At 43.7% G+C, this 72089-nt stretch overlaps 4 protein-coding genes and 1 pseudogene across 5 annotated transcripts; 2 read left to right on the top strand and 3 right to left on the bottom strand.

The window, feature by feature from the left end:
• Window positions 1–8188: 8188 nt before the first annotated feature.
• LOC110507086 lies at window positions 8189–17877 on the top strand (annotated as a pseudogene).
• Window positions 17878–17915: 38 nt separating this feature from the next.
• LOC110507636 (high affinity immunoglobulin gamma Fc receptor I) lies at window positions 17916–20904 on the bottom strand. Its single transcript, XM_021587750.2, has 5 exons — window positions 20803–20904; window positions 20627–20662; window positions 19651–19941; window positions 19132–19398; window positions 17916–18954 (listed from the first exon to the last, which is right to left on the bottom strand). The coding sequence occupies exons 1-5, from the start codon at window positions 20825–20827 to the stop codon at window positions 18620–18622; spliced, it is 954 nt and encodes a 317-aa protein (XP_021443425.2). The 5' UTR covers window positions 20828–20904; the 3' UTR covers window positions 17916–18619.
• A 3002-nt stretch (window positions 20905–23906) lies between these two features.
• LOC110507637 (rab5 GDP/GTP exchange factor) lies at window positions 23907–29254 on the bottom strand. 2 transcript variants are annotated; one of them, XM_021587751.2, is made up of 9 exons: window positions 28919–29254; window positions 27963–28164; window positions 27463–27638; window positions 26240–26409; window positions 25880–25961; window positions 25558–25690; window positions 25377–25486; window positions 24981–25237; window positions 23907–24834 (listed from the first exon to the last, which is right to left on the bottom strand). In XM_021587751.2, exons 2-9 carry the CDS (start codon window positions 28139–28141, stop codon window positions 24445–24447), a joined length of 1497 nt encoding a protein of 498 aa, XP_021443426.2. In that variant the 5' UTR covers window positions 28142–28164; window positions 28919–29254; the 3' UTR covers window positions 23907–24444. The 2 variants fall into 2 exon arrangements, with proteins under 2 accessions (XP_021443426.2, XP_021443428.2); XM_021587753.2 differs by having other exon boundaries at window positions 25377–25468; window positions 28919–29253.
• A 6042-nt stretch (window positions 29255–35296) lies between these two features.
• Window positions 35297–37599, top strand: LOC110507087 (caspase-1; the record flags this gene model as incomplete). Its single annotated transcript, XM_021586959.2, has 7 exons — window positions 35297–35612; window positions 35744–35853; window positions 36294–36470; window positions 36576–36816; window positions 36934–37062; window positions 37152–37261; window positions 37382–37599. Coding segments are annotated over 7 exons (1188 nt in total), but the record flags the coding sequence as incomplete, so codon positions are not given.
• An 18376-nt stretch (window positions 37600–55975) lies between these two features.
• On the bottom strand, window positions 55976–57042 carry LOC110507638 (olfactory receptor 11A1-like). Its single transcript, XM_021587754.2, has one exon. It carries the CDS (start codon window positions 57040–57042, stop codon window positions 56095–56097), a length of 948 nt encoding a protein of 315 aa, XP_021443429.2. The 3' UTR covers window positions 55976–56094.
• Between the last annotated feature and the right edge of the window lie 15047 nt (window positions 57043–72089).

Consider the following 72089-nt stretch of genomic DNA (forward strand, 5'->3'; position numbering starts at 1 on the left):
CTTCTCATTAATAAACACAGACCCACAATGAATGTGTTTTCTAATACCATTTTGCATTGTTTCCTCCCTCAAGGATATGGTAGGTATGTAAGACATGGGTATTTACATAGTAGCAGGCGCACTGAAAGCTGAAGAAGACTAGGGTTTATAATGAGACTACTACAAACACTTGAGGTTATATCACTGAACTAAGATTTTCCCCCAACACACATGCATGCATACACACACACACACATGGTAAGCTCGTTTTTCAGCTACTAAGTGTTTTCCCTCTTGCAATTGGTGATGCCTCCTGGGAAAATAGGGGTAATTCTATCAGGTGAGTCGACTAACTGTATATCTTTCCACATGATTGATGTTGTCTGTCTTGTGTGTTTGTTTGTTTGTGTCCATTATGTGTCCCCTGCTGCCATTATCACTGCCATCCTCCTCCTTTCTCTCTTTCTCCCCTCCCTTTATTTATCTCTTTCTCTCTCTCCTATCTTCCTATCACTCCTCTCCTCCTTCTCTCTCTCTTTTATCTCGCTCTCTCTGTTCCTTTCTCTGCCCTTACCTCTCCCATCCTTACCCTGACCACTGGAGCAGCATGAGGATGGACTTTAAATACTTGAAGGAATACCTGGGCTGGCTGTACTACCAGTACCTGCTCATCACAAGCATATATGTGCTTGAGCCCTGGGAGCAGTCCATCTTCAACTCTGTCTTCTTCTCCTCTGTGGCCATGGTCATCTACACCTCCTACGCCTTCGTGCCTGTACATGTGCGCCTGGCACTCAAGTTCTTCTCCGGGATCTGTGGGGAACAGCCAGAGAGCACCATGGCACTAAAGCAGTGGATGGATGGGATGGATGACAGGAAGGAGATTGGGAATGAGAAGGGAGGACTCCCTACCTAAGATCTTGACATTTGACCTTGACCTCACTTGACTCGATGACCGTCTGACCTCTCAGTTCTCTCACCACCCTTTCACCATACAGTTACCCACTACTCCCACAATCCACAATACTCTACTATCTACTCAGCAAAGGAAGGCTGAGTTTAGGATGATTCTGTGAAATATTCTGGGAGAATACCTCCCTTCACCTTTGCTGTGAAACGCCTTGTTTTTTCCAGAAATATGAAATGTGGTTTGTTCTTTTTTATTCTTCTCACTCTGGAATAGTGTGAGTGCATATCACATCTCTGTGTTTTGCATTTGCCTGCAGGTAATGCCACTTATCTCTCTGACTGTTGACAGCTGTCTGATACAGGGTGAGACATTACTGATCACAATACATTTACATGCACTTAAACCCACTGGACAATGCTAATGACGACCATTGACTGCACTCCAATTACTGAGTCATAAAGCAAATCTTTCCCTGCTATACAATTTATTCAGAGACATTGAGACCAGGCAAATATTACAAGGTTTTAAAATGTTCCTCCCAACCCTAAATATGTCTGATGATTTGTCAATGCATACATTGATCAAACTGAACAATCATATCCTTGTGTGCACAGCCCTGTCCCCCATCTGCAGTGTTTTTACTGTTGCTATGCTTGGCAAGAGGAAATGTTAGCTCTCTGGTTCAGGCTTTGCTTTGTCATTGACTTAAGGACTTTCTGATTTAGTCTGTATATGATTTGTAACTAGATTTATATTGATATTTATATGCACTGGTAAAGCTTGGCTGGTTACAATGTCAATTACGAAAACAGTTTTCTCTTGTGGCTATGTACAGTACATTCAGGAAGTATTCAGACCCCTAAACCTTTTCCACATTTTGTTACTTTACTTTACTACCCCATAATGACAAAGCAAAAACAGGTTTTTAAGAAAAATCGTAGCAAATCTCTTAAAAATAAAAAGCAGAAATAGCTGATTTACATAGGTATTCAGGCCCTTTGCTATTAGACTCAAAATTGAGCTCAGGTGCATCCTGTTTCCATTGATCATCCTTGAGATGTTTCTATAACTTGATTGGAGTCCACCTGTGGTAAATTAATCTGATTGGACATGATTTGGAAGGAGACACACCTGTGTATGTCAGAGCAAAAACTAAGCCATGAGGTTGAAAGAATTGTCCGTAGAGCTCAGAGACAAGATTGTGTCGAGGTACAGATCTGGGGAAGGGTACCAAAACATTTCCGAAGCATTAAAGATCCCCAAGAACAGAGTGGCCTCCATCATTCTTAAATGGAAGAAGTTTGGAACCATCAAGACTCTTCCTAGAGTTGGCCTAGAGTTGGCCGCCCGGCCATATTGAGCAATCAATGGGAGAAGGGCCTTGGTCAGGGAAGTGACCAAGAACCTGATGGTCACTCTGACAGAGTTCCAGAGTTCCTCTGTGGAGATGGGAGAACCTTCCGGGAGGACAACCATCTCTGCAGCACTCCACCAATCAGGCCTTTATGGTAGAGTGGCCAGACGGAAGCCACTCCTCAGTAAAAGGCACATGACAGTCCGCTTGGAGTTTGCCAAGATTCTCTGGTCTGATGAAACCAATATTGAGCTCTTTGGTCTGAATGCCAAGTGGAGGAAACCTGGCACCATCCCTACGGTGAAACATGGTGGTGGGAACATCATGCTGGATCGAGGGAAAGATGAACGGAGCAAAGTACAAAGAGATCCTTTATGAAAACCTGATCCAGAGCACTCAGGAACTCAGACTGGGGTGAAGGTTCATTTTCCAACAAGACAACGACCCTAAGCACACAGCCAAGACAACAGAGGAGTGGCTTCAGGACAAGTGCCTGAATGTCCTTGAGTGGCCCAGCCAGAGCCCAGACTTGAACCCGATCGAACATCTCTGGAGAGACCTGAAAACAGCTGTGCAGCGACACACCCTATCCAACCTGACAGAGCTTGAGAGGATCTGCAGAGAATGGGAGAAACTCCCCAAATACAGGTGCGCCAACAAAGTACTGAGTAAAGGGTCTGAATACTTATGTAAATGTGATATTTCTGGTTTTTATTTTTAAGAAATGTTTTTTTTTTTAAATACAGTTTTCGCTTTGTCATTATGGGATATTGTGTGTAGATTGATGGGGAAAAAAACAATTGAATCCATTTAACAATAAAGCTGTAACGTAACAAAATGTGGAAAAAGTCAAGGGGTCTGGATACTTTTCGAATGCACTGTACATTACTGAATATGTTGTTTTCCTTCAAATGAAAGTGCTTTTATATCCTTTCAGTCTAATCATTAGTGGTTGAGACATTTCTGATGGCTTGATCAGAGTTGCATGAGGACAAAAGATCATTGTGTGGCCTTAAACATTTACTGATATCTATGGTATATTTGTCTCTCATCACTGGATTCTTCAGAAATAAAGCAATATTACAAATGTGAAAGAATGATCTGTTGGTGTTTTTCAATGAACTGTATTTGCATTCGAGACCTAAACTAGAGGAACAGAGTAGTGTTGATTTCAGTGCAGCTGTTTTGAGTCAAGTGTATTGATTTGATCTTGCACAGTATGTTTAGTGTGAATATATTTGTGTTCAGTATATTATATAACAGGAACATATTATTGCCTGCTGACCTACTGTATAATGTAAATGGGGTTGCAGAGTGGTCATGACTGAAAACAAGTCAAAATGACAACAAAAGCCTGGGTGGTACATTCCACTTCCAAGGGACAGCTGTGAGTCCAGGGCATCGAGAGGGCTGTGCCACCCAACCAGTTCCCCCTCAGAGTACAGGAATGAGTGACCAGGGGTTTGGTTTACCAAGGAGGACTGTTACTTCTTACCACAGTAGGCTACTAGGCTGGTGTAAAGCCTGGAAGTAGATGCCACTGTACGTTTATTTCCCCCTCTCTCTCTCTGCCTATGCATCTGTTAATCTTGCTCTTAAATAATGTCACATGTATACTCTGAACCATAGACAATGGGAAGTATTGTGTTCAGCAAAAAAAAAACTTGAAAGCCCTGTAAATATGTAGAGAAGTGTTATGACCATTCCTAATTCTCCAGAAGGACATATGACAAAGGTAAACAAGAATAAACGACCCAATGCAAGACACCAACCTGACAATGAAGTTATGTAATTCATGTCACTTAAAGGAGATTGTGACATTTAACCCTCATACTACCAACATATTTTACATACATGGACTACCGATCAGACAATCATGAAGCAAATATCATAGCAATATCAATTTGTCTTATCAAAATATTATAAAACAACCAAAAAAATACAGTTTTCTTTCCCTTAAATAATGTACAGCTTTTTTTCCAAAGTACAGTCCACGTTAGTACTAAAAAGTTGATTTACGATCAGTTGGTAGAATCGTTTTTTTAATTTACTTACCCCACAGGCAGCATTAGCATCGCTGCTAGTGAAACAATGGGAGTGGTAGAGCCAGGATGCTTCATAAAGCATGTCCAAATCCTCAGTCACTTCAAACCAAATGTTAAAGCAACCCAAATACCATTAAAAGTTGCACATATATTGGAGGATATCTTAGGAGTTCAGGTATTTATATAACATTTTCCGTAAGAATATACACCAATGCAGCACCATGTGTACATTCAGAGGGTGGCTGGTTTCTGTATTACAGTTCTGCCAAGTATTCATACCACTGACAAACTTGTATGAGCTGTTTTGACTGCATCTAAGCATATATCTAAGGTCATTTAGATTTTGTACACATTTATACCTAGTTCTAACCAGTTATAAATATAGGCAAGTACATAAGGTGCTCCATCTCAGCAGGTGATCTGTCTATCAGGACAAGATCACTACAACAGGTCCACATTCACCCTCTAAGGAATTCCGCTGCTCTATCGATCGCTACATGTATTGTCTAAATCTGCCATCCTAGAAGTCGTTTGTGTGACTTCAAAATGAGGGGAGTTGTACAAAACAAATGTATCAGCGATTTGATCGTCTGTAACAAATCTAACCAGTCAGAGTATCAAAGTTGATAACATCAGCATGTAGGCCGGTTCTGGCCCAACCCATCGGTTTCTGGGACCAATCCAAACAGTCAGAATGTGTTCCCATTCTAGAAATTGTAGGGGGGAGGCAAAAATGTCAGTTTGGCCGGAGCAATGTGGATTTGTAGCCAGACAACACCAGTACGTACAGCTCCCGGTGTAGATTCTGAGTGTATCTAAGTTTTGTATCACAGTTCTATTAAGTATTTATACTATTGGCAGTATATCATTGGCAGATTTTTATATGTACAAAAATAAGGTAATTTTGGTTTTGTACATAGTCATATGATAGATATGTGGTGTAGAAAAGTACAATCTTAGGTGAGTACATCGGGAGCTGTATCTCTGCAAATGATCTGTCTATCTGGTCAAAATCACTGATACAGGTCACCCTCCACCCTCTGGTGAATCTGTCTATCTGTTCACTGATACAGATCACCCTCCACCCTCTGGTGAATCTGTCTATCTGGTCACTGATACAGATCACCCTCCACCCTCTGGTGAATCTGTCTATCTGGTCACTGATACAGATCACCCTCCACCCTCTGGTGAATCTGTCTATCTGGTCACTGATACAGGTCACCCTCCACCCTCTGGTGAATCTGTCTATCTGGTCACTGATACAGGTCACCCTCCACCCTCTGGTGAATCTGTCTATCTGGTCACTGATACAGGTCACCCTCTGGTGAATCTGTCCATCTGGTCACTGATACAGGTCACCCTCCAGTCCACCCTCTGGTGAATCTGTCTATCTGGTCACTGATACAGGTCACCCTCCACCCTCTGGTGAATCTGTCTATCTGGTCACTGATACAGGTCACCCTCCACCCTCTGGTGAATCTGTCTATCTGGTCACTGATACAGGTCACCCTCCACCCTCTGGTGAATCTGTCTATCTGGTCACTGATACAGGTCACCCTCCACCCTCTGGTGAATCTGTCTATCTGTTCACTGATACAGGTCACCCTCCACCCTCTGGTGAATCTGTCTATCTGGTCACTGATACAGGTCACCCTCCACCCTCTGGTGAATCTGTCTATCTGGTCACTGATACAGGTCACCCTCCACCCTCTGGTGAATCTGTCTATCTGGTCACTGATACAGGTCACCCTCCACCCTCTGGTGAATCTGTCTATCTGGTCACTGATACAGGTCACCCTCCACCCTCTGGTGAATCTGTCTATCTGGTCACTGATACAGGTCACCCTCCACCCTCTGGTGAATCTCTGTCTCCAGAGAAACATAGATTCAAGTAAAGTTCTTATCTATCAAATTACTACAGGCGGAATGATGTGTTTTTGTCTGGGGTCAAAAGTTCCCCCCCAAAAAAGTTCCCAAAGGACTTCGATATTGATACAGAAACACTAAACAATGAGTTTGACTCGTTAAGAATTTGTTGACTGACAAAGTCCAAAAAAATTGAAGAATTGAATAAACCAAAATGACCTCAGTCGGTTGTACGAGGGTTAAAAAGGATGAAGGGTGAAGGAAACTGAAAACTATAATTTACGTTTCTGTTTTTAAAGAGGCTGGCTACGTTGCTTTTCATAGCCTGGAACTGGACACCACCACCTTATTCTTTCCAGGAATAATACATATCTGTTCTTTATGGGGAAAATTAAGACCTGAGTTATGCGAGCGTAAATTGAACATTATTCTATTTTGATGCACTTTTCTCTCTACGCGTAAGCATGGGGGAAATGCCAGCGTCAGCAAGACGTTTGGGGTGGAGATCAAAGAAATGGAGGTGTGGCAGAGATCAAATCAAATCAAATTGCCAAATACAACTAGGGGTCCCGTGTGACTCCGTTGGTAAAAGCATGGTGCTTACAACGCCAGAGTTGTGGGTTCGACTCCCACGGAGGACCAGTAGGGGAAAAGCACAAAAATGTTTACACTCACTACTGTAAGTCACTCTGGATCAAAGCATCTGCTAAATGACTCAAATGTAAAATATGTAGTATTCACTGTGAAATGCTTGCTTATGAGCCCTTCCTAACAATGCAGAGTAAAAACATGTAATAATAACATAAGAGGGATAAAATAAATATCCAAGAATGGAGCTATATATAGGGAGCACCAGTACCAGATCAATGTGCGGTATTTGAGTTAGATATGTATATTGGGGTGGCAGGGTAGCCTAGTGGTTAGAGCATTGGACTAATAACTGGAAGGTTGCAAGTTCAAATCCCCGAGCTGACAAGGTACAAATCTGTCGTTCTGCCCCTGAACAGGCAGTTAACCCACTGTTCCTAGGCCGTCATTGAAAATAAGAATTTGTTCTTAACTGACTTGCCTAGTTACATAAAGGTACAATAAATAAAATAAAAAATGTACCCGAAGGCAGGGTAAAGTGCAATGTGAGTGTGTGTATATAGTCTAGTGAGCGTGCATAGGGTCAGTACAGATAGTTGGGGTAACATGAATTTACTATTTAACAGTCATAAGACTTGGGCTGTCTCGGAGCCTGTTGGTCCAAGAACCAACGCTCTGGTACAGTTTGCCGGAGGCTAGCAGAGTGAACAGTCTATGGCTTGGGTGGCTGGATTCTTTGGACATTTTTCAGGGTTTTCCTCTAACACCGCCTGATATAGAGGTCCTGGATGGCAGGGAGCTCGGCCCCAGTGATGTACTGGGCTGTCCACATCACCCTCTGCCCCTGAACAGGCAGTTAACCCACTGTTCCTAGGCCGTCATTGAAAATAAGAATTTGTTCTTAACTGACTTGCCTAGTTAAATAAAGGTACAATAAATAAAATAAAAAATGTACCCGAAGGCAGGGTAAAGTGCAATGTGAGTGTGTGTATATAGTCTAGTGAGCGTGCATAGGGTCAGTACAGATAGTTGGGGTAACATGAATTTACTATTTAACAGTCATAAGACTTGGGCTGTCTCGGAGCCTGTTGGTCCAAGAACCAACGCTCTGGTACAGTTTGCCGGAGGCTAGCAGAGTGAACAGTCTATGGCTTGGGTGGCTGGATTCTTTGGACATTTTTCAGGGTTTTCCTCTAACACCGCCTGATATAGAGGTCCTGGATGGCAGGGAGCTCGGCCCCAGTGATGTACTGGGCTGTCCACATCACCCTCTGTAGCGCTTTGCGGTCAAGGGCGTACAACATTTGACATACCAGAAGGTGATGCAGCCAGTCAAGATGCTCTCGATGGTGCAGCTGTAGAACTTTTTGAGGATCCGAGGGCCCATGACAAATCTTTTTTGCCACTACCGTGCCCTCTTCACAACTGTGTTGGTGTGTGCGGACCATGTTACGGAGCTACAGCGCCGTCGATGTGGGTGAGGGTGTGCTTCCCCCTCTTTCTCCTACATTCCACAATCAGCTCCTTTGTCTTGCTGACATTGAGGGAGAGGTTGTTGTTCTGGCACCACACAGTCTCTGACCTCCTCCCTGTAAGGCTGACTCATTGCCATCGGTGATTGGGCCTACCAATGTTGTGTCGTCAGCAAACTTGATGATGGTGTTGGAGTCATGCGTGGCCACACAGTCGTGGGTGAACAGGGAGTACAGGAGGGGACTAAGCATACACCCCTGTGGGGCCCCCGTCTTGAGGGTCAGTGTGGCGTAGGTGTTGTTGTTAACCCTCACCACCTGGGTCCGGCCCGTTAGGAAGTCCATGATCCAGTTGCAGGGGGAGGGGTTCAGTTCCAGGGTCCCTAGATTGGGGATGGACTATGGTGTTGAACGCTGAGCTGTAGTCTATGAATAGCATTCTCACATATTTATTTCCCCTCTTGTGCAGGTGGGAGAGGGCAGCGTAAAGTACAATTGACATTGCGTCATCTGTGGCACTGTTAGGGTGGTATGTCTAGTGTTTCTAGAGTGTCTGGGATGATGGTGTTGATGTGTGTCATGACCAGCCTTTTAAAACATCTACTTAATTTAAAATTCTCCATTCTCCATGCACAGTAATTTATAAATTGATATGATAAGAACTATTGATAAGAGCTAGGTAAAATAGTAAGTGAACAGAAAAACGAATTGGAAAAAAAACTACCTGATCAAAATTGTATTCCACTTCCCCAGGCAGAGGCCAGTCTTTTCTCTGTCCTGCTCTGAAAGAGCATCATTATTGCAGATGAATTTCAATTAATCATATTGAGTGAAACAATGCACAGGAACCCTATCCTCTCCGCCCCTCCCTTCCCTCCAGATTGGGATATGCTTCATTAGTGACAGTAGATTAAATCAGAACTCCCTTATCTAATGATCAAATGTAAATAAAGAGAGCTATCAGTCTTGACGCTGACTCTGTAAACACATCCACAATGGGCCCAATGCTAAGTAACACTGTTTACGTTTGAATCGCTCACCTTTCTTGGCTTGCTTTGTTGTTGCTTCTCACAGGACAATTCTTAGCATCTCACACACACACACACACACACACACACACACACACACACACACACACACACACACACACACACACACACACACACACACACACACACACACAACACAACACAACACAACACAACACAACACAACACAACACAACACAACACAACACAACACAACACAACACAACACAACACAACACAACACAACACAACACAACACAACACAACACAACACAACACAACACAACACAACACACGTTTTTTTACTATCCTTGTGGGGACCAAAGAATTGATTCCCATTATAAATCTTATTTCCCCAAAACCTAACCCTTAACCTAACCCTAACCCTAACCTTAACCCCTAACCCCAACCCTAACCTTAAACCTAGCCCTTAAGCCTAAAATATACTTTTCCCTTGTGGGGACTGGCAAAATGTCCCCACTTGTCTGAGTTATCCTTGTTTTGCTATAGTAAAAGCACAAAAACACACCGTGTGTGATCCGTCAGTAGGATATTGATCAGGTTTTGAAGGCCTACATTCCTTATGTAACACACAACAACACAGTTGTTAGGGCACCCCTAGAGTCTGTATTTCAGTGTTTCCCAAACACCGTCAAGGTCAAAACCAAAACGTGCACCTCTTGGGGTCCTGAGTTTGGGAAAACCCGCTGTAACTCCACCTATCCATTCACTCATACAGTTTTAGTCAAGTGCAGGGTTGTGGCATTACTAACTTTGCCCCCATGGTAATGAGCAAAGCTTTTGTTTAGTGAGATCTGTGATTGACAAGGAGCAGAGGGAGCCAATTTCATTCACTCACAGAGAGAAAGAAAGACCCATCTAAACATGATACAGATTTACTCTCAAAGCCATGGAAATCTTTAATGAGAGTTTGTTCATGGATAAATATTTTACTTGTGAATCTATCTGTTCTCTTGGTTCGGTTTCATCAGATTGGATTTGTTCTGATCCTCTCAGATAGATACACAAAATCACAGACAGCAAAGAAAGCCTAGCACTAAGCACGTGCCATTTGTACTGTTTGTTTTGAGGGTAGTCTGTTTGCTTTACTACCGGGTTGGGTGGAGGAATCATTGAGGTCAGTCATTAGACTGTTGTGCGTGCCGGTGTGTTTGTGCAAGAGAGGAAGAAAGGGTCCTTTTTGGTTGAACAGGTGTACATCTCCCTTCCACAATGCAAAGATGGAGGTGATCAAGGTGAGCACCTGTTTTTGTGGACAGTTGGACACCCCTCCCTGCTGTCTCCTCATCTCCAGAGACGAGGTGAGCTAGGTAATAGACTGGCCATGGAGTTATAGAATTCCTTCACGCCCTGAGCAAACTCAACCTCACATGATCGCTACTGGATTCAAACTAAAGAGAAAATAAGGAGGCATGGGAGAGTATGACCAATAGTCACCCCCAGAAGGGTTGGTTAGTAAGCTCATAGCCTATAGCCTTACATGACGACACCACACACAGATTAGGCATGTCACCATGTATATGGTTATGCATGTGGAGAGATGGTTAGGGTTTAAACTGCCTCCCCAGTTCCACTTGTCTTTCTGTCATGAACCATCAGATAATGACATTGTCCTCTACCTATAGATAAAAGACAGCAGAGAAATTAATATGAATCATGGTGTTTCACATTGCAGACCTATCTATGTTATGTGAATATGTGTGCAAGAGTAGCTCAGGACAGATAAGCTTTGGGTTCTGTTGTGTGTATCCAAGGAACAGGACTGGTGGGGAGGCCTCAGTGATTTATTTGATTAAATAACACTGCCACCTAGTGGCTATGGGATGTTAGGAACAGGGGGAGGGCAGGAGAGAGAGCAGGATATGAACACACAGGAGCCCAGGGGAGTGGGGTCAGGTCAGGTTTCTAGGTCAGGGTTACCATCAGTAAGTGTGTGGCTTGACATCACTGTGCTCCATTATGGATGATGGTAGAACTGATCGCTCAACCATAACCTATGGTTCCCCCTGTCAACCTATGGTTCCCCCTGTCAAACTATTCTCAAAGACATACTGCTAATGTGACATAAAAAGCATCATTTTACAATATATCACTGCTGTTTAGAAAAATCTCTGTCCCTCTCTCTTTCCCACTCTTTCCAGCCCTCTTCTCATCTGCTCCATTTCTCGTTCTCTCCTTTTCTCAGTCAACAGTGACTACTGACCCTCAGACTGACTGGCCTGTCTTTCCCACTCTTTCCAGCCCTCTTCTCATCTGCTCCATTTCTCGTTCTCTCCTTTTCTCAGTCAACAGTGACTACTGACCCTCAGACTGACTGGCCTGTCTTTCCCACTCTTTCCAGCCCTCTTCTCATCTGCTCCATTTCTCGTTCTCTCCTTTTCTCAGTCAACAGTGACTACTGACCTTCAAACTGACCGGCCTGTTTTGATGAAAAAGACATCAAACTTTTTTCAATAACTTTAATTTTTTCCTTCATGTAATTAATGGATATTTGATAAGTTGTATAATGCTTATCTGAATGAATACTTCTGAACACTTCTGTATGCATTCCATCCTGGCCCTAGATTTTATTTATTTCTAAAAAATATTAAGTGTGCATGGCATATTCTCTAGAAAATGTGTTGCCAAACATTCTTTTTCAGCTATTCTTTATTAGTAAGATGTAGGCCTGAGAGAGAGAGAGAGAGAGAGAGAGAGAGAGAGAGAGAGAGAGAGAGAGAGAGAGAGAGAGAGAGAGACAGAGAGAGAGAGAGAGAGAGAGAGAGAGAGAGAGAGAGAGAGAGAGAGAGAGAGAGAGAGAGAGAGGTGGTTTTTAAAAGATTTTCAAATGGTTCTTCGATGGCTTAAAGCCTGTCCTTTCTCCACGGGGTCATAGAGAAGTCCATTTGGAGCTCTTCACCTGATCATAGTCTGGGTTACTCTACCTCTGTGGGACGGGGTCCGACCCGGGGCTAGGGGACAGGTAGAGAACGTAGGTGGGGGGAAACAAGTGGGTGGTACCAGAGCACTTTTACCTTGCACTCACCTTACCATGACCCTCTTTCTCTCTCTTTCTCTTTCTCCCCTGTAACCCCCAGACCCTGTTTTCCCCAACTACCCCCACCTCTTTTGGCCCTGGGCACCTTACTCCCCACAACCCCCTACTCAGGGATCACTCTCCTGGGGTCTCTCTCCACACAGACACCCCTCTGTGTCTCTGGGGAGTCCACCTGGGTCTCTGATACCCTTGCAATGCTTCAGCTTCCATCTCACAAGACAATTAGGCTCTGTGCTTGAGTGAAAAAAGCAAATACTTTTTTATGTTGCCTTCTTCAGTAACGCTCAATGGCAAACCAACAACCAATATATTTTAAGAAAATAACGTGTACCTGTTGAAATTTCCATTTCAATACTGAACAACTCAAGAAAGGTGTGTCAGATAATATGAAGGTATTGCTTGGTCTCACTACATAAGAGGCGTATAATTTATTTGCCAAAACAAGCACCAAAGTCATTAGTTGCTAATTTCAAGGTCTCTAGATTTCACTTGATAAGGCAGGCTGGGCTGTTGAACAATAATATGTCTATGGCCAGGTTAGTGTACCAGGGGATAATCTGAGAGGAAAAGGAACTGGCGTTTTGGTAGAGGGCATCAATCAGATACTAAGACTGACATTTTGCTAATGGTTTACTTCAACTGTCATCTTACTCACTAGGGCTAAAAGCAAATGTTCACCCAGGAGGCAAACAACTATCTAATCTTTCACACATGCACACACACTCACACACCTTCCCACCTGCACCCCTACATCCTCTATACTGACACTTAGAGATCTTCTTTCCATGAAGAGGGTTAGTTAACGTAAAGTATCCATGCAAGTCACCCTGCCTCTGTCCCTGCTCCACTGCTCCTGCTTAATTCTTGACTGTATATGTTTTTCTCCATGGTGCTGTACTGTGGGAGCGCCTGGGGTCACGGGCAGTGCCAGTGTTAGGTGAGTGGGCAGGTGAGCGGTGCTTGTGTTCCTGTGGTGGCGAGGCTGGTAAACTGACCCGTTCTGTTGTGTGGACTGAATGGAGGAGTGAGACTGAGGGGTGGAACCTCAATGGGCCATCTCAGGGACGGACCACGTTCAAACTGCTTTGAAGGAGAGCTAGAGAGGTGGAGGGAGAGCAGGAGGCAGAGCTAATAAGATGATGCTAATAGGAGGATGCTAATAAGATAATGCAAAGAGGAGAGGAGAAATAAGAAACAGGTGATAATTGAATGTATGCAAATGGAAGGCACAGTCTTATATATTCAAAGTATAAATAAAGCTCTCCCTCACTACCCCTGGACCCCCCCCCCCCCCCTCTCTATTCCTCTCCTTCCATCTCACCTTCACCTCCCCTCTCTATTTCTCACTTTCATTTCCCCTCTTCCTGCAATTTCTTTTGGTGGTCATAGATCCCTCAGGGAGGTTGAGGTCTTTAACTACTGAACCCTGTCCTCTGGTGGTAGTAGTTTCATTTGTATCAGTCACGAGCTGTCCTGTTACCACTGTGACGTTCAGTTTGCTATAACTGATGGATATAACCATTCTTCTAACAAGAGATAGTTGGTTCCAGTGACTGTGCAGTATGGCTGTGTGTTCACCTGTAGAGAGGGTTAGAGAGATAAGCTGTTTCCTTTGACGACAGCTCAGGTTTAGTAACTGTTGAGTGAGACAGTGAGATTAGTAGCGCTCTTTAGGCTTAAGCTTTTCGTGGACAATCACCAAGTAGATAGTGATGATACAGATCTTTGTTCTGCGGTAGTTATAGAGGATTTGGGCTAAGCAGAGTGGGGAACCCTAAACAGTATACTGTGCAGTATGGCTGTGTGTTCACCTGTAGAGAGGGTTAGAGAGATAAGCTGTTTCCTTTGACGACAGCTCAGGTTTAGTAACTGTTGAGTGAGACAGTGAGATTAGTAGCGCTCTTTAGGCTTAAGCTTTTCGTGGACAATCACCAAGTAGATAGTGATGATACAGATCTTTGTTCTGCGGTAGTTATAGAGGATTTGGGCTAAGCAGAGTGGGGAACCCTAAACAGTATACCTGTAGCTACTGATTTACAACTGTAATCCCTATTACTTCTATACTATTTTACACAAGCTCACAATGATTTGACCAATATGGCCAGGAGAAATGTACCTTCTTGTATTGGAGTTGCGCTGCACTCCCTCCACCTGTAGTAAGACGTGTATGAACCCCACTATGGGGCCACTGGAAGCCTCCCAGCTTGGCTCTTAGTCCCCCAGTAAGAGGGGGACTAGAGGGGGTGGCTGCGGGGCAGCAGGGTGGCTGCTGGAGGAATTTCTCCTATATCAGGTGACCCGTTGCCTCTCTCCTCTCGCCCGGGCCCACACCGGGGTAGTGCTTCTCACGGACACTGTATCCAGTGTCACAAAAGCACATTTTACACAACAGGGATACAGAGAGTGTGCCGAGGTGCAGTGGTTCTGCTTGGTCCAGCTCCAGGCTCTGCTAGATTAGCTTGTCGTTGGGTTTCAAACCTCCCCCTGGGCTCACAGCTCTACTCCTCATTGGTGGGGGATGTCCATCATCAAAGCCTTATAGAGATATCAAAGAGTTCCAGTGTTGCTGCTGCTGCAGCCTCCATGGTACTGTTAGACAGGGGATCAATGATTAGATGGGCCCGTCATAATTAGGCAAGTGTCAAATTTGGATTTATTGCTTTATACTGAGCTCTGTTCAATAAGCGGTTTCTGTTTTGTTTGACCACCCATTTGTGAGGTGATGAGTTGAGTGCCTGTAAGTTCTCAATCAACATCTTTGTGATGAGGTCATGTCTGGCAGTGCTGTGACAGTGGAATATTGAGTGGTTCATATACAATAGACTGGTCTGCAACAGAGAGAGAAACAGAGGGAGGGAGAGAGAGATGGATGGAAAAGAGAAGGTGTCAAACCCAGTCTTGATAGATGATAAGATGCTTTATATGTTTTTTTTTGAGGATTGTTGTTGTTATGGGGTCTCATAAATGTTCTCCTGCCCTGAGTCGAAAGTACGTTGCTTTGAGCTACTGTAAATATTAATGTGTGATATACACCTAATATAATCAGTTCTGAAATAATGCTTTTTTACATACCAAAAACCATGCAGTGACAGGGCAAGCTCACTATGTCCTGTGCTATAAAGCTCCAGACCTCTTGGCAGAGGCTGTAGTAAGTAGTATGCTTACATACAGGGATGCTACATCAGTGTATGAGAAGTGACAGTTTCTCTATTTCTCCCTCCTTAGATTCTTGTCAAACATCAGGATGCTCTCCTATCACTCTGCCCTCTTGGCAGTGGCAGTGATGCCATTCACAGTGACCAGTGTATCGACGAAGACCACTCAGCGACCAAAGTACCAATACACCAAGAAGCCCATGCCTTACCGCGAGCAGCCCCGGATTACCATGCAGCCCCTAACCACCATCATCCCTAACACACTGAAATCAGTGGATAAATCAGATCCCATGGATCCCTACCCCCTGGTTACCACAGAGACCACAACCTACCCCAGTGATTCCAACCAGGATTACTATACTGAAACCACAGGGCCCCCTGGTGTTGGGCATGATAATTACACCTTGGATTATAACGAGTGCTACTTCAATTTTTGTGAGTGCTGTCTACCAGAGAAGGGCCCTCGAGGGCCAAAAGGGGGCAGAGGACTACCAGGTATTGAAATCACTATAACAACATAGGGACCTTTAACAATACCAGTATACTGTAGTGGTGACCCATGGCTTTTGATATCTTGTTGAAACTACACTGCTCAGAAAAATAAAGGGAACACTTGAACAACACAATGTAACTCCAAGTCAATCACACTTCTGTGAAATCAAACTGTCCACTTAGGAAGCAACACTGATTGACAATACATTTCACATGCTGCTGTACAAATGGAATAGACAACAGGTGGAAATTATGGGCAATTAGCAAGACACCCCCAATAAAGGAGTGGTTCTGCAGGTGGGGACCACAGACCACTTCTCAATTCCTATGCTTCCTGGCTGATGTTTTGGTCACTTTTGAATGCTGGCGGTGCTTTTACTCTAGTGGTAGCATGAGACGGAGTCTACAACCCACACAAGTGGCTCAGGTAGTGCAGCTCATCCAGGATGGCACAGTCCAGAGGCTTTCCTGGACTGGCTGGTTCAAATGGAACTACAGGGCCAAAAGGAGACAGAGGAGAACACAAAAGAGAAACGATACATTATTTATTCGAGATATGTACACTTTCCTGGCTGTGTGAGCAAACAGTAGATTTATTGATTATTCAGAGTTGTCTTATCTATCTCTCTTTCCCAGGAGTTAAAGGTGACCGTGGATACCGTGTACCGTCTGTTATCTATCTCTCTTTCCCAGGAACTCTGGGTATCCCAGGGAAACAAGGAGAGAGCGGTAACCAGCCAAACCCTTTAACACATATAGGCACATACAGGCAAAGAAATCATGAAACTAGGCTACCTGTACCTGTTCCAGCCTCCATAAAGAATGATTAAATCAAACATGTAAAATCAATTAATATCTTCCTCATAAATTCTGTCTGGGCCTAGTTGCTGAGACGACCCACTTACACTGTGCTCTTGAAGGGGGACAAGGGTAACAAAGGGGAGTGTGGGACATTTGGGGAGAGAGGACTGAAGGGCGATAGAGGGGACCCTGGGCCTTCCTGGGGTGGATGGCATGCAGGGCTCCCCTGGTGTGGCGGGTGACCAGGGGGATCCAGGACCCCCAGGGGCTCAAGGTGAGCCAGGGGTGCGAGGGCTGCCTGGACACCAGGGAGGGAGGGGGATGTTTGGGCCAAAGCGTGACAGAGGCTCCCCCTGAATGAGAGGGGACAGGGGCCCTCGGGGGATCAGAGGGGCGAAGGGTAACGGGGTCAGTGTGGGCCTCTCCCCCAGTAAGTCCTTCCCTCCATCGGGCTTCCCCGTCCGCTTTGACAAGGTCTTCCACAACGGAGAGAACCACTACAACTCCTCCTCCAACAGCTTCACCTGTGCCCACGGGGGGGTCTACATGTTCTCCTACCACATCACAGTGCGGAACAAGCCCTTGCGCGCCGCCCTGGTAGTCAATGGGGTGAGGAAGGTGCGGACGCGAGACTCTCCGTATGGGCAGGACATCGACCAGGCGTACAGCCTGGTGCTGCTGCAGCTGGCGGCGGGAGACCAGGTATGGCTGGAGACACTAAGGGACTGGAATGGAGTCTACGCCAGCAGTGATGACGACAGCACTTTCTCTGGCTTCCTGCTCTACGCTGACAAGCCCTGACAAATGATCTGATATCTAATACAATCAACTCTACTGTACATCCACAATACCTAAACAATCTCAACTGGAACTCCTCCATACTCTACCTCATACTACCCATACTTTACCCCACTGACCAGCCCCTCTGGGCTGCTGCTCTACACAGACAACGCATGACAATGGAGCCCACTATGCCACCACAGTACCAGGGACTGTAAAACACCTCTATGTGATCTGAATTGCAGCATTCACCCCATCTCTCTTCATACTCCCTCTATAGACCCAACAACATAAGGACATCTTTACAAGACTGTCAATCTGGTAGATTGAAAGATCACTGTATTATGAGCTTTTGGACACTTTTGAAGTAAAATCAATAAGTAAATGTTTGACTTTGACTGGATTTATTTGGATTGAGTTTACAATCAACAGTGCAAATACAATTCATTGTTTCATTCACAACTTAAAAGACAAATAACATTTTATTAATGAGTAATTAATTCATTCATTTAGATAAGGAATGTTATAAAACACAAGTACATTCTGGAGGCATATGAATGGGTAAACTAATGCAACTAAATTGGTTCAAAAGGGTCTAATTATGAAACTGATAATGTACATTGATCTGGTATTGTTCAAAATAAGTCCCTCCACACCATTGTCCCATCATCTGAAACAACAACATCACAGGACAGTGTGTTTGGAGAATCACTGGCTGCATCGGGGAAGGTAGGGGGCTTAGAAGGCTAGATAGAGGTGGTGGTCTGGGGAGTTGGAGCTCTGGGCTGGAGAGAGACAACTGGTCCCTGATGTTTCCCTGTTAACACAGAGTCAGCATCAGGGCGTCAGTTGGGAATGTCAGGGTATGGCAGTCGCCGTACCCTAGCTCAAGACCAAAAATATAAAAGTAGGCTGCAAAAAAGTAGACTAAAATCCTTCCAATCCCAATTAAAATGCAACGGCTGTTTAGCATGTTGGTTAGCTGGCTTTAGGACTATGCGGAGCATTGTTCAGAGAGAAGCTGTCCCCCCCACCCTGCCATACCCTAGGTTTAACTGAACTGACGCCACTGGTCAGCATTATGACCGATCCTAAAGGGGGACTACTATTATTTTCTGGTTTCTCATTCTCAGGTGTTCTGAGGGTTCACCTGTCACTCGCCCATAACCTAAGGGCTTGCTGAGCCTCTTCAGGCCCAGAGTAGGAACGCTGGCTTTGCACCAGTACTGGCCTGAGTCCCTCAGTACTGTGATTTTGTCCTGGGAAGAGGCAGGCCCGAGACTCAGCCCGTCCTGGTAGAAGTAGTAGTGGATGTGTGGAACCGGCTGACGAGCGTTCAGTTGAACGTGACACACCAGGAGCATACGGTCTTTATGGATCAGAGGGTCATTGGGCACAATCTCCAACATGGGCTCTGTCAGAACCTCTGCAGGGGAGAATATAGAACATTAATACTGAAAAATATTCCTCACATACCAACTGGTATTCAATGACCATATGATAGTGATGATAATGGAATGATGAGGGCAAATCAACTTTGAAATATGATTCCACACCCTGCACAAACTCAAAATTACAAACCACACCAGTCACTCAACCTCACCTATGATGGACACTGGAGCAGCCACTGAGATTACAGAGTTGGTTTCCCTCCGTCCATCCCAGGATGCTCTGCACCAATAGGATCCGTGGTGTTGCAGGGTAAGGTTGGTGACACGCAGCTCTGGGCCACGCTGTATCTGAAGCTCCACCCCGTCTTTGTAGAGTATGACCTCTGTCAGTTTGGGGTTGTTACGGACACGACACGTCAGGGTCATTGTCTCTCCAACCAGCATGGGCAGGGGCGGGGCCTGCAGGATGGCCCACCCACCTGACAAAGAGCAATAAGTGATTTTAGTTAACGGGGTGGCGTAGTCCCTGTCTGGCCTGTTGACAGTTACCCTCTATGGTCAGGTGTGCTACAGGTGTAACTTAGCCTGGTTGTCAGTCTGTTTCTGCTTATTTTGCTATTGTTACACGTTTGGCGTGACAACAAGAAAGGAGTTGGCTAATACAGACTGCTAACAGAAGGACAACCAAACTAGATGTCGTCATGGCTCAATTTTGATAGGGGTTCTCTTACCGTCCACCTCTATTTCTATAGGCAGGCTGTGGAGGGTGTGTTGTGTGTTTATCCATGTGGTTCTTAGGCCCTGGCAGTAGTACTTCCCACTCTGCTGTGGCCTGGCCTTCCAGAGGACAAAGTATTCAGACTCCTGGAGCTGCTCGCCCCCCCTGAACCACCGGTACCTCCACTCGGCCGACACATTCCCAGGAACACTGCACTTCAGACGCACGCTCTCCCCTGAGAAGATCCAGGGTAACCCCTTGACTAGCTCAGCCACGGCTGTCTGCGGAGCGCTGGTGGGGAGGACTGTGAAGAAATGTTGACAGGTAAGTCTTTCTACCATTTTGAGTAGACTACTACGGCTGCGTTTACACAGGCAGCCCAATTCCAATATATTTTTCCAATAATTGGTCTTTTGATCAGTCACATAAGATCTTTTGACCAATCACATAAGATCTTTTGACCAATCACATAAGATCTTTTGACCAATCAATCACATAAGATCTTTTGACCAATCACATAAGATCTTTTCACATCAGATCTGTTTCAGAACCTGATCTGATTGCTCAAAAGACCAATTAGTGAAACAAATATCAGAATTGGGCTGCCTGTGTAAACGCAGCCTACTAGAGTCAGACTTGAGAACAAAATAAGCATAACTTCTGAGCATAAACAGCAACTTGGTCTTATTTACACGATCACCTAACATTACAAATGGCAACTAATGTTCAGCAGTGTATAACTATTACTCATGAAAATAAACAATTTACATACTGTATTTCATATGATGACATTACACAACACTGGTTTGAAGAGAAGGACTTGAAATCTCAGAGGCCTATGATGGCTGACTATGCAGTTAGCCCAAATATTTTGCCACGAATTGGTATTGCTGACCAATCAGATCAGATCTTTGCCAATAATTGGTAAAAAGATCAGAATTGGTCTGCCCGTGTAAACGCAGCCAGAGAGAAATGTATTTACTAAATACCTTGTAGCTCAGCCAATTGAGGTAGTGTTGAAACAACTGAAACAATAAATAACCATTATTCATTAAAATAACCAACAATAAAATTGGTGGTCATTCTGTCAATCAATCAATCAGTGATCATCTATACACATAAATAATGATCTGTAATCTCTTTAAGTGGACTGAAAGGAACTCACCAAGGAGGCTGAGTAAGAGCTTCATGTTGAGTGTTCTGTTTGTGCTTCTGATGGGGATAACTACAGTACAATCTTTATATATTGTCAGGGGAAATGAGACTAGTTTTCTGTTTCGATTGCAAAAAATACGATGTGAAAGAAACATTGTCTTCCCTTTATTGCATAAGGCTCTTCCTGGCATCTTCAATAACTTTAGGGAAGTTCCTTTTTAGGAATGAGGGAATTACCAAAGCCCTGGGAGGCAACCTCATGCGTGCTGTTTTTTTTAACATCTAGCTACGGTAAGCACTTGTGAAATGTTCAAATAATGCTACAGCTTCAAAATACAAGAAAACAACGATTTAAAAAGGGCTCTGGCAGAAGGTGACCCTTGCACCAAAACAAGTTTGATTTCATAATCCATGAGCAATAAGTTTGCCAGCCCAGCAAGTATATAAATGTGAAGCTGTGTCACAGTACTCAGATCAATATAAAGTATACACAAAACATTAGGAACACTTTCCTAATATTGAGTTGCATCCCCTTTTGTCCTCAGAACAGCCTAAATTTGTCAGGGCATGTATTCTATAAGGTGTTTGAAGCGTTCCACAGGGATTCTGGCCCATATTGACTCCAATGCTTCCCACAGTTGTGTCAAGTCTGGATGTCCTATGGATGTCGGACCATTCTTAATACATACGGGAAACTGTTGAGCGTGAAAAACCCAGTTCAAAGGCACTTAAATATTTTGTTTTGCCCATTCATGGCACTCATACACAATCCATGTCTCAAGGCTTCAAAATACTTATTTGACCTGTCTCCTCCCCTTCATCTACACTGATTGAAGTGGATTCAACATCAATAAGGGATCATAGCTTTCACCTGGTCCTTCTATGTCATGGAAAGAGCAGGTGTTCTTAATGTTTTGTACACTCAGTCTACCTTTGCTTGCTCAACTTTTTTTCTACTTACCCTAGATAGTCATGTTACAGTGGTGACAAAGCCCTGTAGACACAGAACGGCTTTTGAGTTATTTTATTCATCAACACAACAAACCCATGGACACTATAAAATAACACTGTCTCAATAAGTTACATTTAAATACAAGACAATGTTTAGCTACTCCATACAAAAACAAAACTATGGTTGTACAGATATTTTTTTACATTGCTTTTTCAAAAATACCTGATCATTGATTGTGTGCTATCCAATGCCTAGTTATTTCAGTTAGTGCTTAAATTGGATTGAATGGGATTTTAGCTTCCAGGTTTTGGCGAGCATTTGTATCTGATAGTTACAAATGTGATCAAATTAAACATGATAAAATGTTTAAAAAAAAAAATTAAAAAAAAATATATATATATTTTATTATTATTATTATTATTATATATATACTACATGGATTTGAGATCAACATTGTTATGGCTATTCTGTTTGGCAACATTTACCCACAAAACATTTGTACAAATAAAATATACCACTGTAAATTAAAAGCACTTACTAAAAGTACTTCACTTAGATAAAACCATACTAAATATGACGACTGAGAAACGGAAGACTTTCTTCTGACAAAGCAGCTGTTCAGCAGTCAAACAAGAGTGTAGGGACTTTTAGTATCTTCTAAACTCTGAACTGAAAATAATTTATTTCTTATATATATATATAATAATACATTTAAAAAATGAACTATAATATCAATTTAGCCATTTGAATAGTCTAAACATCCTTATCCCCTCTCAGAAGACTGTAGTCTGAATGCCTCAAACAAACCTGGAAAATGTTGAAACAAATAATACAATTACTCATGTAACTATTCTCTACGCAAGACTATTGTATAGGATTTAGAATGACTGCTAATGTAAACTTTACAAGAATTGTGTCTTTATTGCATCCAATAATTAATATCCACACAATAAAAAAATAAAAATCACTTCTCTAAACTGAGTGCATGACTGAACAGGTTTGGCATTTATTATATACAGTGGGGCAAAAAGTATTTAGTCAGCCACCAATTGAGCAATTTTGTGATTTTCATCATAGGTACACTTCAACTATGACAGACAAAATTAGAAAACAAAAGCCAGAAAATCACATTGTAGGATTTTTAATGAATTTATTTGCAAATTATGGTGGAAAATAAGTATTTGGTCAATAACAAAAGTGTCTCAATACTTTGTTATATACCCTTTTTTGGCAATGACAGAGGTCAAACGTTTTCTGTAAGTCTTCACAAGGTTTTCACACACTGTTGCTGGTATTTTGGCCCATTCCTCCATGCAGATCTCCTCTAGAGCAGTGATGTTTTGGGGCTGTTGCTGGGCAACACGGACTTTCAACTCCCTACAAAGATTTTCTATGGGGTTGAGATCTGGAGACTGGCTAGGCCACTCCAGGACCTTGAAATGCTTCTTACGAAGCCACTCCTTCGTTGCCCGGGCGGTGTGTTTGGGATCATTGTCATGCTGAAAGACCCAGCCACGTTTCATCTTCAATGCCCTTGCTGATGGAAGGAGGTTTTCACTCAAAATCTCACGATACATGGCCCCATTCATTATTTCCTTTACACGGATCAGTCGTCCTGGTCCCTTTGCAAAAAACCATCCCCAAAGCATGATGTTTCCACCCCCATGCTTCACAGTAGGTATTGTGTTCTTTGGATGCAACTCAGCATTCTTTGTCCTCCAAACATGAAGTTGAGTTTTACCAAAAAGTGATATTTTGGTTTCATCTGACCATATGACATTCTCCCAATCTTCTTCTGGATCATCCAAATGCTCTCTAGCAAGTCTCAGTCTTCCCAGCCTGGTGCAGGTCTACAATTTTGTTTCTGGTGTCCTTTGACAGCTCTTTGGTCTTGGCCATAGTGGAGTTTGGAGTGTGACTGTTTGAGGTTGTAAACAGGTGTCTTTTATACTGATAACAAGTTCAAACAGGTGCCATTAATACAGGTAATGAGTGGAGGACAGAGGAGCCTCTTAAAGAAGAAGTTACAGGTCTGTGAGAGCCAGAAATCTTGCTTGTTTGTAGGTGACCAAATACTTATTTTCCACCATAATTTGCAAATAAATTCATAAAAAATCCTACAATGTGATTTTCTGGATTTTTTTCCTTCTCATTTTGTCTGTCATAGTTGAAGTGTACCTATGATGACAATTACAGGCCTCTCTCATCTTTTTAAGTAGGAGAACTTGCACAATTGGTGGCTGACTAAATACTTTTTTGCCCCACTGTATATATACACACATATTTATAGACATATTCAGGGGAAATTTGGTTGTGGTTACATACACATGATCCTAACAGATGCCACTCACCAGGGCTTCTGTACTCAGACTTGGAACCCAACAGTCTTAAAAGGCATCCGTTCCTTATCTCCTTTCCTTCATGACCGTCAATGAAGGCAATATGCCTGCAACCTATCTGGTACTCTTACTAATCAGTGCTGAAGACCGACCAAGAAAGTGGTCTATTTAAGAGTACTGGGGTACAGGCGACTGCAAGCATCTATTTTAAGGATGCATACAATGGGGAGGGTTGGAGTTATACTTCTTGGATCCATTACAGGGAACCTATATGTGCATTAGAACAGGAGCCACTTTCCAGGGTGGAGAGAGAGAGAGAGAGTAACAAGTCCAGAGGGTCAGGGTACTGGGGTGTTGGGGGTCAGCCGGCAAACAACTGCGGCTGGAGAGGAGGAGGCAGGAGGTCGTTCTCCACGTTGTCAGCGTCTATGGCAGAAGAGGCGGGGGGGTGCATTTCCAGGGGGAACCTCTCCAACACATCCTGCACTTTGTGCTCCACCCCATCCCTCCAGTCGATGAGGTCACTCTCCAGGCGGCGAGCTCCCTCCATGACGCGTTCCTGCCTCACGCCCAGCCCCGTCAGCATGTCCAGACGCTCGTTCATCTCGCTGAAAGCAGCACTGCCTGGGGGGGAGGGGGCAGCCTGGGGCCGCTGGGGGGACGCCTGGCCTGACATGTGGAGCTCAAACTCCTCAGCGCTCAGGTTCAGAGACTGGCCATCCAGCTTCTCTATGAAGGCCACCGCACAGCACTGCAGAGGGACAGAGAGAGAGGAGAGAAAGAGGGGGGTTAGGGGAATCACAAATTATATTCTTAATATGTGTACAGTGTATGTGTATTTGACTTTGTTTGGTACAGCTTGTCTGTCTGTTTGCTTTGCGTACACAGCCCTCTCACCAGGTTGGTAAAGTAGTATCCGTCCTCTCCGCTCATGAGGCGGCTAGGGTTACAGAAGCGGGTGATGTACTGAATGTTGGACTGCAGTCGTGGAGGGTTGGCCTTTAGGATGATGTAGATGAGGGTGGGCAGGAAGTCATCAGCAGATGCCGCCTCCTTCTTGGTGGTCTTGATGGCATTGAATATGTGCTTACTGCAGCGCGTGATGCAGGTCAGCTTGTCCCTGGGCACACGCTTCGAGTCCATCTCTATCACGTCTACAGGAAGTCAGGGTGGAACAGAGTGGTAGTTAATGTGCTATGATGACATTATATATTACATGCATGTTCAGTCAGTGTTTGGGTCTCGTTGTAAAAAAAAAAACTAAAAACAAATGAATACAGGCTAAAATCTGACCTGTGATGGCTTTGACCACATTATCAGACACCTCAGGAATCTCCTCATCCACAGGGACACACAGCATCTCAATGGTGACCCAATGCAAGGCCCTGCAACCCACACACACACTTTAGTGAACAGATGCATACAGCAGCTTCAATGCTCATACTCAGTATCATATCAGTTTCATTGTCTTTACCTGATTCTCTTCTGAACAGCCAGGTCTTTCTTCTCATCGTCTGTGGTCTCAGGACAAAAGACCTCATCGTAGAGACGTGTCATCATGTACCTCTCTACCTCGTCCATCACACTCTCCACGCGTTCTGACGACCCTGGGGTCAACACGGACACAGGCGGGAAAACAGCAAATGTGAGTCATTCAAGGCCTACCTATAGATAGCTCTCAGAAAGGATCAGAGTGTGTTCATTCTCACCTGCAACTTTATCATCAAGCCCCTGCTTCAAGATATCCTTAATGATCTGGTATTAGAGTATTAGAGGTGAGGAAAGGAGAGGTGTACCTTTGTAGTGTGTTTGCAGGCGGTCTGACAGGTTCTGGTAGAAGTCCTGAACACACTCAGACAGCTCATCAGCACCCAGGTCCTGTGGAACAAGAGCACTATTAGCTTGAAGGGATTGTCGCATATTGTCCTTCATTTCAAGTTTAAGGGCGAGTTCACGCTGAGTTCACGCTGATGTTACTCCAGAGCATTGAGTGAATAACCAAATGTTTTGTTTTTGGCATCCTTCTGTTCTACGATGAGGAAGTGAAATGGTCAAAACCCAAGCCGCAGGGGTGAATGAATAGAGGTAACACCCATGGGACTCATCAGGCTCTCCACATTCAGAAGCCACTGGTGCTATTGTAGTGTACTACTCACCCTCTTGCAGGCCATGCTCTCTGTGAAGGCCCGGCACTGTTTGAAGATCTCCCTGCCAGGTTTCAGTGTCTTGAGGAAGTCGATGAACTCTCGTGTGGTGCGGTCCGTCTCTAAGGGCTTGCGGCTCACTGAGGGGCTGGGGGTCAACTGGGCCTCGCCAGGGACAGAGTCTAGTAGGGTGGAGGATACAGATAATGAAGGGAATGATATGTCTGTGTGTATGTACAATATTCCTTAGGTGGTAGATATAAAAGACTGACTTTCAGCCAGCCTTTTGATAGGAAGCGGAGAAAATAAGGGTGGGTCTTTATTCATCTCATACTTTACCAGCACAGCTTGCGGAGTTGTGATTTCACAAAACATCCTTCTGCAATCTGATTTTAGCTAGTTCCTTTTTTCTACGCTTCAAATGCATGGTTCCACATGAAAGCAGTTGCCATACCAAGCAGTGATGCAGCCAGTCAAGATGCTCTCGATGCTGCAGCTATAGAACTTTTTGAGGATCCGAGGGCCCATGACAAATCTTTTCAATCCCCTAAGGGGCACCCGTGTTGTGGGTCAGTGTGGCGGATGTGTTGTTGCCTACCCTCAACACCTGGGGGCGGCCCGTCAGGATGTCCAGGATCCAGTTGCAGAGGGAGGTGTTTAGCTTAGTAATGAGCTTCAAGGGCACTACGGTGTTGAATGCTGAGCTGTAGTCAATGAACAGCATTCTCACCTAAGTGTTCCTTTTGTCACAGTGGGAAAGGGCAGTGTGGAGTGCAATAGAGATTGTGTCATCTGTGGATCTGTTGGGGCGGTATACAAATTGGAGTGTGTCCAGGGTGTCTGGAATGATGGTGTTGATGTGAGCCATAACCAGCCTTTCAAAGCATTTCATGGCTACAGATGTGAGTGCTACGGGGCGATAGTCATTTAGACAGGTAAACTTCGTGTTCGTGGGCACAGAGACTATGGTGGTCTGCAGGAAATATATAGGTATTACAGACTGGGTCAGGGAAAGGTCGAACATCTAGGGAACTGTAGCTGGATGCCCCATGTGACCTTCTTCACAGTGACGGGGGTTGGGGAGCAGAGTTCTGAAAGAAGGGGGGAAAGAGGAACTGTGCTCCAACATTATGCAGAGAAGGGATGCAGTGGTGGTTTGGATCTGCTCATCCCTCCAGTAATGGTAGAGAAAACACTATAAACTGTAAACCCTATCTCATAGACATGGATCCTACCTTTCTTGGGTGGTGTCTTTGCTGAGGGAGTGAAAAACTTAGTCACTGTGTTGACTTTCCGTGACTTCTCCTTAGTTTTCCTCTCTTCAAATTTGCTGAAGGGTGCGATGGCAGGCTGGGACTGGGCTACCCCCTGGTGGTTGTTAGCGTATGCTGCCTCCTCCTCCATCTGTAACCTGGGACACAGAACAGACATTGTTGTTACTACCACATGATCAATACTGAAGACAGACAGACAGTGGTCCCTAAATAAAACGACAGATAAGGAAAGAATGTCAGAGATTAAAAAGGCAAGAATCATTTAAACTAATGACAGACAGCAACATGACACTGTTCCATTTGCCTCAATGTTTTGTCTTCGACTCCATCCCTCAATTTTAGCGGGGCATTCAGTGTTTGCCGCCGGGCTCCTCGATTTCAAATCGAGTGCTACCTCGGCCAACCCGGGCAGCAGCTGGGGGACGATGCATAACAAGCTTGATCAAACAGACAACACACACCTCTCTGCCAGAGCATGGTCCTCCTGGATCTGTTTGTGTCTGGTTTGTTGGTACTCCTCCCGCCAGCACTTGGAGCAGAGGCCCTGCCAGGCCACATTGCCATAGAAACCACATCCCTTCGTACACAACAGCTCTGACTGGTCCACATGGATCCCACGACGTTCCGGCCCATGGCTCATCCCTCACGGCTAGCAAAGATATACTGCTGGGAATGACAATAAAAATACAAGACTGTGAATGATGGCATGGTAGAATGATCAAGCAGTCAGAAGTAGCCTAAAGCAAACTTGATGGCTATTACTTATTTATCAGGACTTGACACAGTTGAATGCCTACACACTATGGTCCACATTCAGGTTGAGGTATTTGATAAAAAATTATGTTTAGAAGTAGCTAGCATAATGACACATTTCAATTCAAACACTGAAGGAAATCTCAGTGAAATCCAGTGTATATCAAAATATGATTTCATACCACGGCAGTGCTTACAACTTTACCACCCAAAGTGGAAATCTGACACATCAATCTGCCCATTTCTGGTGAATATGACTACTGACTCATATTGGTAATGCATGATAAGAAAAACAACACAGGAGGAATTTAATGGATGACCACAAACAATGGTCAAAATGTTTATGGCCTTCTGACTGTAACAAGTCCCAATAGTGAAGCTACACTTGAATTTGTTTGAAGCCACATCACAATGTTAGCTAGCTAGCCATCCGGATTTATTAACACGCTAGCTAGCTAATACCAAATATTTTGTATAACTAACCTACTACTGTGTACTGTATAGCTGCAAGCAATGCACTGAGCTCAGTTCAGCTCTAACTAGCTGATGACATTAGCTAACGTTAGCTAGGCTTCTTCTGGTAGCTAAATGTAAACAGTAAACCTTTAAACTTAGCTAAAAAAATAAAAATAAAACATAATTTTGTATTCTACAATGTACCCACCTGACCACTGGGTCCTGACCAGAGATAAATTGAACTAAGTAGGGTTTGGCTCACACTACTAGAAGCTAACGTTTGCAGTTGAAGCGCTGGCTAGCGTGACAGTAATTCCTCGAGGACCCAACAAAGTTGACAAGCAATGCAACAATATCGTTAGCTGGCTAACAACATTCTGCGACTCCTTAGCTTTTAAGAAAGATTATTGAGTGTGGATAGTTCGTTTTTTATGTAGCCATTGGCAATATCTGCTACCCACTCCTCTGAACCGAGGTAAAATCAGATTCAGGTTGGATATTCGACAGATATTCGCCTGTAGTTTTCCTTACTTCCAAAAACAGGGGTTAGGGACCGTCAACATAGTGACAAATCAACATTTTCAAATGTCAATAGCTCTTTAACCATTACTCCTAAAACTTTCAAAACTGGTTGTAGCTAACCCGATGGCATAGACACACATTGCGCACACTTGTTTTTGTCGATTTACATCTCGCACTATTTTCAGTTCTTTATTTACATTTTTGAATTTCAATAGCTCTTTGGTTATATGACCTACTGACTTCAGAGAAGGTTCAGAATGTCCACTGACTACCCTTCTATATTGCACATCCTTTAGTTTGTACATTTTCATTAATTTGGTCAACTTTAGAATTTTAATAGGTCCTTGGTCATGTGACCTACTGACCTCAAGCAAGGTTCAGAATGTCCACTCAGTGGGCCTACACATTGCACACCCTTTAGTTTGTCCATTTTCATCTCACACGTTTTCCCATTACTTTTTCAAACTTTAAAATGTCAAAAGCTCCTTGGTCATGTATCCTACAGACTTCAAACAAGGTTCAGAATGTCCACTCAATGGGCCTACACATTGCACACCCTTTAGTTTGTCCATTTTCATCTCACACATTTTCCCATTACTTTTTCAAACTTTCAAATGTCAATAGCTCCTTGGTCATGGGACCTACTGACTTCAAACAAGGTTCAGAATGTCCACTGACTACCCTTCTATATTGCACACCTTTTAGTTAGTCCATTTTCATGAATTTGGTCAACTTTAGAATTTCAATAGCTCCTTGTTCATGTGACCTACTGACTTCAAACAAGGTTCAGAATGTCCACTCTGTGGGCCTACACATTGCACACCCTTCAGTTTGTCCATTTTCATTGCACTCAATTTTACATACATTTTCAATGTTTCTCATTTCAATAGGTCTTTAGTCATGTCACCCACTGGACTAAAACAAGGTTCAGAATGTCCACAGACTAACCTTGTATATTGCACACCCTTTAGTTTGTCAATTTTTATCTCCACGATTATTTATTTATTTTTTTTACTTTATAATTTCAATAGTTCCTTGGTAATGTGACCTACTGACCTCAAACTACATTCATAGTTGAAGTCCGTCGGACTGGTGGAGACGGGCACTGCGAGGCATCCAGTGTGGTAACCCGACGAAGCTGGCCGGAGCCCCGGGGAGAGTTCTCTTGTCTTTGTGAAGGGCAGGGCGCCCTGGAATGGTTTTGCCCTGAGAGAGGGGCCCAAGCCCTGGAAAGTGTTGCGACTTTGGCGGTGTCCGGTGAGCTCTCCCTGGCCCTTGAAAATCTGGGGGAGAGGGTGTGAATCTCACGCCGGGCTGTACCCATATCCGCAGCAGGTCTCCAAGGTGAACAGCCTCTGTCATGTTATAACAATGTAGGTAAGGGTTGGCAGAAATATCCGTAACTTCGGGATAAGGATTGGCTCAAAGGACTGGGTCTGTCGGGCTGGGGTGCGAAGCGGGGCTCGAGGCCGGCTGGGGGAGCAGTCGCTCCGCAGCCCTCCTCTCGCCACCATTGGAAGTTTGTTGTGCGGCCCATCTCGCGGTCTCTCGTGCGTGGTCTCGCAAGGGTCTGCGTGCGGGGGTTTGTCGGGGTGGTGTCCGTTGGCGGGCCGAAGGCGGACCGGTTGGGGGTTGGGTCTGGCGGTTGGTGGTGGCAACTCTGGATGTGTGCCAGGTCCTTCTCGTGGATCTCCCCAGCTACAGCGCTCGCCAGCCCTACACATTGTAAGTTGGGAGGTCTCCTCTACGCCCACTAGACTTGAGGTGGAGACTAAACCCATTGGTCCTGCAGTGATAGGGCATTGCATGGATCTGGCTCATGCCCTACGAAGTATCTCCAGCTTGTCTGGAGGGTAAATTGATTTGATTTGCTGCAGAACCATAAAACGGACGGAAGAAGCCTAGGTTCCCTCTGGGCACGGATCACTGAATGTCAACTTGATGAAATTCAAAGGAGCGTACCCACCTGTCGCGGTCACACTCAAATCACCCGTGGGGTGACTGTGACCCCCTCATGTCAAAGTGAGGAATATCGATGAAGCGCTGGTAAAGGTGGCTTCCTATGGCTCTGTCCCGGAGGGCTGACTGGGAAAGCAAATGATTGAAAGGGGATGATCATTTTCTGTTGCTTCTTCCGAAACCCGGTCGATGGTGCCGCTAGATACTGCGATGGATAGTGAAACCACAGCCAAGGGAACGGGCTTGACGGAATCAGCGGGTAAAGAAGCCCCTCTTGAGTTTGACTGTAGTTCAAATCAAATCAAATCAAATTTTATTTGTCACATACACATGGTTAGCAGAGACACAAGTGTAAGGGGATAAAGAATATGTACATAAAGATATATGAATGAGTGATGGTACAGAGCGGCATAGGCAAGATACAGTAGATGGTATTGAGTGCAGTATATACATATGAGATGAGTATGTAAACAAAGTGGCATAGTTAAAGTGGCTAGTGATACATGTATTACATAAAGATGCAGTAGATGATATAAGGTACAGCTCCGGGGAAATTTGGCAGGTGGGGAGTTAGACTGTGGCGGTACACCTGTCAAACGGTAATGCAGGTGTCCTAAGGCGAGCTAAGGGAGGACATAAACTTCCGTGGAGCAGAATGGCAAAAGCTGCTTTATCTTGATCTTGATCTTTCAGTATGAATACAGACCGTGAAAGTGGGGCCTCACGATCCCTCTGAATTTTTTGCTTTTAAGCAGGAGGTGTCAGAAAAGTTACCACAGGTATAACTGGCTTGTGGTGGCCAAGCACTCATAACGACGTTGCCTTTTGATCCTTCGATGTCGGCTCTTCCTATCATTGTGAGGCAGAATTTACCAAGCGTTGGATTGTTCACCCACTAATAGGGAACTGGGTTTAGACCATCGTGAGACCGGTTAGTTTTACCCTACTGATGATGTGTTGTTGCAATAGTAATCCTGCTCAGTAAGAGAGGAACTGCAGGTTCAGATATTTTATGTATTTGATAGGATGAGGAGCCAATGATACGAAGCTACCATCTGTGGGATTATGACTGAACCCCTCTAAGTCAGAATCCCCCCTAAACTTAAGGATACCGTAGCACCGCGGATCTTCGGTTGGCTCGGGAAAGCCTGCCTCTTTTGGCAGGTGAGTAGAGCCGTTTGTGACAGGGTTGGGGTGCGGCTGGATGAGCTTCCTCCCCTCTCCTAATGCACAGCCACATGTTTACGGGGAAGCTGGTGCTAAATCACTCGTAGAAAACCTGATTCTGGGTCAGGGTTTCGTACGTAGCAGAGCAGCTCACTCACTGCAATCTATTGAAAGTCAGCCCTCGATCCAAGCATTTGTCGGGGACGGAAGGCGTCTTCCTCCACCCATCCTCCTTCTTTTCTTATGGGTTACCAGGTGCATGCAGAAGGGCCAGGGGCCAAACACAGAGTGTGAGAGAGCCATGGCAGGCGGGTAGAAGGCATACGACATTGACATTGGGCTCTGGATAGGTGGGGGGCTAGGTGGTGATCGCCCATCCGTCCGGGCCCGTCCTCTGCTGGGACTGTGAGTCAGGTTGGGACTCACTGTGGAAGTAAAAAGGTCACCAGATGCACGAGGAGGCCTCCCTTAATTAAGGAGGGGGGCACTCAGAGTCCGAGCAGGGACGGCCAGACTCATTGGCTGGGGGCAGCACTCAGGCTGTGGAGGTTGGGGACTTAGTCTCTGAGCGGATAAAAGTGGGCGGGTCACCAGGTGCACAGAGCTTGTTTCAGGTTACTAGGTGCACAAGGACGCCTCCATCAAAGTGTGGGGCACTCCGAGTCCAAGCAGGGGCTTGGGGTAGCACTCAGGCCATAGAGTTTGGAGTGGGGACTTAGTCTGTGAGCAGAAAAAAGCGGGTGGGTCACCAGGAGCACAGAGCCTGTTTCGGGTTACCAGGTGCACGTGGTCCCTGACAGCAGGACTTTAGACATTTTTAGTAATTCCAGTGAGTAAGCTATACTCTAAGGCCAAGGGAGGGGGGTGTTGATCAGGTAGGGAGAGTAGGTGTGGAGGCCTGGAGGTCTGTAGTTCCAGGGAGAGGCAGGCAGGCGGGCAGGGAGTGTAGGCCTAGAGGCCAGGAGTCAGAGGTCACATGACATGGGAGCAATTGAAATTTGATCATGTCAAAAATTTATGTAAAATTAAGTGAGATGAAAATTGACAAACTAAAGGGTGTGCAATGTGTAGGCCCACTGAGTGTACATTCTGAACCTTCTTTGTCAGTAGGTCACATGACCAAGGAGATATTGACATTTTAAATGTAGAAAAATTTGAATGTAAAAGTTTGTACTTTGTTCACGCTCCCTAACTAATTCAACTAGGAATACAAAAATGCTGCTCACATTTCATCGTGTTTATTAGCTTTTCAAAGTGAATTAATGACCAAATCGTGAAAAACAATCGTGCAATGTTGCGCGCAATTTTTCCAACATCATGACACTAATTTGGAGTCTGTAGCTCAAGTGGTTTGAAAGCTATTGAGGTTTGAAAGCGCGAACTTCAGTCGAATATCCACTTGAAACTAGTTAGACCTCGACTTCTCTGACAGACAAGTTTGTTTACCTAGCGTCACCCTTCTTCCTCGTTATCCAACAGCGCTCTCTTGAGACCATTTTGAGACCTGACGTTAGGGGTGGGTGGGCCAAGAGCCCGGAGTGGCAGAATTAACGGGTTCAGTTGTAGTGTAATCCCAATTGGATGCCATTTAGCATTTACCGTTTGAGCATAGCTTTAAAGTAGGGAGGGCAGCTCCCCTTATCGCTCCATAGTTATGCATTTAACTAGCTGCAATGTATCATTTTCGTTTGCACAGACAGTACACACATTTACAAGTGAATGAAATGTAAACGAAAGCCCATTCAATATATGATGTGACAGTTATAAGTTAGCTATGTACATTGTAAGTACAAATATACTTTTCCTAATTGTATATCTTGTGAATCAGAAAAATACAACATATTTTTCAATGCATATCACGTAAATGTGAATCATGTAAATCTATGCACCAAACCTGCCAATCAGGTTACTGTATAAAAGATATGGGAAGTTGCTAAGACTTTTTATGACGTTAAAACTCCAGTAGCCCAGGCCGAAAAGTATTTGGTAGACAACAGGTAAGTGAGTGATAGAGTGTCATTAAGAAAACGCATAGGCATATCTTTATCCTATCCGAAATAGCTGGCAGAAAGAAAAGCATTGCTTCATCCACTTCATCTAAGGAATGGCAGGGAAATCATTGTAATGTAAACATTATCGGCTGTTTAGCTTATGTAAAAAAGTTTAAACAAACATGGTATTTATTTGAACTACTCTGACAAATATAAATATAAAGAATATTGCAATGTTTTTGTTGTAATTTGGGGAAATTGTTTTGCATTTCTACGGCATGCATACTTTCACTTTCGCTATAGCTCTCGAACGCAATACCAACCTGCACGACGCACGGTCTATCCCCTTTTTTTCTATCGGGAACAGTTAATTTGATAATAATGTGTGTGTGTGCGTGTGTGATAATTTGTTTATCTTTCTCTCTTTGTGTGTGTGTGTGTGTGTGATCATTTGTTTATCTTTCTCTCTTTGTGTGTGTGTCTGTGTGTGTGTACCTTAGCCCTCGGTGTCCTTTAGGGCTATGTGTGTCTGTATTACATTTATGATATACCCATTGATTCTTGAAGAATATAACTTATAGATGACTCATGCGTTTAGTTCAATTGTCCTACCCATCAAAATATAAACTTGGTTTATTAATTTGTGTGTTAACAATGTTATTTGTTAACAAACACTGTATAGCCTCAAAACATGGTTAAAACTATAATGTTGATATCATGGATGGTCAGTCTTTGCATCCATAGCTTTGTCCATGAGTTTGAGAGTGGTTACATTTCACCAGCCCCATCCCTCAGCTGTTTACCAAATCAGTGGCGGGCTGTAACCTTGTTATAGTTCGAGCTGCAGATGGCCACTTTAAAGGATGAATAGGAGTGTATAATACATTGTATGCACAATTACAAAGCAGATGCATAAGACTTAGACATCGCTCCAACAATGATTCAATTGTAGCTCTGATGAATTCCTATTTACTTTCACCAGACAAGGTGCTCTCCAATGCATTACATTCATAGACAGTGTGACGAAGCCAGTGATCAAGCAGCTCCTGGACAACCTTTTGGAAGACCGGGTGCTGAACGATGAAGAAACAGACTCAGTGAAGGAGGAGAACAGCACTAAGACAAAGCAGGCACGATGCCTCATTGATATGGTGCGGAAGAAAGGGAGAAAAGCCAGTGAGAAGATGATTGCCCGAGTTCAGGAGAGAGATCCTGGACTTTATGACAAATTGGGTCTGGACCCCAGGCAGCCGGCCAAGATGAGTGAGTGAAACTGATGCACCATTCAGTGAGGTCTGTCACAATCCCAAACTTTTCTTAGACCTGATAAGAGTTTTATTTTTTACTTTGCAGATACTGTAAATTAAATGTAACATGCTGCGTTTTTCCTGCAGCACCATCATCGCCCCAGTTGTCACAGCAGGAGGTGCGCCAAGTGTCCTCTGTCCTCATCCCCAGCACCAGTGACTTTAAGGAGGGCATTCTTCAGCGGAAGGGTTACGAGGTTTGAGCTCCACTTGGTTGTCAAAGGATAGATCAGTGTACATGTATCGGTTTTCTGAGTGTCCCAAAATAATTAGCTACTGAGTTTATAGTTCTTTTATTAGACCAATGAGCTTGCTAATGAACCCCTGGGGTTACCTGTGGCACAGTTTAGGAAACACAGTCATTTGAGTTACAATACATTTAAAACATATATATTTAAAAAATAAGTCTTGGCGTGAAAGTCCTACAGTGTAAACAAACTATCAAAGTTTAAATTTGTAATTTCACAAACTGCAATAACTGTGTAACAATGTGTACCTACACCATTATTACAGAGTGGTTTTAGGACGACTTGTAAATTGGGACCAATTTTCACACATATTTTGATTGAGTTGAATTGTTGCTAGGCTGTATTTCTGTTAAATAACCTTTGCACCTGTCATTGCTTTGCTCGATCAGATTTACCCTCCAATGGATAAGTCTGGTCGGAAGCGTCTGGCCCTGCTCATAAACAACGTGGAGTTTGATGATAAGAGCATGCTGAGACGAGGTGCAGTGAAGGACGAGGAGAACATAGAGAGGCTTCTCAGGGATCTGGGATATGATGTGGTGAAACATAGAAACCTGTCTGGACAGGTACACAGGGGGAGGAAACATCTCCCCTGCCTCCAGAAGAATGTCTACATGTTTCCTTAGTCTATGGTTTGTCTCCCCTATGACTGACTCAGTGTGCTCTTGCAGGAGATGGATGAGGCTGTGAAAGCATTCTCTAAACGTGAGGAGCACTTATTATCGGACAGCGTCTTCGTGGTGATGATGTCTCACGGGGAGCTGGGAGCCATCATGGGTGTCCACTACAAGGAAGGGGACCCTAAACCTGATGTCTTCCCCATCACCAACATCTTCACACACCTGAATACAGATAACTGCAAAGCACTGGTTAACAAACCCAAAGTCATCCTCATTCAGGCCTGCAGGGGAGGTGATCCTTTCATTGAAAAAAAAGAATTGTTTTTCCAAAATGTATGTAAACCTTTTGTACTGACTTTAACTTGAGTAGAATGCCTCCATATTAAAGAGGATTTGCCTGTTATTTCAGGCAATGACGGGTTTGTTTGGGTCAGTGACGCGGTGCCTGGGCCCAGCCATGACCTGGAGTTAGAGAGTGACTCAATCAAGAGGGAACACAACAAAAATGACTTAATCTCCCTCTTGTCCTGTACACCAGGTTAGTGGGTCATATTAACACATTCTCAGGCATTATATTGTTTGTAAATCACTGTGAGTAAACCCTCATTACATTCCCTGCCCTTTCAGATACTAAGTCCTACAGAGATCCAAAGATGGGCACCTTTTTTATCCAACACATCATGGAGACATTCAACACCTATGCCTGTGATGATCATATAGAAGAATTATTCAGGAAGGCAAGTATCTGGAAACAGAACAGTTCACAATGTTCTTTCCTCATTGCGCTGTATGGAATAATTGATCACCTTTGATTTACTTTGAGCCACAATAACATGTTGGTATTTTCTTCCATACAGGTCATGGTTCGCTTTGAAGATTTCCACATGGGAAAAGGCAGACAGATGCCAACCAAAGACCGAGCCACTCTAACAAAGCACTTCTACCTCTTCCCAGGCCTCTGAGTAGTTGTGATGGTTGATGAATTGAACTGTAATCACAATGGAGGAATAAGGGAGGAACATTGTATCAGTTTTTCTGTATGAAACCATACATCACAATAAAGTGTTTGGTGTCACCATTATGTTTTAATGTATACTTATAATTAACCTTTTAACACATTACTTTATCATCAACAAATTCTGTATCATTAGCAAATTAAAATATTATCCTTTAGAGCTAGGTAGTATTTTGTTCCAGCCCTGCTCTAACACACCTGATTCAGCTAATCAAAGTCAAGATCAGCAGCTAAATAGTAGAATCAGGTGTGTTAGAGCAGGGCTGAAACAAAAGTCTATAGGGTAGGCTACCCAGTAGCTTTCCAGGAGAAAGATTGGCCATTCCTGTTTTAACATTTGGAAGATAAGCAAAATAAGTCTGGGTGACAAAAGCACTGTGTGCCAAATTAAAAGATCTCACAGCACTCAAAAACATTTAGATGGGATATGCCTTTGGCTACAAATGAAAAGTAGGTTAATTTTGCCTATCCACTATTGTTAGACAGTGAGCAAGCTTGCCTATGGATTGGTGCTACTATTATTTCGGGAAGGAGATGTAGATTTTTTAATACCATAGATGATGTTTAAACCTATGACTTATCTCCATCATAAAATGTTTTTTCAATGACTAGCAGGTCTATTCAAGCTGAGTTGCTACTCCTGTGTGCTACTTGGTATGAATGAAACTACAGTAGGCTGGTATGGTTACCAGTGGCCAATTTGGAATAACTGCTCGGCACCCAGGCTCTGGAATGAAGGTTATATATATATATTTTTAATTATACTGAACAAAAATACAAACGCAATTAATAAAGTGTTGGTCCCATTTTTCATGAGATGAAATAAAAGATCCCAGAAATTTTCCATACACCCAAAAAGCATATTTCTCTCAAATTTTGTGCACAAATTTGTTTATATCCCTGTTAATCAATCAATCAATCAATCAAATTTATTTTATATAGCCCTTCGTACATCAGCTGATATCTCAAAGTGCTGTACAGAAACCCAGCCTAAAACCCCAAACAGCAAGCAATGCAGGTGAAGAAGCACGGTGGCTAGGAAAAACTCCCTAGAAAGGCCAAAACCTAGGAAGAAACCTAGAGAGGAACCAGGCTATGTGGGGTGGCCAGTCCTCTTCTGGCTGTGCCGGGTGGAGATTATAACAAAACATGGTCAAGATGTTCAAATGTTCATAAATGACCAGCATGGTCGAATAATAATAAGGCAGAATAGTTGAAACTGGAGCAGCAGCACAGTCAGGTGGACTGGGGACAGCAAGGAGTCATCATGTCAGGTATTCCTGGGGCATGGTCCTAGGGCTCAGGTCCTCCGAGAGAGAGAAAGAAAGAGAGAATTAGAGAGAGCATATGTGGGATGGCCAGTCCTCTTCTGGCTGTGCCGGGTGGAGATTATAACAGAACATGGCCAAGATGTTCAAATGTTCATAAATGATCAGCATGGTCGAATAATAATAAGGCAGAACAGTTGAAACTGGAGCAGCAGCACAGCCAGGTGGACTGGGGACAGCAAGGAGTCATCATGTCAGGTAGTCCTGGGGCATGGTCCTAGGGCTCAGGTCCTCCGAGAGAGAGAAAGAGAGAAGGAGAGAATTAGAGAACGCACACTTAGATTCACACAGGACACCGAATAGGACAGGAGAAGTACTCCAGATATAACAAACTGACCCTAGCCCCCCGACACATAAACTACTGCAGCATAAATACTGGAGGCTGAGACAGGAGGGGTCAGGAGACACTGTGGCCCACTCCGAGGACACCCCCGGACAGGGCCAAACAGGAAGGATATAACCCCACCCACTTTGCCAAAGCACAGCCCCCACACCACTAGAGGGATATCTTCAACCACCAACTTACCATCCTGAGACAAGGCTGAGTATAGCCCACAAAGACCTCCGCCACGGCACAACTTAAGGGGGGGGGGGGGGGGGGGGGGGGGGGCGCCAACCCAGACAGGATGACCACATCAGTGACTCAACCCACTCAGGTGACGCACTTCCTCCAGGGACGGCATGAGAGAGCCCCAGTAAAGCCAGTGACTCAGCCCCTGTAATAGGGTTAGAGGCAGAGAATCCCAGTGGAAAGAGGGGAACCGGCCAGGCAGAGACAGCAAGGGTGGTTCGTTGCTCCAGAGCCTTTCCGTTCACCCTCCCACTCCTGGGCCAGACTACACTCAATCATATGACCCACTGAAGAGATGAGTCTTCAGTAGAGACTTAAAGGTTGAGACCGAGTTTGCGTCTCTGACATGGGTAGGCAGACCGTTCCATAAAAATGGAGCTCTATAGGAGAAAGCCCTGCCTCCAGCTGTTTGCTTAAAAATTCTAGGGACAATTAGGAGGCCTGCGTCTTGTGACCGTAGCGTACGTGTAGGTATGTACGGCAGGACCAAATCAGAGAGATAGATAGGAGCAAGCCCATGTAATGCTTTGTAGGTTAGCAGTAAAACCTTGAAATCAGCCCTTGCTTTGACAGGAAGCCAGTGTAGAGAGGCTAGCACTGGAGTAATATGATCAAATTTTTTGGTTCTAGTCAGGATTCTAGCAGCCGTATTTAGCACTAACTGAAGTTTATTTAGTGCTTTATCCGGGTAGCCGGAAAGTAGAGCATTGCAGTAGTCTAACCTGGAAGTGACAAAAGCATGGATTAATTTTTCTGCATCATTTTTGGACAGAAAGTTCCTGATTTTTGCAATGTTACGTAGATGGAAAAAAGCTGTCCTTGAAATGGTCTTGATATGTTCTTCAAAAGAGAGATCAGGGTCCAGAGTAACGCCGAGGTCCTTCACAGTTTTATTTGAGACGACTGTACAACCATTAAGATTAATTGTCAGATTCAACAGAAGATCTCTTTGTTTCTTGGGACCTAGAACAAGCATCTCTGTTTTGTCCGAGTTTAAAAGTAGAAAGTTTGCAGCCATCCACTTCCTTATGTCTGAAACACATTCTTCTAGCAAGGGCAATTTTGGGGCTTCACCATGTTTAATTGAAATGTACAGCTGTGTGTCATCTGCATAGCAGTGAAAGTTAACATTATGTTTTCGAATAACATCCCCAAGAGGTAAAATATATAGTGAAAACAATAGTGGTCCTAAAACGGAACCTTGAGGAACACCGAAATTTACAGTTGATTTGTCAGAGGACAGACCATTCACAGAGACAAACTGATATCTTTCCGACAGATAAGATCTAAACCAGGCCAGAACTTGTCCGTGTAGACCAATTTGGGTTTCCAATCTCTCCAAAAGAATGTGGTGATCGATGGTATCAAAAGCAGCACTAAGGTCTAGGAGCACGAGGACAGATGCAGAGCCTCGGTCCGATGCCATTAAAATGTAATTTACCACCTTCACAAGTGCCGTCTCAGTGCTATGATGGGGTCTAAAACCAGACTGAAGCATTTCGTATACATTGTTTGTCTTCAGGAAGGCAGTGAGTTGTTGCGCAACAGCCTTTTCTAAAATTTTTGAGAGGAATGGAAGATTCGATATAGGCCGATAGTTTTTTATATTTTCTGGGTCAAGGTTTGGCTTTTTCAAGAGAGGCTTTATTACTGCCACTTTTAGTGAGTTTGGTACACATCCGGTGGATAGAGAGCCGTTTATTATGTTCAACATAGTAGGGCCAAGCACAGGAAGCAGCTCTTTCAGTAGTTTAGTTGGAATAGGGTCCAGTATGCAGCTTGAAGGTTTAGAGGCCATGATTATTTTCATCATTGTGTCAAGAGATATAGTACTAAAACACTTGAGTGTCTCTCTTGATCCTAGGTCCTGGCAGAGTTGTGCAGACTCAGGACAACTGAGCTTTGAAGGAATACGCAGATTTAAGGAAGAGTCCGTAATTTGCTTTCTAATAATCATAATCTTTTCCTCAAAGAAGTTCATGAATTTATCACTGCTAAAGTGAAAGTCATCCTCTCTTGGGGAATGCTGCTTTTTAGTTAGCTTTGCGACAGTATCAAAAAGGAATTTCGGATTGTTCTTATTTTCCTCAATTAAGTTAGAAAAATAGGATGATCGAGCAGCAGTAAGGGCTCTTCGGTACTGCACAGTACTGTCTTTCCAAGCTAGTCGGAAGACTTCCAGTTTGGTGTGGCGCCATTTCCGTTCCAATTTTCTGGAAGCTTGCTTCAGAGCTCGGGTATTTTCTGTGTACCAGGGAGCTAGTTTCTTATGAGAAATGTTTTTAGTTTTTAGGGGTGCAACTGCATCTAGGGTATTGCGCAAGGTTAAGTTGAGTTCCTCAGTTAGGTGGTTAACTGATTTTTGTCCTCTGGCGTCCTTGGGTAGGCAGAAGGAGTCTGGAAGGACATCAAGGAATCTTTGTGTTGTCTGTGAATTTATAGCACGACTTTTGATGATCCTTGGTTGGGGTCTGAGCAGATTATTTGTTGCAATTGCAAACGTAATAAAATGGTGGTCCGATAGTCCAGGATTATGAGGAAAAACATTAAGATCCACAACATTTATTCCATGGGACAAAACTAGGTCCAGCGTATGACTGTGACAGTGAGTGGGTCCAGAGACATGTTGGACAAAACCCACTGAGTCGATGATGGCTCCGAAAGCCTTTTGGAGTGGGTCTGTGGACTTTTCCATGTGAATATTAAAGTCACCAAAGATTAGAATATTATCCGCTATGACTACAAGGTCCGATAGGAATTCAGGGAACTCAGTGAGGAACGCTGTATATGGCCCAGGAGGCCTGTAAACAGTAGCTATAAAAAGTGATTGAGTAGGCTGCATAGATTTCATGACTAGAAGCTCAAAAGACGAAAACGTCATTTTTTTTTTTGTAAATTGAAATTTGCTATCGTAAATGTTAGCAACACCTCCGCCTTTGCGGGATGCACGGGGGATATGGTCACTAGTGTAGCCAGGAGGTGAGGCCTCATTTAACACAGTAAATTCATCAGGCTTAAGCCATGTTTCAGTCAGGCCAATCACATCAAGATTATGATCAGTGATTAGTTCATTGACTATAATTGCCTTTGAAGTAAGGGATCTAACATTAAGTAGCCCTATTTTGAGATGTGAGGTATCATGATCTCTTTCAATAATGACAGGAATGGAGGTGGTCTTTATCCTAGTGAGATTGCTAAGGCGAACACCGCCATGTTTAGTTTTGCCCAACCTAGGTCGAGGCACAGACACGGTCTCAATGGTGATAGCTGAGCTGACTACACTGACTGTGCTAGTGGCAGACTCCACTATGCTGGCAGGCTGGCTAACAGCCTGCTGCCTGGCCTGCACCCTATTTCATTGTGGAGCTAGAGGAGTTAGAGCCCTGTCTATGTTGGTAGATAAAATGAGAGCACCCCTCCAGCTAGGATGGAGTCCGTCACTCCTCAGCAGGTCAGGCTTGGTCCTGTTTGTGGGCGAGTCCCAGAAAGAGGGCCAATTATCTACAAATTCTATCTTTTGGGAGGGGCAGAAAACAGTTTTCAACCAGCGATTGAGTTGTGAGACTCTGCTGTAGAGCTCATCACTCCCCCTAACTGGGAGGGGGCCAGAGACAATTACTCGATGCCGACACATCTTTCTAGCTGATTTACACGCAGAAGCTATGTTGCGCTTGGTGATCTCTGACTGTTTCATCCTAACATCGTTGGTGCCGACGTGGATAACAATATCTCTATACTCTCTACACTCGCCAGTTTTAGCTTTAGCCAGCACCATCTTCAGATTAGCCTTAACGTCGGTAGCCCTGCCCCCCGGTAAACAGTGTATGATCGCTGGATGATTCTCAAGTCTAATACTGCGGGTAATGGAGTCGCCAATGACTAGAGTTTTCAATTTGTCAGAGCTAATGGTGGGAAGCTTCGGCGTCTCAGACCCCGTAACGGGAGGAGTAGAGACCAGAGAAGACTCGGCCTCTGACTCCGACCCGCTGCTTAATGGGGAAAACCGGTTGAAAGTTTCTGTCGGCTGAATGAGCGACACCGGTTGAGCGTTCCTACAGCATTTCCTTCCAGAAACCGTGAGAAAGTTGTCCGGCTGCGGGGACTGTGCCAGGGGATTTATACTACTATCTGTACTTACTGGTGGCACAGACGCTGTTTCATCCTTTCCTACACTGAAATTACCCTTGCCTAGCGATTGCGTCTGAAGCTGGGCTTGTAGCACAGCTATCCTCGCCGTAAGGCGAGTACAGCGACTACAATTAGAAGGCATCATGTTAATGTTACTACTTAGCTTCGGCTGTTGGAGGTCCTGACGAATCGTGTCCAGATAAAGCGTCCGGAGTGAAAAAGTTGAGTAGGAAAAAACAAAAATATAAACGGTAATTAAAAAGTAAAAACCGTAAATTTGTCAGGTAGCAAAACAGGTTGGCAACAAAACGCACAGCAACTCAAAAACAAGTCTCCTTTGCCAAGATAATCCATCCACTTGACAGGTATGGCGTATCAGGAAGCTGAGGAGTATTTCTGTCTGTAATAAAGCCCTTTTGTGGGGGAAAACTCATTCTGATTGGCTGGGTCTGACTTCCCAGGAGTGGTGTGCATTCATGGATGCCAAGGGAAGCCGGGCTTCCCCCAAAAGATTGACCAAGAAAAAGACTAATAGTTTATCTTTCTCTGTGTTTCAGAATTTTCCTTAAATTCACAAGAGGCTGAATGTATCTCACCGGAGAAAGCATCTGAGCGAGCGAAACAGCGCCCCTCTGTCTCTCTATGTGTAGTGTAATAACGGAGCTGTGAGTCGGGAAGCAGGTGCAAGTGAAACGTTTACTAAAACAACAAAACCAGGAACGAGACAAATCCATATGGCGAAACGCCGGTAACTGGTGAGAAAACATGAGTGACATAAAGGGGAAGAAATTATGAAGGTAAAGTCCAGGTGTGAATCATAATGACTAACAGGTGCGCGGAATGATGAGTGCCAGGTGTGCGTAATGATGAATCCCAGGACCGATGGTTAGTATTCTGGCGTCGTACACCGGAGGGGAGGAGCAGGAGAAGATGTGACAGTACCTCCCCTCTGATGCGCGGCTCCAGCCACAGGAAGACACCGTCCAGAGGGACGACCCCAAGGATGAGGAGCGGGTCGGTCCGGGTGGCAAAGGTGGAAATCACAGATTATGTTGGTGTCCAGAATGTCCTCCACCGTAACCCAACACCGCTCCTCTGGGCCATACCCCTCCAAGTCCACCAGATACTGGAGCAGACCCCCATGACTTCGAGAGATCAGTATGGATCTGACAGCGTATGCCGGACCCCCTCAATGTCCAGGGGTGGGGTGGAACTGTGTCGTGGGGGACAGTATCAGCGAGGGGACCAGGAACCACCGGCCTGAGAAGGGAGACATGAAAAGAGGGTGAGATACGATAGTGACTGGGTAGTTGTAACCTGTATGTCACTTCGTTGACACTCCGGAGAACCTTGAACGGCCCCACATACTGGGGGCTCAGTTTCTTGCAGGGCAGGAGGAGTGGGAGGTTCCTGGTAGAGAGCCAGACGCGGTACCCAGGATGGAACACAGGGTCTCACTGCGATTAATTTTTTTACGTTTGATAAAATAACAAAACCAGGAATGAGACAAATCCATGTGGCTAAACGCCAGTACACAAGGACAATACCAACTGGTGAGAAAACATAAGAGATTATGAAGATAATGAAGTCCAGGTGTCAATCATAATGATTGACAGGTGTGCGTAATGACGAATCCCAGGACCGGAGGTTAGTATTCTGTTAGTATTCTGGCGACGTCATACACAGGAGGGAAGGAGCAGGAGAAGATGTGACATGTAGGCCATCTATCTGATGCTGTCCGGTCCAAACTAGTAGGACATTGTTGCCACCCGCAGCAGGGATTGCAAGGGATGCCAGCAAGCATTTGGCCTCCCTTGATAAAAAAATTGCCAATCAGCATTGAGCTAAACTGAGTGAACTTAACTGTGAGTAGTCCTGGCGCACCAAAAAAAGTGTCAAGGGAAGCCAGCTTGTATTTTGGCATCACTCCTATCAAATTGCATTGAAAGCATATGTCATTGACACAAACAACTGGAATTGTTGCATCTCGTTGTGTTGTTGTCCACCGGTGGCTAGCTACAGTGCCTTGCGAAAGTATTCGGCCCCCTTGAACTTTTGCCACATTTTGCCACAACTTTTGCGACCTTTTGCCACATTTCAGGCTTCAAACATAAAGATATAAAACTATTTTTTTGTGAAGAATCAACAACAAGTGGGACACAATCATGAAGTGGAACGACATTTATTGGATATTTCAAACTTTTTTAACAAATCAAAAACTGAAAAATTGGGCGTGCAAAATTATTCAGCCCCCTTAAGTTAATACTTTGTAGCGCCACCTTTTGCTGCGATTACAGCTGTAAGTCGCTTGGGGTATGTCTCTTCATCAGTTTTGCACATCGAGAGACTGAATTTTTTTCCCATTCCTCCTTGCAAAACAGCTCGAGCTCAGTGAGGTTGGATGGAGAGCATTTGTGAACAGCAGTTTTCAGTTCTTTCCACAGATTCTCGATTGGATTCAGGTCTGGACTTTGACTTGGCCATTCTAACACCTGGATATGTTTATTTTTGAACCATTCCATTGTAGATTTTGCTTTATGTTTTGGATCATTGTCTTGTTGGAAGACAAATCTCCGTCCCAGTCTCAGGTCTTTTGCAGACTCCATCAGGTTTTCTTCCAGAATGGTCCTGTATTTGGCTCCATCCATCTTCCCATCAATTCTAACCATCTTCCCTGTCCCTGCTGAAGAAAAGCAGGCCCAAACCATGATGCTGCCACCACTATGTTTGACAGTGGGGTTGGTGTGTTCAGCTGTGTTGCTTTTACGCCAAACATAACGTTTTGCATTGTTGCCAAAAAGTTCAATGTTGGTTTCATCTGACCAGAGCACCTTCTTCCACATGTTTGGTGTGTCTCCCAGGTGGCTTGTGGCAAACTTTAAACAACACTTTTTATGGATATCTTTAAGAAATGGCTTTCTTCTTGCCACTCTTCCATAAAGGCCAGATTTCTGCAATATACGACTGATTGTTGTCCTATGGACAGAGTCTCCCACCTCAGCTGTAGATCTCTGCAGTTCATCCAGAGTGATCATGGGCCTCTTGGCTGCATCTCTGATCAGTCTTCTCCTTGTATGAGCTGAAAGTTTAGAGGGACGGCCAGGTCTTGGTAGATTTGCAGTGGTCTGATACTCCTTCCATTTCAATATTATCGCTTGCACAGTGCTCCTTGGGATGTTTAAAGCTTGGGAAATCTTTTTGTATCCTAATCCGGCTTTAAACTTCTTCACAACAGTATCTCGGACCTGCCTGGTGTGTTCCTTGTTCTTCATGATGCTCTCTGCGCTTTTAACGGACCTCTGAGACTATCACAGTGCAGGTGCATTTATACGGATACTTGATTACACACAGGTGGATTGTATTTATCATCATTAGTCATTTAGGTCAACATCGGATCATTCAGAGATCCTCACTGAACTTCTGGAGAGAGTTTGCTGCACTGAAAGTAAAGCGGCTGAATAATTTTACACGCCCAATTTTTCAGTTTTTGATTTGTTAAAAAAGTTTGAAATATCCAATAAATGTCGTTCCACTTCATGATTGTGTTCCACTTGTTGTTGATTCTTCACAAAAAAATACAGTTTTATATCTTTATGTTTGAAGCCTGAAATGTGGCAAAAGGTCGCAAAGTTCAAGGGGGCCGAATACTTTCGCAAGGCACTGTATAGGTAGCTAAACAGGTCCCTTTCCTAAATTAGCCGTGGATGGAGATAGGGATTTGGACTTCTGGTTCGACTTATTATCCACACTGGTCAATGATTATAACGGGGATTCTGATCCAACCATTAATTCATACATTGTTTTGCTCCTGGCCTTAGAGGATGGAAGTTAAACATGTCGGAAGTTTACATACACCTTAGCCAAATACATTTTAACTCAGTTTTCACAATTCCTGACATTTAATCTCAGTAAAAATTCCCTGTTTTAGGTCAGTTAGGATCACCACTTTATTTTAAAATGTGAAATGTCAGAATAATAGTAGAGAGAATTATTTATTTCAGCTTTTATTTATTTCATCACATTCCCAGTGGGTCAGAAGTTTACATACACTCAATTAGTATTTGGTAGCATTGCATTTAAATTGTTTAACTTGGGTCAAACGTTTCGGGTAGACTTCCACAAGCTTCCCACAATAAGTTGGGTGATTTTTTGGCACATTTGTCCTGACAGAGCTGGTGTATCTGAGTCAAGTTTGTGGGTCTCCTTGCTCACATACGCCTTTTCAGTTCTGCCCACAAATTTTCTATGGGATTTGGGTCAGGGCTTTGTGATGGCCACTCCAATACCTTGACTTTGTTGTCCTTAAGCCATTTTGCCACAACTTTGGAAGTATGCTTGGGGTCATTCTCCATTTGGAAGTCCCATTTGCGACCAGGCTTTAACTTCCTGACTGATGTTTTGAGATGTTGCGACCCTCCCACTCTGGAGGGTGACGACCCTCCCACTCTGGAGGGTGACGACCCTCCCACTCTGTCTGCCTAATTCTTTCTCTTTGCTCTTGTTTTCCTACTTACAAAGCATGTAGAGGTCTGTAATTTGTATCATAGGTACACTTCAACTGTGAGAGATGGAATCTAAAACAAAAATCCAGAAAATCACATTGTATGATTTTTAAGTAATTAATTTGTATTTTATTGCATGACATAAGAATTTGATACATTCAGAAAAGCAGAACTTAATATTTGTTACAGAAACCATTGTTTGCAATTACAGAGATTATACGTTTCCTGTAGTTCTTGACTAGGTTTGCACACACTGCAGCAGTTTCGGGGCTGTCGCTGGGCAATACTGACTTTCAGCTCCCTCCAAAGATTTTTTATTGGGTTCAGGTCTGGAGACTGGCTAGGCCACTCCAGGACCTTGAGATGCTTCTTACGGAGCCACTCCTTAGTTGCCCTGGCTGTGTGTTTCGGGTCGTTGTCATGCTGGAAGACCCAGCCACGACCCATCTTCAATGCTCTTACTGAGGGAAGGAGGTTGTTGGCCAAGATCTCGCGATACATGGCCCCATCCATCCTCCCCTCAATACGGTGCAGTCGTCCTGTCCCCTTTGCAGAAAAGCATCCCCAAAGAATGATGTTTCCACCTCCATGCTTCACGGTTGGGATGGTGTTCTTGGGGTTGTACTCATCCTTCTTCTTCCTCCAAACACGGCGAGTGGAGTTTAGACCAAAAAGCTCTATTTTTGTCTCATCAGACCACATGACATTCTCCCATTCCTCCTCTGGATCATCCAGATGGTCATTGGCAAACTTCAGACGGGCCTGGACTTGCGCTGGCTTGAGCAGGGGGACCTTGCGTGCGCTGCAGGATTTTAATCCATGACGGCGTAGTGTGTTACTAATGGTTTTCTTTGAGACTGTGGTCCCAGCTCTCTTCGGGTCAATGACCAGGTCCTGCCATGTAGTTCTGGGCTGATCCGTCACCTTCCTCATGATCATTGATGCCCCACGAGGTGAGATCTTGCATGGAGCCCCAGACCGAGGGTGATTGACTGTCATCTTGAACTTCTTCCATTTTCTAATAATTGCGCCAACAGTTGTTACCTTCTCACCAAGCTGCTTGCCTATTGTCCTGTAGCCCATCCCAGCCTTGTGCAGGTCTACAATTTAACCCTGATGTCCTTACACAGCTCTCTGGTCTTGGCCATTGTGGAGAGGTTGGAGTCTGTTCGATTGAGTGTGTGGACAGGTGTCTTTTCTACAGGTAACAAGTTCAAACGGGTGCAGTTAATACAGGTAATGAGTGGAGAAAAGGAGGGATTCTTAAAGAAAAACTAACAGGTCTGTGAGAGCCGGAATTCTTACCGGTTGGTAGGTGATCAAATACATATGTATCAAATACTTATGTCTCGAAACAGGGGCAGCGGGAAAAAATACATGTCATCTGTGCACTTAAATAGAAAATGGAGGATGCTTTTCCTTTGGTTCATTTCACTCCTGTTGTAAAGTTAAGCAATGTGCTAAATATTAGAATATAAATATATAGATAAATATATTGGGCCTAGCCTATAGAAAGGTGATGGGATCCTCCTCTTTTTAGTAGAGGCCATCACTCTGTTTTCTCCCGCAATTCCATAGCCTATAGCAATGTTGCGCAACATGAGCTCATGGGCTCTCATTAAGTTTTTGATTAGATTTTTGATAACAATTGCATTGATTTCAGAGTGATTAGAGGGACAATATATTGGTACCAGGCAGATAGCAAGTTTGGTAGGCTACTAATGACCATCAACAGCATCAGAGCTTGGAGAAGCCAAATTACCGTGACCGAACAGTCACGTGGAATTTGACTGCCTTCATGACTCGTGACCTCCAGTGTGGTGGTAATAAGGTCACTGCAACAGCTCTAACGATGGCGTTGATGAAAAATAATACAACCAGGACAACAGAATTAAGCCACAAATGATTTTAGGTGTCATAATATTGTTATACCGTAGACGATAACAAATATAAATGTACCTGTCACAGGACAAGACTGCTAAATTACTCAATTCTGTTATAGCGTTTGTGTACAACACATACATCTGGAGATAACAATAAAGAAGGGAAATATCATGTGTCAGACAGTAAGTAAAACATGAGAGCAGGAAACAAACCAGTGCTCCCATAAAACGGTTTAACAAACAAAGCACATACGGCTGGCCCTATGTGTGGAAGAGAGATTGACTTCATCACAATTTGTTTTTGTAAGAAGTGTTGACATGCTGAATGCACCAAGGTGTTTGTATAAACTACTAGCAGACAGCTTGGACACCCATGCACACACCACAACACATGCACCAAAGGTCTCTTCACAATCCCCAAGTCAAGAACAGACTATGGGAGACGCACAGCACTACATAGAGCCAATGGGTACGTGAAACTAAATTTCACATCAGGCATATGATGTAAGCAGTAGAATCAGATTTTAAAAACAGATACAAATACATGTTATGGAACAGCGGGGACTGTGAAGTGACACAGGCACAGACACACATACACATGATAAGACACACACTCTACACACACGTACACATGGATGTGGTATATGTGGAGTGGAGTAGTGGCCTGAGGGAACACACCTAATATATTGGGTAAAGTGTTACAGAATTTAATGTCATTTAACATTTTAAATTGTATATAACTCACTTAATTTTGCAGGACCCAGGGAAGAGTAGCTGCTGCCTTGGTCTTGGGAGTTGGTAAAGATGTGCTGTCCATTTTTGAAGAAGAGTAGCCAATCCTCTATAGTAATGTAGCTTACATATACTGTAAATTAAAACGATATCACAAAGGCCAACATAAATGGATAATTCCTTAACTTGTTATTGATTCAGTGATAGATTTGCCCACATCTGTACTCACTAATATAGATGCCTTTACATTTCTCCTTATAACATAATTCATAGCCTAAATCAAACAATATTATACTTTGCATCCTGCAGTCATATGATTTCAGTATGTTAAATCCAAAATTAAGACCGACCATTTCTAATACATGATGATCTGTTTAAACTAAGCTCCTCACTTGATTATTATACTTGTGAGATTGAATTTAAAAAATGCCTACCATGGTATGATATGCGAATGGTCACCTATACCTGTCAAGGAAACAATATAGAGAATAACAGATACCATTTTTGTAACACGCCCTCCCGGGGGTTGTAATGCCTTTCTTATGTTCTTTAGAAATACAGTAATTAATAGAGAAGAGCAGATTAAAAAGAACATGTCTAGCCAATGTTAAATGGCTAGCTAGTTGGCAGCTAGGAACATACTCTTAGGGAGTGCGTAACTGGCGGCAGGGAAGTCAGGCGCAGGAGAGAAAACTGGGTAATCAACGGAGCAGTTTTATTCATAAAACCAGCTGTAACCAGAACCACAAACAAATGGGTATGAAACCTGTCGCGCACCAGAGAAAACGTGCACATGCACTTACAATAAACAATTCTGCACAAAGACATGGGGGGAACAGAGGGTTAAATACACAACATGTAGTGAGGGAAATTGAGACCAGATGTGTGAGAAGACAAGACAAAACAAATGGAAAATGAAAAGTGGATCGATGATGGCTAGAAGACCGGCGACGACGAGTGCCGAGCGCCGCTCGAACAAGGTGAGGATCCGACTTTGGTGGAAGTCGTGACACATACAGAGACGCAACATAATAGCATGGAAGTAACACCGCACTGGAGCCAAATTGTAAATGGAATACATTGAACACATGGAACAGGGTGGATCTTTTTTTGCATTAAAACACAATTTAAATGTATAGTAATACATTAACTATACACTGAGCACAAAACATTAAGAACAACTTACTGATATTGAGTTACACCCCCTTTTGCCCTCAGAACAGCTTAAATTTGTCAGGGCATGAACTCTACAAGTTGTAAAAAGCGTTCCACATGGATGCTGGCCCATGTTGACTCCAACGCTTCCCACAATTGTGTCTTTGCCACTTTGTCAAGTTGGATGGATGTTCTTTGGGTGGTGGACCATTCTTGACTGTTATGGGCAGAGCAGACCATTCGATATGCCCTTAAATACTTGATATGCAACCTGGAATTAAAATTGAAGAGGACCAGTGCAATATAGCGAACACATCTGTGCCATTTGTGAGTGATGTTGCTAGGCTACTTTGCATGTTGTTTCCTCATCAGAGAGCACTGGTGAACAACAAAGTAATTTCACTTCACTGCGACAACCACAAGTTCTTCAAGATGACGACTAGGCCTATATCCACACGTTTGAATGATCTGAATGATGATGATGATGATGGTGGTAGTGGTGGTGAAGGGTGTGATTTAATTTACAATGTACAACAGGGGTTGGCATCTAGGTTTGGCCTCCAGCAAATTTGTTCCTTAGGTTGTAGCTAGTCGGCGTGCCAGAACATAGTTAGCCTATTAGCAAAGAGCCTACTAGCTGCCCAATTCATAGCCCTACACAGTGTGTGCTACACTACACATTTAACACGTGTGGTTAGTGGGCTAATAAATTCAATTATAGTAACATAATAATTTCGATCTGATTATAGAAGTAAAATCCCAATGTTAATAGGCCTACCAAATCGATTAAAAGATAGCCTGTTCATCGTAGCATATGTCTCCAATGCCAAACCAGTGTGTCTTGTTTGCAACAAAATTGTCGCTGTTTGCAAAGAATTCAATCTGAAATGTCATTATGAATCCATGCATGGTACTTTCAGAGGATACTTTTCCACACCAGACATGAGGCCCGAGTCCAACACAGAAAGGAGGTAGGCCTATTTAAGGAGTGCATGGTGACAGTATTGAAGGAAATAGCTATAGGCCTACTGACAAGTATATGGATAAAATCATTGCATCTGTCAGTAAGCCTACTGTACCTCTTATTTCTTAAATAGTGCCCCAACAAAGCCCCCTTAATATGCCTAATCAATTTCCAGCACCGGGCGCTGTCTTTAGAAATGCAAGTGGTGTAGCGAACACATACCAGCATATTTTTTAAGAAACAATGGGTATATATTATTATTTATTCATTATTATCATTTTTTCTCCCCAATTTCATGATATCCAATTGGTAGTTACAGTCTTGTCCTATCGCTGCAACTCCCGTACGGACTCAGGAGAGGCGAAGGTCGAGAGCCATGCGTCCTCCGAAACACGACTCCGCCAAGCCACACTGCTTCTTGACACACTGCTCGCTTAACCCGGAAGCCAGCCTCACCAATGTGTCGGAGGAAACACTGCACAGCTAGCGACCGAAGACAGCGTGCATGAGCCCGGCCCGCCACAAGGAGTCGCTAGAGTGCAATGGGACAAGGACATCCTAGCCGGCCAAATCCTCCCCTAACCCAGACGATGCTGGGCCAATTGAGATCTCATGGGGCTCCCAGTTGTGGCTGGCACAGCCCGGGATTGAACCCGCATCTGTAGTGACGCCTCTAACACTGAGATGTAGTGCCTTAGACCACTTTGCCACTCGGGAGGCCCTGGGTATATATTATTAATTTGTAAGTCCAAAAATGTATATACAGTGCCTTGCGAAAGTATTCGGCCCCCTTGAACTTTGTGACCGTTTGCACGCCCAATTTTTCAGTTTTTGATTTGTTTAAAAAGTTTGAAATATCCAATAAATGTCGTTCCACATATTTAGTGTGTCCGCTTGTAACCTGACACCACCCCATGTAACCAAGCCCCACACACACCCACCCAAGGGGAAAGACAGAGGGAGAGAAATATTTATTTAATTGAAGGTCAATTAAATGTTCTTTCAAAAGTTTTATTTTCTACAAAACCTTTAGTACAGACATTTAAACAATTATTCAAGTTTACTATGCAAGTTTATTAAAGTTTACTAATATTAAACTCTGATACTAATGTTTATTACTAAACCTCTATATAGATCATACATGTTATTATTACACAATACTACACATTACTACCCAATACATGTTTATATTTATTTTTTGGAAAGTGTTTTATCTTCCTTCCTTGTATAATATTTTCATGAGCATGGTCCTTGTCTCCTTGTAACCTCCCACAAGTTTTCTGTGGTTTATCTCTCGAGGTTTCTTCTCGCTCATGGTGTTCACAGGACAAAGCTAACACCATGCCCAAACCGGACACGCGTGTGCATCTGCGTGCGCCATTGTGCGCAAATTGATTTTGTTACCCCACACCAAACGTGATCACGACAAGCAGGTTGAAATATCAAAATGAACTCTGAACCAATTATATTAATTTGGGGATGGGTCGAAAAGCATTAAACATTTATGGCAATTTGGCTAGCTTGCAGTTGCTAGCTAATTTGTCCTATTTAGACAGCTATCTTGCTGGTGCTAGCTAATTTGTCCTGAGATATACATATTGAGTTGCTATTTTATCTGAAATGCTCAAGGTCCTCTAATCCAACAATTAATCTACACATAAAACGGTCAACTGAATTGTTTCTAGCCATCTCTCCTCCTTCCAGGCTTTTTCTTCTTTGGACTTTATATGGCAATTTGCTACTAACTTTCATAAAGTGTATTACCACAACCAACATCCGTTCATCTTTCAATCACCCACGTGGGTATAACCAACGAGGAGATGCCACATGGGCATATGCTTCTAAAAGCCGATGAGGAGATGGGAGAGGCAGGACTTTCAGCACGTTCTGCGCCACAAATAGAAGCAACTTCTATTTTAGTGCCTGGCAATGCAGACGCTCGTTGGCGCGCGCGAGCAGTGTGGGTGTAACGATTGAATAACTAGTATGTGTACATTTATTTTGCAACGCTCACGCACATGATAGAAGCGGTGTGGTCAGCATGTAAGATTTACTTATACTCAGGTAGACCTAACCAGAAATGACTTTTTCCTGTTCATTCTATAATGGGTCACAAGCTCACTACACAGCAGTTCCACAAGCTCATTACACAGCAGTTCCACAAGATTACTATAAAACTTCCCAACTGTTTGAACTGTTCAAAAGTTAAAACTCAGGCCTCCCCGGAAAATACTTTTGACATATTTTACTTCAAACACATTTCTTTAAGTTCAACAAGGTCACTACACATCAATCACCAGGCCATGACTTTAGACTTCAACATGTGTTTTACTTCAAAGAAACAGGTGCACTATCAAGTTACATAATGACACACTAAATATCGTGACCACGGAGAGGATGTCATTAAGAGATCAACGAGAGGACAATCAAAGGACAGCAACCGTCTACTATATTCTCTCAAGTACACTTTCAGGTCCTACCCTCCCAGAGGGGATGACAGAAGGTGTCCCCCCCAAGTTGCACCCTATTCCCTTTATCAGGGGTATTATATACTTATACTTTACGGTCTTATTATTGGCGTCTGCTTTCCCCATGGTAAAGTGTGGATGGAGTACATTAACCAATGTGTTTTATACATACATCCTCATGAGCCTTATTGGATTATTACATTCTCTAGGTCAAACATCTCACAGTGACCCTGGAAAAACAAGATGCCTTATCTCAATAAAGGTATCTGGTCCAGAAAGAATATCGTTTGTTTTCATGCTGAAGTATTTCCCTAGATTTCTCTCCCAAAATGTACCCACTGAGCCCATTTTACATTAGTGATAGACCTAATGGTGGGCTATAAGGTGGGCTTACCTTTTACACATTTACATCAATTTATTCACTGTTGTTGATTGATCCAGACAGTTTTGCATATCTAGATTTATTTGGCTGCGTTTACACAGGCAGTCTAATTCTGATCATTTCTCCAATAATTTGTCTTTTGAACAACCAGATCAGATCATATAACAATAACAGAGATCAGAATTGGGCTTGCTATGCAAAAGCAGCCTTACATACTTACATTTAAGTAAGGAATTCAAAGTCATGAACTTCTTCTGTTTATTTTTTTTTATATGACATTATTTCATAAATTAGCAAATGTTTTACACATCTGATTTGCCATCCTCTGCCCAATTCATTATAGCGACTAGCCTATCAGTAATAAAACTATCAGTAACAAAACACAAGTCAACATCACAAAAATCTAATAATCAGTACGGAAAAGGTCACACTAATGTCTAGCTTATGTTTTAGGGTACAGACCTACAGGTAGTATGTATTTACAAGCCTGTCTGATTTTAGCCATCCTAACTCCATACACAATAGGATTTAAAAGTGGCTGGCACATCAGATAGTACACTGATAAAAAAGTGTGAAGTACAGTTGGAACATTTCTCATAGGGCTATCAAATCTACTCTGGAGCAGAGTTAAGAAACAGCCGAAAGAGAAGTTGAGCAGCGAGGCCAGATGAGGAGAACAGGTGCTGAAAGCTTTCTGTCTGGTCTCGATGCAAGATTTCAAACAAATGGTCAGAATCTTAATATACGACAACACAATGGTAATTAAAGGGACAGTGACAGACAAAACAATACCACAGAGTCCATAGATCTTATTAACTGTCGTGTCTGAAGTTGAACAGGCAAGTTTAACTACCAGGTAGTTGTCACAATACACTTTGTCCATGAGGTTTCCACACAATTGCAAACGAATAGTTAAAGACAGTTGTATGCTGAATTTTGCAAAAGAGTACAACCATATTACACAAATTAAAATACACACCCTGTTGAGTGTCATGATGTTGTTATACTGTAGTGGATAACATATAGCAAGGTACCTGTCGTAGGACATGACTGCTAAATTGCTGAATTCAATAGATCCATATGTGTACAAGACAAATATCTGTAGGTAACAGTACCCAGTGGAAACTGTATGGTCATCTGAAACCAAATGAGTCATGAGAGCAGGAAACAAACCAGTGGTACCATACAAGTCATTTACAAACAAACTGCACAGAAACAGATACATGGGTTCATGAAGGCTTCTCTCCATACATATTACCACAATAAGCACTGTGTTCGCAAAAACTATGGAGACGTATAGGACAGTTAATATAATGAAATACATGTACTTTAAGTGTCCAATGTCACTATATCCAGCTAGGATAAATGACGTGAGTTGTGTTGAGTTCATAATTTTCCCAATAGTATAGAAGTATTTGTAGATATATTTAGTTCACAAGTGAAGGAAAACACTGTCTATCAGGTGAAATTATTAATCTCTTATTGATTCAACATTTCTTCATTCTTAGAATTGATGGACACGGAGTAGAACATAAAGCAAACATCATTCATCCCTACTGTAGTTCAATAATATTCATATTTTGAATAACAAACGCAATTGACACAGTTACAGTTTACCGGTCTTTGCTTTACTGTTACACTTACAAACACTGCAGTCATAGTGTGTGAATCAAACAGGATGCTAGTCATACAGAGCTGTGGTGTGGTAATGCTCCTCATCATAAGTCACATACATCTTACCATTACAGGGTTCAATCCCTGTCCACCTTTCTCACTGATTCTCCCACTTGCCTGTGTCCTCTAATTTCCTTACTGTCTGAATGAAGAGTCAAAACATCAATAAAAATACGTACATATTTAAAACAGGATTTAAGTCTAGATCACCTTGTATCTTTCTCCAGACTGCTGTGATATAGACATATGCCTACAAATGTATGTTCTGTGTCAGTGGACTATTCCACACTAAAGTACTGTCACATCCCTGACCTTTTATACCTTTTAAAGGAAGAAAAAAAACAGTATACAGCAGTGTGTTTACTTGAACTCCAATGACACAAATAATTTAATTGTCATGGTGTGACTCTCAGTGTCCCATGGGTGGTTAGGTCAGTGCAGTGCCGGCTCAGCCAATAAGAATAATAAGTAGCCTGCAAGATTCTCTCCGCTGCCAAATCCCGCTTAGGTCATCCAAAAGGCTAGAGCTGGCCTTGGACCAGGGAGTGTTGCATGGTTCATCCCAATTTTCATTTGATCTGGAGCAGTTACATCGATATTAGAGAGAGAGAGTGTGTGTTTTAGTGATGCGCGGGTTGACTCATTAGCTTCAGTCCCTACCTTAAAATATCAAAACATTTATAATTCCTGTGCAATTGGCTGTTAACTAACATGCTATTTGACATTCACAATTAACTTTGTGGTTGAAAATATTTTCTCAAAGCCATACTGCCCCCACAAGACAAAGTTACACTTTAAACTTGATGAACTTGGTAACTATGCATGGCAGGTGAGCATTTTACATATGGAATGAAGTCTTTGTTCGAGGATCTTGCCATTCAAGGTTAGATCCCCCAGGGGAGGCTGAATACAGGTGAATTACTACAAAATGTGTAACTTAAACAAGAAACTCAATGCAGAGAACTGGCAAACTTTTTCTTCCACTTTTATGTGATACTCTTGTTGCAAAACAAACATTGTTGCAAAACAGATGTAGCTACCCATGGCATTGAAATAGAATAGTTAAAACTAGTTTGAGGTGTCTGTTAACAAATGTTGAATATGGAGCCAGATAGCTGCCAAAACATTGAACGTACATATCGTTAGGATCGTAAAAAAATCCACATGTAAATTGTTAAACTCGTAAGAAAAGCCATGCGTGAAACATGAAACGTAAACGTGAAATTTAATCTGTGAACATACAAACACATATAATGAAAGTATATTTATAGTAATTTAATTTGGGCGCTCTGCAATTTCACCGGATGTTGGCCAGGTGGGACGGTAGCGTCCCACACCCCCTAGAGAGGTTAAACATAGCCTAAGTTTGTGTAACGGTTTTCTTGATGAGAAGGAGAGTCGGACCAAAATGCGGCGTGTCTATTGCAATCCATGTTTAATGAAGTAACACACTAAACACAAACACTACCAAAACAATAAACTTAACGAAAACCGAAACAGCCTATACTTGTGTAACCTAACAAAGAACAATGACACTAAGGACAATCACCCACGACAAACTCAAAGAATATGGCTGCCTAAATATGGTTCCCAATCAGAGACAACGATAAACACCTGCCTCTGATTGAGAACCACTTCAGACAGCCATAGACTTAGCTAGAACACCCCACTAGCTACAATCCCCATACATACACACCACATACAAAAACCCATGCCACACCCTGGCCTGACCAAATAAATAAAGATAAACACAAAATACTTTGACCAGGGTGTGACAGAACCCCCCCCCCCTAAGGTGCGGACTCCCGAACGCACCTCATAACAATAGGGAGGGTCCGGGTGGGCGTCTGTCCATGGTGGCGGCTCCGGCACGGGACGTGGACCCCACTCAATCAATGTCTTAGTCCCTTCTCCTCGCGTCCCTGGATAGTCCACCCTCGCCGCCGACCATGGCCTAGTAGTCCTCACCCAGAACCCCACTGGACTGAGGAGCAGATCGGGACTGAGGGGCAGCTCGGGACTGAGGCAGCTCGGGACTGAGGGGAAGCTCAGGAGTGAGGGGAAGCTCAGGAGTGAGGGGAAGCTCAGGAGTGAGGGGAAGCTCAGGCAGGTTGATGAATCTACCAGATCCTGGCTGGCTGGTGGTTTCGGCAGATCCTGGCTGACTGGCAGATCCTGGCTGACTGGCAGATCTGGAAGAGTCTGGTCGACTGGCAGATCTGGAAGAGTCTGGTCGACTGGCAGATCTGGAAGAGTCTGGTCGACTGGCAGATCTGGAAGAGTCTGGTCGACTGGCAGATCTGGAAGAGTCTGGTCGACTGGCAGATCTGGAAGAGTCTGGTCGACTGGCAGCTCTGGAAGAGTCTGGTCGACTGGCAGCTCTGGAAGAGTCTGGTCGACTGGCAGCTCTGGAAGAGTCTGGTCGACTGGCAGCTCTGGAAGAGTCTGGTCGACTGGCAGCTCTGGCTGCTCCATGCTGACTGGCTGCTCCATGATGACTGGCAGCTCTGGCTGCTCCATGCTGACTGGCAGCTCTGGCTGCTCCATGCTGACTGGCTGCTCCATGCTGACTGGCAGCTCTGGCTGCTCCATGCTGACTGGCTGCTCTGGCTGCTCCATGCTGACTGGCTGCTCTGGCTGCTCCATGCTGACTGGCTGCTCCATGCTGACTGGCGGCCCTGGCTGCTCCATGCTGACTGGCGGCCCTGGCTGCTCCATACTGACTGGCGGCCCTGGCTGCTCCATACTGACTGGCGGCCCTGGCTGCTCCATGCTAACTGGCAGCTCTGGCTGCTCCTTGCAGACTGGCAGCTCTGGCGGCTCCTTGCAGACTGGCAGCTTTGGCGGCATCCTGCAGACTGGCAGCTCTGGCGGCTCCTTGCAGACTGGCAGCTCCTTGCAGACTGGCAGCTCTATGCAGACTGGCAGCTCCTTGCAGACTGGCAGCTCTATGCAGACTGGCAGCTCTATGCTAACTGGCAGCTCTATGCTAACTGGCAGCTCTATGCTAACTGGCAGCTCTATGCTAACTGGCAGCTCTATGCTAACTGGCAGTTCTGAACAGGCGGGAGACTCCGGCAGCGCTGTAGAGAAGGAAGGCTCTAACAGCGCTAAACAGGCGGGAGACTCCGACAGCGCTGGAGAGGAGGAGGGCTCCGACAGCGCTGGACAGGCGAGGCGCACTGTAGGCCTGATGCGTGGTGCTGGCACTGGTGGTACTGGGCCGAGGACACGCACAGGAAGCCTGGTGCGGGGAGCTGCTACCGGAGGGCTGGGGTGTGGAGGTGGTACTGGATGGGTTAGACCGTGAAGGCGTACTGGAGATCTTGAGAGCGGTGCTGGCACAGGACGTGCAAGGCTAGGGAGGTGCACAGGAGGCCTGGTACGTGAGACTGGCACCATCTTCACCAGCCGACTAACACGCACCTCAGGACGAGTATGGAGCGCTGACCCAGGTGCCATCAAATCCCCGACACGCTCCGTCGGGCGAATTCCATGTTTAAAACACCAACTCCCTCATTTCTCTCTCCTCCAATTTCCCCATTAACTCCTTCACAGTCTGTTTCGCTCACCTCCAACACCGGCTCTGGTTCTGGTCTCCTCCTTGGCTCCTCACGATAAACAGGGAGAGTTGGCTCAGGTCTGGCTCCTGACTCTGCCACACTCTCCCTGAGCCCCCCCCCCCCAAGAAATTTTTGGGGCTGACTATGGGGCCTCCGTCCGCACCGCCTTGCTTGCTTCGCAAACTCCATTCTCCTATATCCTTCCGCGCACAGCTCTATCGAATCCCAGGCGGGCTCCGGCACTCTCCCTGGGTCGACCGCCCACCTGTCTATCTCCTCCCAAGAAGTATAGTCCATACTGTACTCCACTTTGGGCTGTTCCTGCCTGTTGACACGCTGCTTGGTCCCTTTGTGGTGGGTGATTCTGTAGCGGTTTTCTTGATGAGAAGGAGAGTCGGACCAAAATGCGGCGTGTCTATTGCAATCCATGTTTAATGAAGTAACACACTAAACACAAACACTACCAAAACAATAAACTTAACGAAACCCGAAACAGCCTATACTTGTGTAACCTAACAAAGAACAATGACACTAAGGACAATCACCCACGACAAACTCAAAGAATATGGCTGCCTAAATATGGTTCCCAATCAGAGACAACGATAAACACCTGCCTCTGATTGAGAACCACTTCAGACAGCCATAGACTTAGCTAGAACACCCCACTAGCTACAATCCCCATACATACACACCACATACAAAACCCCATGCCACACCCTGGCCTGACCAAATAAATAAAGATAAACACAAAATACTTTGACCAGGGTGTGACAGTTTGGCATAAACCTATTCCCACACTTTAAAATAAGTCCGTTGCAGTGGTCTTAGTTAGTCATCCCATAGGATATTCTCTTCATCACGTCACTGCTGCCCAGTTGAAGAACTTGTGATCTCCATGCAGCACCACAGTGCCATGCGCCTTCGGAAAATAACCCCTCAGCCTCAGAAGATGCAATGGTGGCCCTCTTGAAGCATGTGGGAACATCAGACGGGGATAGGGATTGACTGAATATGTCCATAAACACACCAGCCAGCTGGTCTGCGCATGCTCTGAGGACGTGGCTAGGGATCACGTCTGGGCCGGAAGCCTTGCGAGGGTTAAATGTTTAAATGTTTTACTCACGTTGGCCGCGTTGAAGGAGAGCCCGAAGGTTTTGGTAGTGGCACTGTATTGTCCTCAAAGCGAGCAAAGGAGTTGTTTAATTTGCCTGGGAGCAAGACGTCGGTGTCTGCGACGGGGCTGGTTTTATTTTTGTAATCCGTGATTGACTGTAGACCCTGCCACATACGTCTCGTGTCTGAGCCGTTGAATTGCGACTCTACCTTGTCTCTATACTGACACTTCGCTTGTTTGATTGCCTTGTGGAGGGAATAGCTACGCTCTTTGTATTCGGTCATGTTTCCAGTCACCTTGCCGTGACTGATTATAAGCAGTGGCTTGCGCTTTCAGTTTTGCGCTGCCATCAATCCAAGGTTTCTGGTTGGGGAAGGTTTTAATAGTCACCGTGGGTACAACATCACCGATGCACTTGCTAATTAACTCGCTCACCGTATCAGCATATACTGTACATCAATTTGGTTGTCTGAGGCTATCTGGAACATATTCCAGTCCATGTGATCGAAGCAATCTTGAATCTGATTGGTCGGACCAGCATTGAACAGACCAGAGCACGGGTGGTTCCTGTTTTAGTTTCTGTCTATAGGCTGGGAGCAACAAAATGGAGACGTGGTCAGATTTGTTTAAAGGAGGGCTAGGGAGGGCTTTGTATGCGTCGCGGAAGTTAGAGTAGCAATGATCCAGAATGCTGCCAGCCCAGGTTGCACATTCGATATGCTGATAAAATTTAGGGAGCCTTGATTTCAGATTAGCTTTGTTAAAATCCCCAGCTACAATAAATGCAGCCTCAGGATATGTGGTTTCCAGTTTACATAGAGTCCAATGAAGTTCTTTCAGGTGTCTGCTTGGGGGGCATATACATGGCTGTGATTATAATCGAAGATAATTCTCTTGGAAGATAATCAAGTCGGCATTTGATTGTAAGGAATTCTAGGTCAGGAGAGAAAAAGGACTTGAGTTCCTGTATGTTGTTATGATCACACCATGACTAGTTGTTGCAGGAATTAAATTACTCTGTTTTAATACCCAATTAAAATCAAACACTCTGTCAATTCATAAGGATAGTCTTAAAGTCAAACAGCAGCCTTTATTTACGAGAGTACTGCTCCTTACACATTTTACCACAGGTTATAAACTGAAAATGACGTCAGCGTTTTCTAAATGTTCCGTTTCTTCTTGACACTGGTAGAAAGGCTCTATAGTTCTCAAGCCTTCCCACCTCGCCTAGAGCCAAGGTCAGCCTGTGTAGATAAGCATTCTAGCCAGTCTGGCGATATAGTTCATTCATTTCTGCCAAGGAAATGACAGTCATTGTTCTAATTCTTGATTATATTTGCACACATTATATTCAGTACTAAGATTAAAAAGAAAATTCATACATATACAGTAACATAATAGTATTCTGATTAGTACATATACAGTAACATAATAGTATTCTGATTAGTCAGTCCTGATTGAAATGTATACATAATTAGTCATCATTGTTAACAATTCCCTTAACATATCCACCCTTTGATTAAATATTATACATCCAATCACACGTAGTTATATTGTAATATTAAAAAGCCTATTTCTATTTTTATTAGAAATATTTATTGTTATCAAAACATCACCTAAACATAACCCACTACTTGCATTCGCACTGACTGTTTCTCAGGCCTACATCAGAATCAAATTCTTCTTATCAGGATTTTCGTTACAATCTTCATAAAACAACAGTTTAATATTGAAACAAGATACAACCTAACCTCCCTAAATATCAAAAATGGTCTCATCAAATATAAATTCCCCGCAAATGAAGGATCCAGATTCGTTCACTTGTTCTGTAGACATGCATTCAGCACTCCACGGGTCAGAACCTGGAATCGGCTGGCACCTCACCATCTATTGTCATCGATTTCTCCAGAGTCCTGGAAATAAGGCCTCGTACACAGGGAATTAGACAACAGCCCCATAAAACTAAAACAGTCACACAGGTGAATGTAGTCCATAATACAGTGATCATAATATTTTTCCATTTTCCAAACGTACTATCAAACCAATTAGTCAGATAAGTATCCACCCCAGAGTTTTCTGCCAAACCGTGAGCCAGGGTGGTCAAACCAGCTGAGGCTTCGGTCACTGATTCTTCCGGAGCTGTGTTATTTGGGATGTAAGCACAAACATGGTCCCGAAAATCACGCATACTCCTCCCTTTTCAGCCAATAACATATCTAATGCAATTCTATTCTGCCAAGCCATCAGGCTGGTTGCTTCAGTCTGTTCTGCAAAACCTTTAATAGCATCTCTGGTATAATTGGTAAAGCGCTGTTGATTATACTAAATATAATTAATCCAGTCCACGTTCTTATTGAGAGTAGACCACCCGGAAATGCTTAACTCTAATCCTGCTAGGATCTGATTTCTTGCTTTGAACTCATCTGGCACCCCCCGTGGAACCCCAATGTTATCAATGTATACTTTGTCATCAAAAGACCCAGATGGAGTAGCTCTTTTCTCCCATTTGGCTAAACTTCATGTCTTGGTGTTGAATGAGTGTGAAAGGCAGTCCCAAATGTACAAGGGAGCATAATCCTGTTCAATCTGCCGGTAAAACCTCGCCCTGACATCAATTCCCAAGAGTACTGTACTGGGCCAAACGGTAATAATCTCCTCCGGTCACTGTAAAGGGAGGAACCTGTGGACATAAATAGTGCAAATCAATGGAACTGTCATTATCTGGCATTCCTGCTTTCGTGAACAGCTTTACCATACTGGCCTAACCTCCTCTACCCGGAACCGTACTAGGGTGTTGACCAAAAACGGGTCATATCCATCATACCACAACCCTAGATCCTCCTTCATTACTGTTTAAAGGGTAAGGCGTATCTTTATGCAATACATCCCTCTCTCCGGATTACAGTCAAAAACTCTCACCTTCACTATACTCCACCTCCTTCCATACTGGGTGAGTGGATTCATATAGCCCTCTCTCTCCATATGAGCTATGACCTGTGTCCACGATCAATATGGGGACCTGCACTGATATATACCATAATGGCTCAGAGTCCTAGACTGCCATGTAGTTAGAGACCCCATTTGGTCTACATAAAACTTGATAGATCCTTCCCAACCTCTACTCTAACTTCCTGTCTACCCAGATCTAGGGATCTCTTATGCTTGTTTTGGAACAAAATCCTCATCGTCTAAACCATGGGTCAAATTACCACTCTCCGCATACTCAAGTAGGAATATGGCACCCACGATAAGACAGCTCAGACGAACAGCGCCCATGTGAAGCCCCACCCTCTCCCCGAGAACACATCACTAGCAAGAGCCAGACACACCTTCACTTCTATGAACAAAAACAGGGGTGAAAAGACAGGAAGGATTTTCTTCATTCGAGAGATGGCCCCCGGAATTCTGTTAATTCTAGTTCTCCTCTCGAACACAGTTTATTGTTCGACAGTGTCAGTGTGTCTTACCCTCCCGCCGTGTGATATGAATCCGGGTAGCTCTTTCAGCTAGCTGTCACCAGGCGTCCTTGGTATGGTCCCCCCAACAAGCCTCTGGGACTGGATTGAGTGACTTCACCTGTAGTTCATCTGTAATGCATAAAATCCTGGACATACAGGCTTGGTTAACAAACAGTTTCTCATATGTTTTATCTGATTTTATCTTTAACTTCTATGCCTATTTGTTAGCTAAACATTTTTTATTATTAGTTTATTATCCAATAGGCCACTAACTTACCCATCCCCCTTTTGATACCTGGTTCTGCCTAAATAATGACTTAGGCAGGATTAGTAAATTATCCTTATATTCTGACATTATCATGTATGTCCAATTCTCCCTTGGGCATCCATTCATATCAATCCTGTATCAATTCTCTGTCAAGTGACTTATCTAGTTTAAGAAGTATCTGTGCTATTTATATATGTTCTTAAATATATATATTTACCAATTTAAACAGTAATTCCTTTCTTTCCTATCTCTCAAATGCCACTAAGCGTCTCACTGTTTGACTATCTAAAATTATTGATTTTAGAAAAAACATGTCTATAAGTGGCAATCTCTAAAGTCCTTACATTTCCTTAATCAATCTATCTTAATCATTACAAAAATCCTAAATCATCACAGATGTCATATATTCCTGTCAAATGTAATATTATTTAAATAAAAACCTCCTAATAGTCAAACAAAGCCAAAATGAATGCTAACCATATTCAAAATCCTTCATACACTTACAAGCTCTTTCCTTCAGAGATCCTCAGTATTCTATCTGACAATAACATGAATTTCATATATGTTGCATAGTGTGGAATACCTTATCTACAGTAGTTTATCACCCCTATGAACTGAAACTTATTTTTCTATGTAATTTCCTGCCCTATTGGCTTAACTCCTGTCCAAACCTCAAAGGACCATGTTTTATCTCCCCCTATTTATTCTCAATGATAAATAGGATTATTTTCAGTTGTAATACCAAATCAATAATAGCCAATTCAAAAACTTCACAGCTAATATTGTAAAACAGAATCCTGAAACACTTTCTCATCAGTGATTCAAACCATAATTCTAAACCCCAAACTAAAACTCAATTATAATTAATTTACCTTAAAACTAGTAACCCAAATGACCACAAATTCATTATACAAATGGCTCTCCCCTGAGGCTGATCAGACCCCAAAAGATAGCCATGAGAAGGTCAATAGGTCATACCACCCTTTTATAGTCACGCTCCATACTACATTAGACATATTAAAGAACCCTTTATTCTTAAAATCCCCCAAAAATTCACTTGTGTAATTAAAACTCAGAAAATAAAAACTCATAAAGTTCCATATGTGAGCGTGCCTCTTTAAAATACCTTTGCACTAAAACAAATAGTCCTAACAAATGTTTTATGTGTATATATTTGCAAACCTTAATGAATAAACAACTTAATAAACTTCCAGGTCTTTTTCAATTTGGTCGTTTATTCCCTCAATCTCACCCACTCTCCCCAAGATTATAATCCCAGGAAACATCTAAAAGTGAGACACCTAAACATCAATTTTCCCTTAAGAACACAAAACGCCTAACTAGCATTCACTATGCTACTTCGATTCAGAAACTCAAAAGTGAACTATAAACTAAACCTAATGATAATTCCCCTTTACCTCAAATCATTAATCATAAATTTTAAACAACGTCAATGTATATGTTTACTTAAATGAACATGCTACCCTTAGATACAATTAACCAGATAACATTATTATCCAATGTATGACTTTTTCCCTCTGCTGCAAATGTTGTACATTTCTCTGTGTAAGAAATCCGTAATTTAATCCCAGATATTTAATAAAAATGTAAACGCATTCACCCATGGCTCCTTCCTTCAATTTACATATTTTAGATAACTTCCATCCATCCCGGAATAAGGAATCCTACTTAAACACACCAGAATACAATGATTAATTAAATTAAATCAAACCCTAAAATTGACCATAACCAGTAACCAATTAAACAAAACACTTTTATCAGCAAACAATTTTCTCCGTTACCCCCAGTCACAACATAATTTCCGTGGCGACAAAAGTGCCTTGCGAGTGATGTCATCAACAAGCGCTCAGCCTAGAGCCGATCCACAACGACTTTCAATGAACAGTAAATAATTGGGTTCGATAAACCAAATCTAATTTATCACATCTGTTGAATCCTGAATTAGAATTTACAACATCAATCAACATCTCTCATCTCTCAATTCGCTAAATTTATACGAACATTTCGATGGGCATAAATCGTAATTGTCTCTTCGTTATTATTTAGAATTCATTTTGATTTAAGTAACTGTCTCGTCTTTGACTTAATTAATTACGACTCTATTCCCAATACATTATTCACTTGTCTAATTAAAACTCCTAATATTCCACATGTGAGTGTACCCCTTTAAAATATCTTGTCTCTGGGAACAGGGAAATCCCTGTTAATATTTTATACACTGCCATACACTCAAACCACTGTGATAAACGTGCACTGTCCCTTTAAGATAAGACATTTACTTGTTCCCCATAATGAAAACAGATAATGTTTTAAGAATACTAATTTTAGAATATTATTAACTATTAATATTACAAACTTTTTAATATTAACTTCTTGTTCGAATTCACTAACCAAAAATCAATACTCGGAAAAACAATCACAACTTTTTACGATTCAACTATTCTTACCTATTTTATAGTCCAAAGTAGTGCACTATATAGGGAATAGGACTCTCGTCTAAAGTAGTGCACTATATAGCCCAATTGAATGCCTAGCAATTCTGTTGCTAGCTGTAGCATCTTTTCGGACTAAAAATTATTTAGAACTTTTAGCCACTTTTGAAAAGTAACTCTAAGCTATAATGCACGCATTTTCCCTCTAAATGCCACAACCCATTTTCTCTGTTTAAATTTGAGGAACGATGTTGTCAACGTAAAACGACGCCGCAAAGTCAGCCTGCCTCTGTAAAATATATATTCCCTATTCAGATTGAGTTATGCTTTAAATTCTATCAACAAAGTAAAACCAACCAAACTTCTCAACTTTCTATACCCTAACATTTAAACATACCATGTTCTGTGCTAAATTTATCGTATGTCAGTCGATTCACAAAAAAATCTATCATCCTGGTGGCACAAAACTGTATCGTATCTCTCCGTTATTCCCTACATTTAACCCGGTTTAGGTGACTTTCTCTTCTATAATACATTTATTTAAATACGACTCCCATCTCAATAAATTATTCTAGCAGATCATTTTGGGCAAAATAGCGTATTATTATCGAAATTGTCTCGCCATTATTTTTAATGACTTATTTTTTCAATTCAATCTAAACAACATATTAACCGTTCAGTTCATATCTTATACAAACACTAGCAACCTTATTTTTAAGGCAAAGCATACAAATAGATGAAATACAATCTAAAATCTATTTTAGTCTATCGGTTTCAAAGCTGAAATACGAACCTCGGTGTCCCGCTATTAAAATGATTGAGTTTCCCCGCCAATAACTATATTATTATAATTGTCTGTAGTCGCAAACTTCGACACCGAGAATTCCCAGAAAATCGTCCTAATTTAAAAACCTTCCTGACTATTTTAGTAATAACAGCTTCACTTGTGCTTTGGCAAAGTGGGTGGGGTTATATCCTTCCTGTTTGGCCCTGTCCTGGGGTGTCCTCGGATGGGGCCACAGTGTCTCCTGACCCCTCCTGTCTCAGCCTCCAGTATTTATGCTGCAGTAGTTTATGTGTCGTGGGGCTAGGGTCAGTTTGTTATATCTGGAGTACTTCTCCTGTCCTATTCGGTGTCCTGTGTGAATTTAAGTGTGCTCTCTCTAATTCTCTCTTTCTCTCTTTCTTTCTCTCTCTCGGAGGACCTGAGCCCTAGGACCATGCCTCAGGACTACCTGACATGATGACTCCTTGCTGTCCCCAGTCCACCTGGCCGTGCTGCTGCTCCAGTTTCAACTGTTCTGCCTTATTATTATTGGACCATGCTGGTCATTTATGAACATTTGAACATCTTGGCCATGTTCTGTTATAATCTCCACCCGGCACAGCCAGAAGAGGACTGGCCACCCCACATAGCCTGGTTCCTCTCTAGGTTTCTTCCTAGGTTTGGGCCTTTCTAGGGAGTTTTTCCTAGCCACCGTGCTTCTACACCTGCATTGCTTGCTGTTTGGGGTTTGAGGCTGGGTGTCTGTACAGCACTTTGAGATATCAGCTGATGTACGAAGAGCTATATATGTCATGTTGTGTCTTGTCTCTGTCCTTTCCCTTCACCCTGTCTCCCTCTGCTGGTCGTATTAGGTTACCTTTCTCCCCCGCTTTCCCCCAGCTGTTCCTTGTCTCCTCTAACTACCCATTCACCCCGTTTCCCACCTGTTCCCTTTTTCCCTCTGATTAGGTCCCTATATCTCTCTCTGTTTCTGTTCCTGTCCTTGTCGGATTCTTGTTTGTGTTTCATGCCTGAGCCAGACTATCGTCATGTTTGCTGTAACCTTGTCCTGTCCTGTCGGAATCTGCCGGTCTATCTGAGCCTACCTATGTTTTGTTATTAAAGAAGCTCTGTTTAAGTTAGTTCGCTTTTGGGTCCTCATTCACTCACCTTAACAGAAGAATCCGACCAAGAATGGACCCAGCGACTTCGGATCCTCTCCACTCAGCCGTCGGGATCCAGGGAGCGATGCTAGGCAGACACGAGCAGGAAGTGTCTGCTGCTCGACATGCCGTTGAGACCCTGGCCACCCAAGTCTCCAACCTCACAGAACAGGTTCACCATCTCCGCCTCGATCCACCGGCCACTTCCAGGGCTTTCGAATCTCCGGAGCCCAGAATCAATAACCCGCCGTGTTACTCTGGGGAGCCCACTGAATGCCGCTCGTTCCTCACCCAGTGTGATATTGTGTTTTCTCTCCAGCCCAACACTTACTCCAGGAGCACTGCTCGTGTCGCCTACGTCATATCTCTCCTTATTGGACGGGCTCGTGAGTGGGGCACGGCAATCTGGGAGGCAAGGGCTGAGTGTACTAACCAGTATCAGGACTTTAAGGAGGAGATGATACGGGTTTTTGATCGATCTGTTTTTGGGGAGGAGGCTTCCAGGGCCCTGTCTTCCCTATGTCAAGGTAATCGATCCATAACAGACTACTCTATTGAGTTTCGCACTCTTGCTGCCTCCAGTGGCTGGAACGAGCCGGCTTTGCTCGCTCGTTTTCTGGAGGGTCTCCGCGCAGAGGTAAAGGATGAGATTCTCTCCCGGGAGGTCCCTTCCAGCGTGGATTCCCTGATTGAACTCGCTATTCGCATTGAGCGACGGGTTGATCTGCGTCACCGAGCTCGTGGAAAGGAGCTCGCGTTCTCCGTTGCCCCCCTCTCCGCATCACTACCATCTTCCTCTGCCGGCTCGGGAGCTGAGCCTATGCAGCTGGGAGGTATCCGCATCTCGACTAAGGAGAGGGAACGGAGAATCACCAACCGCCTCTGTCTCTATTGCGGTTCTGCTGGTCATTTTGTCACTTCATGTCCAGTAAAAGCCAGAGCTCATCAGTAAGCGGAGGGCTACTGGTGAGCGCTACTACTCCTGTCTCTCCTTCAAGATCCTGCACTACCTTGTCGGTCCATCTACGCTGGACCGGTTCGTCAGCTTCCTGCAGTGCCTTAATAGACTCTGGGGCGGAGGGCTGTTTTATGGACGAGACCTGGGCTCGGGAACATGACATTCCTCTCAGACAGTTAAGGGAGTCCACGGCCTTGTTCGCCCTGGATGGTAGTCCTCTCCCCAGGATTCAGCGTGAGACGCTACCTTTAACCCTCACTGTTTCTGGTAATCATAGCGAAACCATTTCTTTTTTGATTTTTCGTTCACCTTTTACACCTGTTGTTTTGGGCCATCCCTGGCTAGTTTGTCATAATCCTTCCATTAATTGGTCTAGTAATTCTATCCTCTCCTGGAACGTCTCTTGTCATGTGAAATGTTTAATGTCTGCTATCCCTCCTGTTTCCTCTGTCTCTTCTTCACAGGAGGAGCCTGGTGATTTGACAGGGGTGCCGGAGGAATATCACGATCTGCGCACGGTGTTCAGTCGGTCCAGGGCCACCTCTCTTCCTCCACACCGGTCGTATGATTGTAGTATTGATCTCCTTCCGGGAACCACTCCCCCCCGGGGTAGACTATACTCTCTGTCGGCTCCCGAACGTAAGGCTCTCGAGGATTATTTGTCTGTAGCTCTTGACGCCGGTACCATAGTCCCCTCCTCCTCTCCCGCCGGAGCGGGGTTTTTTTTTGTCAAGAAGAAGGACGGGTCTCTGCGCCCCTGCATAGATTATCGAGGGCTGAATGACATAACAGTTAAGAATCGTTATCCGCTTCCTCTTATGTCTTCAGCCTTCGAGATCCTGCAGGGAGCCAGGTTTTTCACTAAGTTGGACCTTCGTAACGCTTACCATCTCGTGCGCATCAGGGAGGGGGACGAGTGGAAGACGGCGTTTAACACTCCGTTAGGGCACTTTGAATACCGGGTTCTTCCTTTCGGCCTCGCTAACGCTCCAGCTGTCTTTCAGGCATTAGTCAATGATG

This window comes from Oncorhynchus mykiss, chromosome 27 (genome assembly GCF_013265735.2).
Source record: "Oncorhynchus mykiss isolate Arlee chromosome 27, USDA_OmykA_1.1, whole genome shotgun sequence".
In the NCBI taxonomy this organism is placed as follows: Eukaryota; Metazoa; Chordata; class Actinopteri; order Salmoniformes; family Salmonidae; genus Oncorhynchus; species Oncorhynchus mykiss.

Coding starts and splice junctions, on each gene's coding strand:
- LOC110507638 (XM_021587754.2), bottom strand. CDS start 57,042: ATGAACTCAACACAACTCACGTCATTTATCCTAGCTGGATATAGTGAC.
- LOC110507636 (XM_021587750.2), bottom strand. CDS start 20,827: ATGAAGCTCTTACTCAGCCTCCTTG. Junction 20,663..20,802: donor GCTCTTACTCAGCCTCCTTG/GTGAGTTCCTTT, acceptor TTATTGTTTCAG/TTGTTTCAACACTACCTCAA. Junction 19,942..20,626: donor TCAATTGGCTGAGCTACAAG/GTATTTAGTAAA, acceptor ATTTCTTCACAG/TCCTCCCCACCAGCGCTCCG.
- LOC110507637 (XM_021587751.2), bottom strand. CDS start 28,141: ATGAGCCATGGGCCGGAACGTCGTGGGATCCATGTGGACCAGTCAGAG. Junction 27,639..27,962: donor GACCATGCTCTGGCAGAGAG/GTGTGTGTTGTC, acceptor TCTGTGTCCCAG/GTTACAGATGGAGGAGGAGG. Junction 25,238..25,376: donor TGTGGTCAAAGCCATCACAG/GTCAGATTTTAG, acceptor GACTTCCTGTAG/ACGTGATAGAGATGGACTCG.